The 72089-nt window shown below is 44.3% G+C and overlaps 1 protein-coding gene across 1 annotated transcript; it reads left to right on the top strand.

The window, feature by feature from the left end:
* The first annotated feature begins 27179 nt into the window (after nucleotides 1-27179).
* On the top strand, nucleotides 27180-52787 carry CD28 (CD28 molecule). The gene is made up of 4 exons (XM_075608552.1): nucleotides 27180-27536; nucleotides 45455-45802; nucleotides 46520-46620; nucleotides 50936-52787. The coding sequence occupies exons 1-4, from the start codon at nucleotides 27383-27385 to the stop codon at nucleotides 51047-51049; spliced, it is 717 nt and encodes a 238-aa protein (XP_075464667.1). The 5' UTR covers nucleotides 27180-27382; the 3' UTR covers nucleotides 51050-52787.
* Nucleotides 52788-72089: the final 19302 nt, after the last annotated feature.

The raw sequence follows: 72089 nt of genomic DNA, 5'->3' as shown, positions 1-72089 counted from the left end.
TCCAACCCCCTGGATATCACCTGTGGTGTCCCGCAAGGCTCTGTTCTGGGGCCCCTACTCTTCTCAGTGTTCATTAATGATCTTCCCACAGCTTGTAAGGAAGCATCAATACACATGTATGCAGATGACACAATCCTATATGCACACAGCCATAGCCTCTCTGACCTTCAACACATACTCCAGTCTGACTTTTTGAGACTCGAAAACTGGATTTCCCAAAACAAACTGTTTTTAAACACTGACAAGACTGTAACAATGGTATTTGGGACCAAGACTAAATTTGTAAAGCTTCCAGTGACTGAGCTCCTGATTAGAACCAATGCTAACACCACCCTAACACCTGTCTCTAGTTTTAAATACCTGGGCTTATGGTTTGACTCCCACTTAACATTCGGGATGCACATTGATACCCTGACAACCAAGACCTATGCCAAACTAGGGGTACTTTACAGGAACAAATCCTCCCTAAGTCTCCTGGTCAGAAAGCGTATCGCACAGCAGATACTAATGCCAATTATTGACTATAGAGACATAGTATATGGCTCGGCACCTCAAACCCACCTTAGCAAACTTGACACCCTCTACAATTCAATTTGTCATTTTGTTCTCCAATGCAACTACAACACACATCACTGCGAAATGCTCAAAGAACTAGATTGGTCAACACTAGAGTCTAAGCGCAAAGTTCACCTTTCCTGTCTTGCCTTTAAATTCTTCATGGGCAAGCTACCCAGCTACCTGAACAAGCTCCTCACCCCTACTACTTGCAGCACTTATCACCTGAGATCAGACTCCAAAAGACTGTTCATGGTCCCAAGGCTCAACAAAGTATCCGGACGTTCCTCCTTCTCCTACCGTGCACCCCAAAACTGGAACAACCTACCAGAGACTCTCACATCCACCACCAGTTTAAGTTCTTTCAAATCTAAGGCTGTCTCACATTTTAACCTGGTCTGTAACTGTTTCATATGCTCATAATATATATTTTCTTTAACTGTGCACGCAATGTCTTGTATATAATGTATACGCTGTTCATTTATGTAACTGTACTTGTAACCATGTATTATTTGTTTTACTCTGTGCCCAGGACATACTTGATAATGAGAGGTAACTCTCAATGTATTACTTCCTGGTAAAATATTTTATAAATAAAATAAATAAATAAATAATTTTGAACATATATAAAATCTTATTATTACCATTTATTTGTATGGCACCAACAAACAATGTGGGGGGGAAGGACATTAACATTATATTAAAAACCAGGCCCCTTCGCCTTTGCAGAACTTCTGCGTGTCTCCGCCATACCCTTCCACCGGTCACAGGTAAGCCCACGTGGGGGTAATGTCGCACTCTTCCACACTTGACTCTGGGCTTCTCCTTCTGCTGTGGCCCTCCCTGTCCTCCAGGTCCATACTTCCTTCCCCCCCCTCCCCAGGCCATTACCTCCTTCTCTGCCCTCAAGGCCCATACCGCCGTCTTTCCCTTTCCCCCCAACTCATACCTTCTCTTCCACCCCCACAGACCCATACATTCTTCTCCCAAGGCCCCTACCTGCTTCTCCTCCCTCCCGCAAGCCCACACCTTCTCTCCTACCCTGGGTACCCTAATGTGGCGTGAGATGGGGTAGGAGGTTTGTCATGGGCCCAAATATTTCTGTTGATGTCACTGACAAAGAGAGTACATATAAGTTAAGACAAAATGAGACAGTAGGAAACAGGTCCCTTCCCCAAGGAGCCTACAATCTGAAAGCCTCTTATTTTGAAGATGCTTGATACAAAAACATCATTGTGGCAATAATGTGCCAATGACATCCCACATATGCATTGTCTAATTAATTAAATAATTAATTATTTAATTAGATATTCCATTATTAATTCATTAATTCTGTTGTGCTATGGAACTTAAAAGATGAGGTAGTAGGCTAGTTTTAGAGGGACGAGAAAAAGTTTGTGAAACCACTTAGGAGTTTAGCATATTTCAAACCTAAAATTTTATTAGATCTTAATCTAAGTCCTAATAATAGATACAGATAACCTGATCAAACAAATAACACAAAAACTTGATACTTTTTCAACATTTATTTATCCACAAATGATTATACCTTCAATATCCATGTGTGAAAAAGTATGTGAACCTTTAGATTCAGTACCTGGTGGCACCCACTTGAGCAGCAATAACTTCAACTAAGCGTTTTCTGTAACTGTTGGTAAGTCTCTCACACCAGTTTTAAGGAATTTTGGTGCTGTCCTCCTTACAGAACTGCTTCAACTCAGTGATATTTGAGGGCTTCCTTGCATGGACAGTTCACTTCAAGTCCTGCCACAACATTTCGATAGGGTTTAGGTCCGGACTTTGACTAGGCCATTCTAAAACAAGGATTTTTTTATTCTTTAGTCATGTGTAGATCTGCTTGTATGTTTAGGATCATTGTCTTGCTGCATGATACCCGTTTGCTTCAGCTTCAGCTCACGGACAGATGGCCTGACGTTCTCCTCTAGAACCTTCTGATACAATGCAGAATTCATGGTTGTGTGAATGATGGCAAGCTGTCCAGGTCCTGAGGCAGTAAAGCAGCCCCAAACCATCCCACTCCCACCACCATGCTTGACAGTAGGGATAAGGTTCTTCTGTTTGAACACAGTTTTGGTTTTCACCAAAAAAAATGTTTCTCATTGAGGCCAAAAGTTCTACATTTCACTTATCTGTCCAGGGAACATTGTTCCAGAAGTCATCTGAATCATCTATGTGCTCTTTGGTGAACCAGATGGGAAGCAATGTTCTTTTTATAGAGCAGTAGTTTCTTCTTGGCTATCCTCCCATAAACACCATTCTTGTTCAGTCTTTATCTGATAGTTGAGTCATAAACACTCACATTAGCCAAGGCGCGAGTGGCCTGCAGATCGTTGCATGTTACTCTGGGGTTCTTTGTGACTTCCTGGATGATTTGCCAGTTTGTTCTTGTAGAGATTTTGGTAGGAGGACCACTCCTGGGTAGAGTGACTGTGGTCTTGAACTTTCTCCATTTGTAGACAGTGGATTGGTGGTTCCCCAAATACTTAGAAATTGTTTTGTAATCTTTTCTAGACTGATGAGCATCAATAACTGCTTTTCTGAGGTCCTCAGACGTTTCTTTTGATTGTGGCATGACATGTTTCCACACACTTGTACGGTGAAGGCCAAAATTACATTATATAGGGTGGGGCCTCCCAAACTCACACCTGAAGATCTACCAAATTATTTAAACACCTGATTCTAATTATCCCCTTTAATTTAGATGATAAAACCAGGGATTCCCCTACTTTTTCACTTGCCCTGACTCTTAATTACTCATTGTTTGTCTAAGTCATAAATCATTTTGTTTTCAAAAGATATGGAATTGGTTAATATAAGCCCTATTGGATATTTTAGAAAATACTTGTTTTGATTCAAAAAGGTTATTATGGCAAAACTATGGAATTTCTGTAATTATCATTGTGGTTCACAAACTTTGTCGTCACTGTAAATATCATTTTTATTTCACTGCAAGCAATGTTCCATATATCAACCTGTGCCTATGTATCAAATGCTGTACCTGTTATTTGGGGGCTATATTTTGTACCAGCTGTACCTTCTTCTTTCAGTGTATTAAGGCTAATGGGAGTTTTATTGCCCAATAGCTTCAAGCCTGGAAGATTTAGTTAATTAGATCAACTATGAATTGATGCCACACATACTACAAACAACAAGAAAATATTAAATATTTGATATAAAAGTGAAATATTCACCCTATTGAGCATACATATAGAAGGGTGTACTAATCAACATGGTATTGGTAAGATATTACGCTATGCATGTGTAGCCAGGTCACCTTTTTCTCCCTGGAGACCCCCCTTCCCTGGCGCAGCTCGATCGCGGGTACTGAAAACCCCGACGGCTGCTTCCAAGGGTGGGGGCTGGAGCAGGGAGCAGCGCGGCTTCTCCTGCCTGCGGCCGGTTGCCGGGGACGCGATCGGGCCGTTGCTAAGGCCGCGATCGCGTCTCTAAGGTCCCGGCGGCCGCAGAGCAGGGCGCCGCCATTGCGCTTCAGGGAGGCTGCGAGAGGCAGGGAAGAGTCGCGCGAGGGCAGAGACAGAGCAGGAAACAGTGAGGCGGCCATTGGTAGTTCGCGCAGGCGCAGGAGAAGCGCACACGCGGTCCCAATGGTGTAGCAGCCCCCTGGGAACTACAATTCCCAGGAGGCATAGGGAGACAGGCACCAGGTGCCTGATAGTGGCCAATAGGGCTGGAGGAAGCTCAGCCCGGGAAAAGAGATACATTTCCCGGGCTTTGCATGAGTCACGTCAGTCAGGCAGAGGAGAAGGAAGGAGTAGGAAGGGTGCAGGGAGCGCGTGGCTCCTGTACCAGGTAAGGGTTCTCCCTAGATCCCCAGGCAGGCCCCAATTCCCGGGAAGGGCAGGGGGTAACTGAAGAGGGACGGCCATAGCTAGGGAGGTGACCCTTAGGTGTGGAAGGTGCAGGTTTGGCAGTGCCACAGCGGAGAGGGCTGAGGGCACTGGCAAAGAGGCACAGTGTGCAAGCAGTGGATTTGCTGCGGGATCCAGGTGGCTGTGTGTGATTGCAGCTGTCTGTGTGTGTTGTCGCTGCATGTGTTGGGCGCAGTGCGTGCAGTGTGTGTGAAGCGTGTGTGGATCCCTGCAGGCTGACAGTGTGAGCGGTGTGTCAGCTGCAGGTGCTTTAGGAGTAGCTAGTTAATAGCTAGTAGCCAGTTACAGATAGGACTAGGTAGCTAGGGGAAGGGGGGGGGGGGGGCAGGTTATGTTTCACAGGCCCTAGGAGTTCTCCCCAAGCCATCCCAGGTTGTGGTTCATCAGGGACAGGCCCTAGGTTAGGGTTCCTGTCCTGATAGTGTTGCTGTCACTCTAGGAGTAGTTAGTGATAGGAAGGGATAGCGGCGGTTGCTGTTCCCATGCGGTTGGTGTTGCCGTGATCGGTTGCAGTTCCCGTGGAGCGGTGGGACCCTCGTTGGGGTCCACCGGCAGAGTACCTGGAAAGGATCAGACGGACGTCTGACCCTTTGAGAAGAGAGTTGCGGTCCCGAGCATCGGAGTGCTCGGAAGGTATCTCAATATATAAGTGCACCAACAGGCCTAGAGGTTTTAGTGACTGCGCAGTCACCCACGATCTCCGTAGGAGTACGGGACATTGGGTGGGGGTTACAGGACACTGGGTGGGAACACCAGACATTGGGCAGAAGGTGCTCCAGTATTGCATAAGGTTATGATGTTGTGTAATGTCTTATATGTTCAGTAGTAAAGTCATTAGTTATAATATAAATCACTGTGTGTGTGGTTTCTGATTGGGTTCCTATGTAGGGTCATTCTACACTTCCCTAGAATCCTACATAGGTGAAGGCGCTGAACCAAGAAACGTTCCAGAGGATTCACCCCAGGCTCTCACTAGCGGAGGCTCAGACCTCCTGTGAGCCTGCAGGTATACGCACCACACCGGTAACACTGCATGTTCTACTCACCCACACTATATATGAGATTGGGTGGGGTGGAATACCCGTTACACATGTTATGGGTTCTCCAGTCTACAGTAGATAAACATACACTGGCGACACACTTTATTCGAGCTTGGCTAGTCCCACGAATTAGGGTATACCCGGGTGTATTGAGGTTTGTGACTGTTTTCTGCCCGAGTGCATTGAGGTATTTTCCAAGCAGGGATTGAAGCATTTTATTCCCTCTGGCTGCAATACTGCACAGTATATAAATATATAATGCATTACAATTCAGGAATGTATGCCATTTGGTAGACACGCGAAGCATTGCAGCCTATTAAATCCTAATCATTATCATTTAACAGATCAGCCGCCCGTCAGCCAGGCATGAACCCAGGCTGGGAAGGCAAATGCAACGGGGCTTGTCAGAGGTGAGGAGTGGCGCATTCCAGGTATCTGCCAGGTACATACCGGGTATTTGCTCGAATAAAGTGTGTCGGTGCAGTAGGAACTGCACTGTATCTATTTGACTGTGTTAAATGTTGGATGGTCTGATAAAGGGTGTAATGGATCATAGTTTGCCTTGTTCATTAGGATGGCAAAACAACACCAGATTTATTAATTAAAAAAAACAAACAACAATTTAAAGCAATTTTTTTTATGGATGCACCTGCTTCTGATTTGCAATGGTCGGTGTCTAATAGTTGTAGGTGGCATGGAATACTAATGCTTTTTTAACTACACCCCACATTACCACTATTGTACTTTTTTTTTAATGTAGCATCAAAGATACTTTTATTTCAGGAAGCATTTCTTCTTTTCTGACTACTAAGCATAAATATTATTACAATCTTTAAAAATATGGTCCAAATAGCTTTTCCCATCACATCATTTTTGTAACAGGAACACTTCGTTAAATGACTCTCTCAGTATGATGCAAGAATCCATTCAAGATGTCAAAATGATCAACACAGAGCACCCGTCACATACACAAAATGACATGCGACAGTGAAAGCCCATTACTGAAAAATCTTAAGCTAGAAAATTACAGAGTAGCCCCTAAAAACTGTAGCATCTGCAAATCAATTGAAGTTTTTCAGTCGGAGAGGTTGTAACATGTTTGTTTTACCGGTGAGAAGTTCATTCTAAAAATCACCTGCTCCACTTGGTTACATATGTAGTTAGAGAACAGAAGGACACAAGAAGCAAAAGCACACAAGAAGATGCATTTTAATCAGCATCAAGCTGATGAAATTGAGATTGGAAGCTCTTTGGGTCAGGGACCTCTTTTCTATTGTCTCAGTTTGTCTTAACATATATGTACTCTTTTGTCATACGATGTTATAATCCTCCTTCCCACATTGTACTGTGCTGAAGAATATGTTGGCGCCATACACATTGTCTTAATAATATCATGAGATATTAAGTGTTTTAATCAATCTGGCACTTCATGGGTTAACGTTGGTTACATATTGCCTTAAAAATACCAGAATTGTTTTTATGGTCTGTCAAGCCAGGCTTGTGTTATATAGGACTGAGGTTATCTCCAGTCAACATCTGTTTTTTTCCAGAGATGGGACTAAAATATGGCTTCCCTGGCACTAGAATAAACAAGACCCCTTTAAAGGCACCTTCAAAGATATTCTTTGGCGGGTCGAGGGGGCGTGGCTAAGAGTAAATGTATTCAAAATGAAGATATCATGGGATGACACCTATTGTGAAGAATAACGAATAGATATTTGTAACAGTTGCAATGAGACGGATACAAATAAAGGAGATTTTGAAGGAAATACTCAGGATTCAAAAAATGTAAAAAGCTTACTCTGTTTTTAATTCATTTACAGAGCAGGTACAATAATAGTGTGACGTTTCAGGGCACTAACGCCCATGCCTCAGACCCTACACCTGCATTCAAACTGTAACATACACATATAAATACCCCTAGGGGGCTAAATTGTGACTCAGCTAGATAGCTGTGTGTATTAACCCTTGTCCCATATACAGGTCACATGCTCACAGGTGTGCCGTACGTGTCACACATAAAGGATGCCAAAAATGTATAATTATTTTGCAATAGATTGGGGGGTTAACCCTTGTGGTGGCCGCTCTGTTATGGGGTCTGGCACTCTGCTGTCCCCATGTTGCGGTGGCTTTGTCATGGCTCGTTACTGCTAGTTGTCCAGAGGAGATAGCTTTCCCGCCAGAAATGGAAAAGGATGACTCCTGCTCTTCCGTCTCCAGATTCAGTTACGCAGCGATCACGTGACTGCTCTTATGGCTGCCACGTCATCGCGATGTGCCGGAGGGGCAGTGGCACCCAAAGGTTTAAGGGATGATTGGGAACCCAGCAGGAAATGCCAGATCTCCATGACGAACAGAAGCACAGAATATAAAGGAGTTCAAGGAGTAATAAATAAACCCCCATATGGGTGTAGCGGTTTGAGAAAGTAGTAGTCCTGCCTGACTTTAACGTATTCCCGGTTAAGGGAAATCTATTTGGACCACCACATCGTATAAAGATTTACACAATATTTACACTTATGCAGAAAGGGAGAGAGGCTGCCTTAAAGTAGCGGTGCTTTGCAGTTGTAAAATGACAAAGCCGTATGTCACAGTACCATCCCACTTTGACTACTGATGAACCACAAGATTTAGATGGCTATTTATTTTAGTCTCCTTCTGGTTTTTTTGGGAGCAATACAGAACGCTACAGAAAGCTCCTAGACTTTTAACCCCTTCAATTTGATACAGACAGTGTGATGATCCCTTTTTCCCCCGCTGTACTCATTAAAGGTGGCAACTTCATGTACAGTATTAGCTCAGATAATAAATTAACAGAGGCGCAAGGGTTCATCCACGGAAATCCTAAAATATAAAGAACTTTGCGCCTCTGTTAGCGTTTTAGATTTTCACTTTGACGGACTGGGATGCCGCAATTCAAGAGCAGCAGGTCTCATCCAAAAGTATTTGACTTTTTCGCAATTATTACATGTATTTGTTACGGTAAATAAAAATACCACTTGTGGTGCATTTGCATGTCTCCGACAGGTCTGCAACCCTGTCTTTCCCCATTATCGCTTAGAAAACAGTGCTTCTACTGCAGAAAGGGATTCTGGGTAATGACATGCAAATGAGCACAGTGTGTCACTCTTTACTTATCATCCATTTTAACATGGAGCCCAATGAGCTTATGTCTGCTGCATTCCACAGCTTTTCAGCAGAGCTTGGGTTTAAGAAGTGCATAGCCAGTAAACCTACTCCCATTTGTTATAATTTTCCGCTGTATATGTATGGTTAGGTTTTTTTTGCACTTTGATCAGAGCACAATTTTAATGTATCATCTCAGAGCTGCTTTTTATCTTTACCCCCATCACTACATCTTTGGAATTGCTGCTGCTGCTGCTGCGTTGTTTCTTCGTGCACATGAAAACAGCTGATCACAAGTGTGATCAATTATTTAATGCAGAGAGCTCAGCTATTATTTTTAGGGGGCATGGTTCCAGCAAGGATGCAGCCTCAAACAGGGCCCAGATGTGCCGGACATTTCAAACACAGAAGGACAATGTTTACTGAAAGCCCTCTGACAGCCATCTCCCAAGGGAGGGGACCTAAAAAAACTGATTTGTCCAAGACTAATGTTTGTGGGGGGTCAAGATCCTTGATTTAACCATTTAACCTTGTGACAACAATCCCAATCGCATTGGCGCATCAATCCCATTTCCTAAACTCAGGGGTACATTAAATATGTGACCTCGGGTCTTATGCTGACCTGCACCAATCAGAGGGCGTATCAGTGTTTTGATGTCTAATTATCCATAACTTGCCTGATACTTTGTTACACTGGCAAATAAAAAAATCCATTGTATTTGCCGTGTGAAAACAAGTCCACCTTAATCAGTGTCGAAAATGATTATTACTAATGAAGCTAATTCATAAGTTGTTTGAACAAAAATGTTTTTTACTTGCTGGAGTGCCAGACTCCATGACATAGTAATTACAGCCTGGGGCACCCAAACGGTTAAGGGGGCTTATTATTTATCTGCCAAAACGGTCGATTGGGCTGTTTTTGGTCTCGATTCTCCATTGATTTAACTGGGGATTTTTTTCTGAAATTGGCCCGACCAGCTGCGTCGACGTATACAGAATAAGCCCCCAAATTCATCACCGAGCGATCGATCTGATATGCTCTGAAATGCATGCAGCCCACTTGGCAGCAAAGGGGTTAAAATAGTATTACTACCCCATAGATTTCCATTATAGTAGCGTCCATCAAATGTCCCTTTTCACCATACGATCCTACAGCAGCGACAGATGGGAAAACATAATGTCCCTAGTACCACTTAGGAAGCAGACGGTTATCCGTTTTATTAAAATAAATACAATCACACAGTCACCCTGAGCCTGCCAATACAGCTGCTACACAGGCACCTTCTGTACTTTAACTAACTAAGATTCTCTGTCCATTAAAAGAAAACAAAGATAATTTCATTTTTAAAAAAATCAGTGAAATACAAACTTTTTATATATAAATTTGAGTTTACCCTTAAAATGCTTGTGCACATACTGCTGTAAAATAGTCAGTGATTTGTTTGAAGCAGCAATAAACATCCTGAAGAAGCCTATATGAGTCTAGCTCACATACATGTAATGCTAGTACAGTTGGTCCTCACTTATCCGCAGGAATGCGTCCCGCAAACCGCCGTCGAATAAGGGACTGTCGGATTGCAGGTCCATGTTAATCCGCGACGGTGAGCGTCGTATAAGTGGTTCTGATGTTGCATAATGCGTCCAGCGGACTGCTTTATGCGGAGTCTGGTAAGCCGTTCGACGAAAAACGGACTGTCGGACACCTGTATTATGCCCCCTGAGTGTGTTCTACATATACATACATACAATAAAGAATATCCCTTGTGAGCACATTCACATGTCTTAGACAGGTCTGCAACCCTGCCTTTCAACCATTATCACCTCGCATACAGTGCTCCCACTGCAGCAAGGGATCCTGGGAAATGACATGCAAATGAGCACACCGTGCCACCTTTTGCCTGAAAAACCATTGTTACATGAGCTAATGCTCGCTGTTAACACAGCTTTATGGAATGAAATGTATATGGTGTGTGTATATATATATATATATATATATATATATTATTTATATAGCGCCATCCATGTAAGTAACATTTCACAGAAGTGACACACGTGGCATAATAATATAACATATAATGGGAATAAGCGCTTCAGACATAAAAGTAACATTAGGATAAGGAGTATCTGCCCTGAACATCTTACAATCAAAGTGGTAAGTAGAAATTTACAGAACTTACCGAGACAGGAGTTCCGTGTCTGATGAATGCGTCTCAGAGAAAGACTATCTGTGTTCTATTTCCCTAGAAAGCTTACAATTTTCTTTTCTTTTATTAGGGGAGTTTAGGTTCCAATTTTTCAGCGAACCCATTAAACAATATCAATATCTTGACCTATATCTTTGAAAGAAAACTGTCAGTCATATGTTTTAGTAAGATTAAGTAATCTAATTTGCAGCTCTGTGTTTCTGAGGAATTGATGTGATGTTTAGAAGAATTTATACCGAACATAAAAAAATAAACCTGATACACATTCTGAACTTGTAAACTTAGGCAATAAAACCGAAAGAAAAATAGGGTTTGAAATAAGAATCCAAATTGGGTTAAAAGGCTTGCGGTAAGAATATTCACCATAACCTTATAAACTGAAGACTGAACTTCCATCCAACATAGAACCCATACAAGAGGAAAGAAATTGTCCAGTAACCGCATTTAGTAAACATCCGTAATGAATATATATTGTACATATAGATTATTAGGTTTTAAAGGAAAGGAAGAACCTTCCATTTTTCAAGACAACATGTACATTTTATTTAGTAACACGCTTTTATGCGACAAAATGAAAGATCGGAACAAATATAAGCGATTTCCATTTTAAGTGCTATTTGTTTAATAATCCAACTTCCCTTGTGTTAGACTAATAGGGTTATTACAACAAAGTATTTTATGTGTTTCAGACAGAGGGAATATGACTGTTTTAGAGATAAACGTCAACCATATATAAAACCGATATACACCAACTACAGTTTTGAATGCACATATATGAAACAATAACAATTATTTTTTATGTTTGAAGCACATATTCCCATGTTCTGTTATTTGTATTATTTGTTATTTATATGATTGTCACGTGTATTACTACTGTTAAGCGCTATGTATATTAATGGCCCTATATGAATAAAGACATACATACAAACATTTTATTTTTATTTATTTATAAATTGTTTTACCACGAAGTAATACATTGAGAGTTACCTCTCATTTTCAAGTATGTCCTGGGCATAGAGTTAAGATGACAAATAATACATGGTTACAAATACAGTTACATAAGTGAACAGGGTATATATTATATACAAGACATTGCATGCACAGTTAGAGGTAATATATATTGTAGACGTATGTAGCAGTTACAGACCAGGTTAAAATGTGAGACAGCTTTAGTTTTGAAAGAATTTAGACTGGTGGAGGCTGTGAGAGTCTCCGGTAGATTGTTCCAGTTTTGGGGTGCACGGTAAGAGGAGGAGCGGCCGGATACTTTGCTGAACCTTGGGACCATGAACAGTCTTTTTGAGTCAGATCTCAGATGATAAGTGTTGCATGTTGTGGGGGTGAGGAGCTTGTTCAGATAGACGGGTAGCTTGCCCAGAAAGTATTTGAAGACAAGACAGGAAAGTTGTACTTTGCGTCTAGACTCAAGTGATGACCAATCTAGTTCTTTAAACATTTCACAGTGATGTGTGTTGTAGTGGCATTGGAGAACAAAACGGCATAGTGAATTGTAGAGAGTATCACGTTTGCTAAGCTAGGTTTGGGGTGCCGAGCCGTATACTATGTCTCCATAGTCGATAATTGCCATTAGCATCTGCTGTGCAATACGCTTTCTGACCAGGAGACTTAGGGAGGATTTGTTCCTGTAAAGTACACCTAGTTTGACATAGGTTTTGGATGTCAGGGTATCAATGTGCATCCTGAATGTTATATGGAAGTCAAACCATATGCCCAAGTATTTGAAACTAGTAACAGGAGTTAGGGTGGTTTTAGCGTTGGTTCTAATCTGGAGCTCAGTCATTGGAAGCTTTAAAAATATAGCCTTGGTCCCAAATACCATTCTAACAATTTTGTCGGTGTTTAAAAACAGTTTGTTTTGGGAAATCCAATTTTCAAGTCTCAAAAAGTCAGATTGAAGTATGTGTTCAAGGTTGGAGAGGCAAGGGCTGTGTGCATATAAGATTGTGTCATCCGCATACATGTGTATTGAAGCTCCGTTACAGGCTGTAGGAAGATCATTGATGAACACAGAGAAGATTAGGGGCCCCAGAACAGAGCCTTGCGGGACACCACCGGTGATATCCAAGGGGTTGGAGTTAGAGCCTGAGATGGACACATGTTGGGATCTACCTGATACAGTGGGTAGGAATGAAACCAGTTTAAAGCATGCTTCCCTATTCCAGGACACTGGAGTTTGTTAAGGAAGATAACATTATCAACAGTATCAAAAGCCTTTGCAAAATCTAGGAATATTGCACCAGTGAGTTGACCCAGTTCCATTCCACACTGGATTTGATTGCAAACTTTTAGCAGGGTAGTTACGGTGGAGTGTTTGGGGCGAAAGCCAGATTGGAATTGGCTATGGAAATTTGTCTTGTTATAGTAATTGATATATAGTGCCTACGTTATGCTCAAGGAAAGTGGAGTGAAGAGACTTGTCCTCCTCTTCTGTTTCCAGGTTAGGGGTCGTTGCGGTCACGTAACCTTCTTCCAGAGTGGTCATGTGACCGTGCTTTGCTGGAGGAGCCGTGAATCACGGCCCCTCCAGCACGCAAAAGGTTAATTGTGGGAAAAAAAGTATTTTAAATGAACTTTTAAAAGTTTATCTTGGACATTTCTGTTGACCCTGTCACCTAAAGTTGATGGTGGGTGTTGCTGTCTGTCTTATCTCCCCCTTGCCCTGACCATTTCCTTAAATGGTTATCTAAGTATCTGTTGTGGGGAAGGGGGGGGGGTAGGGGGTATATGATAATTTTGAAACTTTCAACTGTGAGTTCAGGGCATTGGTTAAAATGTGGTATTGTTCTTTAATAACGCTTGTACTTTTCGCTCTCTTTCTGTGACCGATCCCCTCATAGTTCGAGGGGTTAATTTCAGTAAGAAACTGAATGTAATGCGGTTTTTCCGCTGGCTGTGTGCAGGTGGGTGGCTTCCAGTGTAAAGGAGAGAGATGCAGTGTTTTTCTTCGTGATTGTAACACAGAGGAAGTGATAAGGTTAGGGCTGTGTGAAGCTGCCTACTGCGGTTTCCATAGCTATGTAACTGTTGACACAGATTACAGAATGAATGAAAGTTATGCCTATTTTTAATTTTATTGCTTTGATTTTATACAGATATGTATATGCCATGCAGGTCAAAGAGACGGCTGCTGTGTATCTCGTCTTGTCCGTCCGCTTCCGCATTACTCTACTGTAGACCTCATTGATGACTTCCTTCAGTAGCTTGCCTTGTAGTTCACTGCAAACTAAACTCTAGGTCAGCAGTGTGACCATGATCTATGCTGGGCTTTATTTACTGTATTACACTAACAGATCAGAAAATGGGAATGCAAAACCAGGACAGGATCTGGAGTTAGTTGGAAGGAATGGCAGAACTGTGGAACCCTTATCTGCCCTTGTCTGTGTGAAAAACATTAGTTTCCCACTAAAACATGAACATTCTGCAATAGAAGCTACAGTATATTTATCTAAACTCTTCCCTCAGGCAAAGACAATTCTCTTTTAGAGTACAAGAGACCCAGACAACATTATTGTGGTTCTTTAAAGTTGTTATTGGTGGCTCCCGATAGCTTCCAAATGTCTCCTACCACTAAGGGCCTTAGTGTATGTATGTAACGGGCTCCCCCCCCCCAATCGCAGATATAGTGTGGGGTGAAAGGGAACATACAATGTTACCAGGTGTGGTGCTTTACCTGTTGGCTCGCAGGAGGGCTGAGCTTCCGCCACGGGGAACCTGGGGCAATTATACTAGGGGTAATCACTTACATCGGTGCAGCGCCTCCACCTGCGATGGCTCCCACCAGAGGGGGGAGTGGTTCCTCGCAGGACAATCACAATAATCACATACACGGTGAGGTATAATAACTAATACCATTTACTAACATGCCATACAACATCTCACATCAATACCATAACAACAGGTGTCCCACTTTAAAGGAGACACTAATCACGGCGTCTCTCAAGACGCTACCGCTATCTTGCGCCACGGCGGACGCAACACTTTATTGCCGCCCTTCCCACGGAAGGATCCCACCCCGTGCCCAGTAATCCCACTGTATCACACTACCAAGTCATATACATGTACGTGTGTGACTGCGCAGTCACTATGTCTGATGATAGGCCTTGTCGGTGCACTTTATAACGGTACCTGCCCTGGCTCCAGCCACGGGTGCTGCTATACCACTGGGGTTGTGTCGCCGGGATATCCTCCTACGCGTGGGGTGAATTCCGGCGTGGATAATATCACCGCAGCTCCACACCGTCTGTACCTTGGCGAGGATCTGTCTGCTGCCAGCAGGCCGCAGTCACTGCTTGCTGGGCCTCCGTGGAGATAGTCCAGCTCTCTTTAATGCGTGGGCTTGAGCCCAAGCCTCGTGGCGGGAAACGCAGCGTCCGCTGTGTCCCTAACTAGCAAGCAGCTAATGGGGCAGGGTCCCTAACCTAGGGCCTGTCCCTATAGCACCACAAGCTAACAGAGGGACTCAGGACCTATCTGGGGCCTAGGGGGGTTGCTGGCCTAGTGCAGGGAGTCACTGACTCCTGCACCCTACCTCCTTCCCCTAGCTGCTCCGGTCACCAACTCCTCTCTCCCAAACCCCGCGAACTGTATCTATTTGTTGCAAGCAGAGAGCTCCTGCAGCCCTATTGGCTCCCTGGCGTCACATGGGGTCCCCTAAGGCTCATGGGATCTGTAGTCCCTGTCTATTACCTTCCCTGGTAGGCTAGGGCTTCGCGCGCTTATCCTGCGCATGCGCGAACTCTGCCGGGCCGCCGGGACTTACTGCGCATGCGCGATATATAACACAATGGCGGCGCCCTGCTCGGGAGCCGCCGGGAACCGCCAGAACGCTAACCCGCTCCCTGCATGGCCCCCACCCTCCAGAAATACCGGCGGGTCTATCGAGTGATCCCCGGCAGCGGAGAAAACGAGGGGGAAGGTCGCGGGGCAGCAACATGCAGAGGGGACCTGGCTACATGTATATTGTTTGAAGCAGATGTTCTGGACATTTTAGTTAAAAAATGAACTTTATGGCCACTTCGGACAACATAGAATTGGCCCCTAACGCTGCTTACACTTGCACTGAAGGGGTTAAAGTTATTCCCAAACAGGGAATGTTGTTGTCAGAACTTTTCTTCTCACCGAGCACACGTACCTATACGTTTCTTGACACTAACCCTCAACCTCATACTGTCTGTGTATCAGGGCAAAATTGGTGCAATCCTGGGGCAAAATAATTGCCAGAGGAAGAAAAAAAATAAATCTAAGAATTTAGCAAAGAAACAAAATAAATTGCTTTTGGTTACATTTTTAGTCATACTGTAGAATTCTGGATTAAGAGAAATGAAGCATGACCTCATTATAATAAGAAAAATATAGCAGGGCTACTGCACTCTCACCTGCTGGAGTGCACCAACAGTGCTATACGGTAATTACTGTACATCTGTATGCAGCTTATTTTACAATTCCTCTCATTGGGGAACCTGGGTCTGTGCTAATTGAAATACGCACACTCACTTGGGATTAGAACACTTTTTATACCAGGGTTAATGTGGATGATGGATTGCAACCCATTTTAGGAGCACCAGAAAGTGCCAGATTTCATCTGCTGGCAGACATTATGAATACAATATTATGGGATCTCAGTGTGCATATCTTTATATAACATACAACAACATTCAGACATGGGTGTAGAAAAGGCTATAACAAAGAAAACTCCACCTAAGCCACTGTGACAACGAGGACAGCAATGCACACAGGAGTAGATGGACTCCCACCCTCAGCAAACCGGGAGCAACCACCCACCCCCTCCCTCCGATAACACACACGGGGTAGCAAGCCGCACCCAGGGGCTATGATGGAAACTTGAGGAGAACTGTACCATGAAAACTCGATCCAGAAGCGAGGAGGAGTCCAGAAGTGGAGAGGTCAAGAAATGTAAAGGCAGTGAGGCAGGCACAGTTACAGGCAGGCGGCAGACAAATGGGAGTTCGGACAGGCACAGGTCAGTAATGGAAAATCCAGAAGAGAGAGAAGGGTCAAAACAGAATGGGGCAAGTCCAGCAGAGAACCAGAGAGCCAGGCAGATAACAACAAAACAGGAGGTAACCTGATGCAGCAGCAAGTAGTATAGTACTTCCTGAGCCTTTAAAATACCAAACCAGGAAGTGCTTCTACAGAGCCCAGCCTGGAAAGCCGGACAGAGTATTACTCCTGTGTCAGAGAAGCGGAATGAAGACGCAGTCGGGACATGACAGTATCCCCCCTTCTGAAAGGCCCGCGTGCCAGCAGGGCCCAGGCTTGACAGGTTGCTGGGCATGAAATTGACAAACCAACCTCGACACATGCACTTCAGAGGCTGGTTCCCAAGAGCATTATACGCAAGCCCAGAATGCTTTGAATTTCATATTCCAGTGTGCCGTCTTCCGTAACAACGGGGGATTCTTTCCTCAAGTAGTGAGCAGGGCTGGCTCTTTTCAGTAGACATGTGGAAGATGGGTGGATCATCCAACAGGGGCGGCAATCCCAGCTTTATTGTGACGGGATTGAGGATCTAGACAATGCTAAATGGGCCCACAAATGTGGGTTTCAGTTTAGTGTGATAACCCACCATCCATAAATGCTTTTGTGGACAGCCAATCCCGATCTTGTACCCCATACTGAGGTGCCGCTATGCGTTACTTGTCGGCGTACATCTTATAGGTCCACTTGGAGTGTAACAATTGATGGATAACTTGGTTCTGTACAGATGCAGTCAGATAGTTTGTAGCGTATGGCAGCTGCCTCACTGGATCCCCGTGTCCAGACTAATTGCCCATCAGGGTTTACACAGCGGGGTACCTGCTTCTGAATGGGAATCCCGCTGTGTTAATCCTACCGGGCAGCACCAGTCTGGAAGAGACACGCAGTTAGAGTAGACAGAATCAGTCCCCCTGTCTGTGCATCTCTAACAGGCGATTGCACTGCTTTTATTTTAGTTTAATAACATAGGATTGAAGCAGTGGGTCTCCAGAGCTGAACCGCATTCATTTAATCCCTGGGTATTCCCTGCTTCCCGAATTACAGGCCCCGGCATGGGGTGCCGGTATCTCCTGTAAGTTTAAATGATCCGGACACGTGACGCAGGAGAATTAAACGTGCATGTATGTTAGAGGTGTTACCAGTTGAGAGTATTTATTTATTTATAACAACATTTATATAGCGCCCTCTTCCTTAGTTTGTAAAACTTGCTTGGTTAGTGGGCAGGGGTTGGGGTCAGGTCTCTGGATTTAGTCTTGTCGGTGGCATGGCGATGGTATTCTGATATAAAACAATGATAGAAATGAGCAAAACCAAGGAATTGTTGTACCTCTGTAATGTTAATTGGCATAGGCCAGTTTGAATGGAATGAATTTTCTGTTTGTCCCTGGGCACGCCGTTAGGAGTCAGGACATGTCCAAGGAACTCCTCCTCCGTAACCTGAAAAAAACATTTGTCCAGTTTGGTCTACCATCTGTGTACGTGTAACCTTTTCAATACTTCGTGTACATGTAACGGGTATTCCCTCCTGTCTGACCCACCCAATCTCACATTGGTCCGTGTGGTCTAACCGGTCCCCATTACGTGATCGAGTATGGTCGTGCACCTGCAAGTAACAGAACTCCTGAGTCTCCCGCACGATGGTATTAGGGGATGTCATCAGGAAGAGGTAACTGAGGTAGTGGGTGCGAGTCCTACCTATATCATGTGCAGCGCCTCCACCTCATCAGGATCTGTGCTTCCGCAGGGAGATGGTCCTGGTGAGGAACTCCTTCTCGGTGGTGACTGCCACTGCAGAGTAATCTCACACTCACACATTGGGGGTATCTTTGAACAGGGCATCTTTATTGACGTACTCGATGTAGTAGACAGCCCCATGCAGCTTTCAGCTCTAGCCGCACATTTCTCCGTGATGTCCCTTTGCCAGGTACTGCCCTCCTAATTGGAGTGGGATCCCCTCTCCCCGTAGGGAGATCACCCCTGTGCCAGGTCCCTGGACACAGTGTGGCCTTGACAGGCTTGATCTGGAAACTCATGCCACTAGTTACAGCACTAGGGTCACAAAGCTATCCTGCAATCCCTTTCACAGGAGCCAAACACTTTAGCAACAACAACAACTAACTTGACAGTGTTGTGCCTTATATACCTCAGGGGGCAGGCACATCTCTGATGTCACTATCCAGGGACTCAGAGCATGCAGCCACTCCCATCCATACATAGGGAACCTCACCAGGGTGTGAGGGAAAACCTCCATAACTACTGCTGGCATTCCTGTACTTACCAGGGTTTACTGCCAACAGGGAAGATGTCTGCAGTCCATTATTATGCATGGCTACATACTCCTGAATCCCCACCGTCCCGGCTGGGACCTGAATTTGGTGTACCTTGCACCAGGAAACACTGCAAAAGAACACACAAATTATCTTTTCAAAACATCATTGATTTTTCATAATAATGCAATGTAGAGCACACTCTGACCAGCAGGGAGCGCTAGATTAAACACAGACTCTACCAAGGCAGGCAACCTAATAATAGTGTCTAGGGTCTGGCTTCTTCACCTTCCTTCCCGCTGCATCAGTCACCGTAACGCTGTACTCTCGGGGCAGACCTCGCTCATTGCGGTACACAACTTTATGCATGTAGATACTGCGCCCGATCGTCCAAACCCTCATTAATTGAGAAACTCTCTGCTCAGCCTGAACTCCCGTAATGGCACCCCCCTTGTTGACAATATAATACTCAACGTCAGCCCGGAGCCACCTTGCTCGGATATCTTCGATCTCCCTCATCAGAGGTTCGGGGACATAAGGGTACTCAAGCCCATGAGACCTCTTATATTTAGCCGCGATAGCTCGCTCGGCCCGGCAGGCCCGGGTCAATTTAGCATATCCCACCCTCCCCGGCAACACCCATGACAGGGGCTCGTCTGGTTCCACGGGATCCTCTAATCCCTCGGGACACTTTGGCGTAATTAAACCTCTCTTAATCTTACCCCACCTCACTCGCAACTCTTTAAGGTAAGCATCATCATCAAACTCCCCTGTAGCCCACCAATGATCCACCACCCCATCTCTTTCCAGAATAAATCGGGTGCGGTCAAGCCACGCTACATATCCCTCATACAGAGGCGCCCACCATCTAGTCTCCCTAAGCTCCTCTTGCCTGGACTCTAGGGATTCCTCCTCTTCGGGCCCCCCAGAAGATACCCCCGAGGTACCCTCAGATGGTGCTGCCATTCCCCGGCGCTGTGACTTATTCCCAATGGTGACACTCATGGCATTAGGACAGTCACTAGACACCGACACTTGTCGGGAAATCCTCTCTCCTCCCACGATCCATCATCGGATGTTCCCCAGTCCAGGCTTTCAGTCCATTCCTCGGAAGTGACCCGGCAATACCCTGACATCCCTAGACTAGAAGTTGACCCAAACTTGAAAACGACTGGGGCAGGGACTCTATCTAAGGCCTTGGGGCTAACTTTCGGAGTGGACGGGGTTTGGGGACGGGCCGGACAGTAGGTATAGGCAGGGCTACGACCTGCTCCTCGGCAATACCTGGCTCAGCTCCACTACAAAGTCTCTCCTCTTCGCCAGTGCTGGGACTCTTTACTCTCCGACTCGATCGCCCATTCCTTCTTGCAGTCGGCAACCGGCTTCCGCTGCTTGACCGCAGAGGCGCAATCATTTCCCACTCGGGCCCGCTCTGGTCATCAGGAACATTCTCCTTGCACGCACGTGCCTCGTCGCCATCTTGGGTTGGGTCCCCAATCGAGACCTCTTCCTCCACCAGGATATCCGGCAACGCCCTGCTCCGGCGCGATCCCGTCTGGGCCTGGCTCCGCTCTTCTTTAATCACCACCCCCGGAGCCTGCGATAGACACGACTTCGCCTTACTACTCCGTAGTTTTGGGGTGGATCGACCTCCTTCCGATCCGCTAGTCACCACGGCCATGGGACTCCGCTGCTCGGGTTGTCGCGGTACTGGTGACACTCGACTCCGTGTCTCCACACCACGAGGGATGGCATCTCGCCAAGGCGTACCGATAGTATGGTAATCTGTCTGCAGCACCAGCGCATCTGACAGCCTTGCGCACCCCTCGTCCGAGGACTCTAGTTTTGCATTCGGTCGGGGCATCCCGGTAGGTGATCGCCGGTGTGCCCCTCTCTTGTCACCCCGTCGATGACTGTGTTTTTCTTTCTTGTAAACTGGCCCTGGTCCCTGTTCTTCGGGACCCGTGGTTTCTCGCCATAATGCGCCTGGAAGTTTCGCTGCCAACATAGGGACGTCTTCCTTGGCTTCCACGGCTTGCACCGGCACAAAAGTCGGCATGGGCCACAGATACAGTAGTCCACAATGAGGGCATCGGGCCGCAGTGCACACGGCTCCGCCCGGCAGTCGGCACTGCAGGCAGAGACACGCCACAGTCTCTACACCCTCTACCCGAAGGATCAGGAAGCCTCCTGGAGCCGAGTAGGGATGTGTAGTAATCAACGGGCTCTGGTCCACTTGCTCAGAGACACCAGCCATATTCACCAGTGGAGGGACTCGCTTCAAGGGTCTGTACTAGTCAATGGCTCTTCGCAACTGGAGTGCAGGGGCTGGTTTGGCAACCCCTCCTCCTACCTTCTCCATCCGCATCCGGTGGAACTGCAAACCACTCCCCCTGGTTGAAACTAGGGGGAGGTCTCGTAGACTTGTAGGCTGACCCAGCACAGGGGCGGAGTGAGTCATAGTCCATGAGGGCGCGGCTCCAGCTTTCGCGCCACACTCCCCAACAGGGTGGGGTTTTCTCGTTGGCGCCAATCCTGGCCAACAATCAGCAAACTGCAAAGTTGAGAGACTCTCTGCAGCTGGCCCACGCGGTGTCCCGGGAACGCGGGAACCGCCATCTTGTTTCGTACTGTCTTTTTGCATCACATTTGAGGTAGTGTTTGGTTGTTTGTGTATCGAATGATAAGCAAGTCCATTTCGTTCCTCCCATCTGACAACACTGTCGTCCTCACTGTCCTCGGGGTTACTATCCCAAGAGCATAAGCAGGACAAACACGGCGCAGCCACGGTTTTCACGCCAGTCCACAACAGGCTCACAAAAGTCTCTTCTGTAGCTTGTTCTTCATACTCGCACAGAACAGGTGCGATCTCTTCCTCTGTCCGCCATCCTGGACCTTCTGCGCTTTGCAGATCCTCCATTCTTGTGGTTCTCTCTCGGTCACTGAATATAGGATTCTCATACATGGAGCTCCGCTCTGCGGGGCAGCTACCACATCGATACAATAAAAATGCCTTGTGCACCACCTTGTGTACCTAACGTAGATCTGACTCGTGTTGCACTACCTCAGGCTGGGCTCACTCTTTCTGTGTCTACTGTATCTCCTTCCTCCCAGTCTGTGCTCCTCTTGGTAAGTGGTCTGGAATGGAGACTACTCTGGCTCTTCCATGCAGTACATGGGCGTCGACCTACTGTTGGCTAGCCTAGCGCGGACCCTTCCAGAATTCCTGCCTTGTTACCAGTTTACCCCTTCAGGCGTCCCCCACCAGCGCTACCTCAAGGCGACTAGAACAGCAATAGCCCCCCTCTCCAGACCCACTAACCCCTTGCGGATCCCTGGGCGTCTGTGCGGTCTGCAGCTCCAGCAGCTCCCCGACTACCCCTGGCTCCGTCCCACGCAGCACAAAGTGGCAACAGACACTCTCCCTGTTTCCTAGTGTGCCTAGCAAAAGCCTGTCCTGTTGACAGGTCTCTCAGCAGCGCCTCCAAATGTAACGGGTATTCCCACCTGTCTGACCCACCCAATCTCACATTGGCCCGTGTGGTCTAACCGTTCCCCATTACGTGATCGTGTATGGTGTTGCACCTGCAAGTAACAGGACTCCTGAGTCTCCCGCACGATGGTATTAGGGGATGTCATCAGGAACAGGTAGCTGAGGTAGTGGGTGCGAGTCCTACCTATATCATGTGCAGCGCCTCCACCTCATCAGGATCTGTGCTTCCGCAGGGAGATGGTCCTGGTGAGGAACTCCTTCTCGGTGGTGACTGCCACTGCAGAGTAATCTCACACTCACACAGTGGGGGTATCTTTGAACAGGGCATCTTTATTGACGTACTCGATGTAGTAGACTGCCCCATGCAGCTTTCAGCTCTAGCTGCACATTTCTCCGTGCTGTCCCTTTGCCAGGTACTGCCCTCCTAATTGGAGTGGGATCCCCTCTCCCCGTAGGGAGATCACCCCTGTGCCAGGTCCCTGGACACAGTGTGGCCTTGACAGGCTTGATCTGGAAACTCGTGCCACTAGTTACAGCACTAGGGTCACAAAGCTATCCTGCAATCCCTTTCACAGGAGCCAAACACTTTAGCAACAACAACAACTAACTTGACAGTGTTGTGCCTTATATACCTCAGGGGGCAGGCATATCTCTGATGTCACTATCCAGGGACTCAGAGCATGCAGCCACTCCCATCCATACATAGGGCACCTCACCAGGGTGTGAGGGAAAACCTCCATAACTACTGCTGGCATTCCTGTACTTACCAGGGTTTACTGCCAACAGGGAAGATGTCTGCAGTCCATTATTATGCATGGCTACATACATGTTTCACATGTTTTGTTTTTCGCTGTGAGTAAATTAAAATGTCATCCAGGTATAAAGCAACAAAAATGCCACAAGATGCTGACTCACCTGGATCTACAGATAAAAAGTCATCCAAATTATGAATGACACTACACAGGGCCGACTCCTCCTTAACAAACCACTCAAAACTAACTGATCACTTCAAAATATGCGTAAAAGAAATGGACAACAAAAAACACATCGAAACAGCAATAGAATAAATGAAATAATTCTGGAAGAATCAGCAAATTGCAAAAGGCAGATTAAATAACGGCCTTAGCCAGTACACAACCTTTTCCACACTTCCTTACCAGAGCTACTGTGTCTTCAAAAGATGCGTAATTGGATGACGTCCAAAGTGGAGATCCCCAAACTATCTAGCCGGGGCTACCGAAACAGATCTGCCATCCTACCCAAAAACATCTTCTCGATCTTACTCAATAGGTTTGGTAGCTGACTTCAAATCCCCCAACGCAATCCATAACTCTGTCTCCAAAAATGGGAATACAAAAGAGCGGGTCCAGGGGTTAAACACCCTTTAGAGGGCTGGAAACTGCACTGGTGTTGGGTGTCCTACCTGAACTGGGAGGTGGAGGTAATTAAATCCTGAGTGAACAGGTAGAAAAGGCAGGAAATGAGAACCTGTCTCTGTCCCTGTTTGGAGTCTGTGAGAGAATCACAGATCACATAGTCCCCACCCGCAGGGATCCAGGATGGTTGACCAGAAGATTTTGCCTGGCAACCGTGAGGAACCCACAGCCTCACCCAGCAGAGAAGCCTGTACCAGAGAAGGGCAAAAGGACTTACTGGGAGCAGCAGGACTTCAAAGCTTGCAGCTGGAGAAATCTGAGATGCCGGACCAGCATCAATCAGATAAGACTGTATACATTGTTCCCTTGTCTTGCTAATATTGTTTAAATGTTTTGGAGTTGGTAACCAGTTTAGTTGGCCAGTTATCGTTAGAAAGGGCCACAGTAATGTTTAGTTAGTCTCCTGAAAGGTGTAGGTGTTTATTTTATGATTTTATGTTTTGCCTTAAAGGTGCAGTAGCCCCAATGTTTTAGTTGTTTTTGTGGCCAATAAAATCACTCAACATTTTGTTTACCCTAAAAAATTCATGTGTGGAATCTGAATTGACCTCGCCTACAGGCCGCTCCGTCACAGGGTCTCAAAGAAGCCCTATTACAGTTCACTCGCAGGCCCCCAAAAAGGAGGAAAAATGTCAGAGTCTCCATTAAGATAATGTTATCTAGAGCCAAACGCTGAAACCCTGAGCAAAACCCTCATATAACAGCTCCACAGCGTGCCTATTGGGGTACTGCTTTAAACACAGCAGCATAGACTATGCGCTCACTGATGTCACTGCCCTACACACCAACCTCACCTCCTGCTCCCTGAGTGCCAGGGGCATGGGCATGAGATTTTCTAAAACATCTAAACTCCGAGAGCACCCCTCTGCAAACTCATGTCTAAATTTACATGCCGGACCCACTTGCACTGGCTGTAATTGTACTGACAAACAGTCCAAGTAACGGTGCACTCAGAGAACCAGATGCCATGGGTGCTCAGCAAAAGTAGTCCCGCTACTCACGGAACCACCGATGATACAGAGAGTGAAGAGAGAGGCACTCCAGTGGTCTTTCAAAAATACAGACACCTCTGAGTTCAGAGGCTGACTGCCGGTCTGCTGGCGAAAGGGGGATGGACGTGGAGGTATCATTAATTCTAATCACAGGTTCATGTCTTTATGATTTTAACACCTGCTTGCACACAGCCATCTTGACAAAACTGCTCATCATAAGACCCTATGCCAAGCCTCTGAATGCCTTATATCCCTTCCACATGGTATCAAGCAAGCACTACACCACCTCTCCTTCGAGACAATTAAGGGAGTGGCTATATGCATTAACTTGTCCTTCGAAACCCATGCCTTTTGAGTTGCACAACACCATCACAAGATGTTCTAGCGCAGCTAACCTGCGTAATGCCGTCAGCCACCACTTGCATGGCTCGCTAAAAAAAACAACGCATCACACCTAGCATATTGTCACTTGTATTTCCCACAAATTCGCTTATACCTGGTGTCAGCGGCGACATTGTATTTGGATCGCAGGCATCTCAACGCTGATCCCCAGCCGTTGTGGGCTGTAAAATCGCTGTTCTCTACACGTGTAGTTGCTCAGATACCGCTGCTATTCCTGGCAGAAATTTGGGAAACTAGGTGCATACTGTAGGTGGTACAGGCAGGGCAGGAGAGCTCCCTGAACGTGCAGGGAAAGCAGAGGAGACTACAACAGAGGGGAGGGCTACATCATGGGAGATAAGGGGAAACTAGGACAGGGCACCTGTCTGAGATGACTTCCCCCTCCAGATCTGCTGCCAGCGTGGGCCTTGAAGCCTGAGTGCGGGACCTGTGACGGGATGCCATCCTCCTCATTCCGAGGCCACGAGGTGAGTGACCTGTCCTCTTTCTCTCATGCCCTAAGATTCTCCTGAAACTCCTCCCCCTGTCCTTTCACCCCTTTACACAATTAACTTGCCTATTCGCAGTAGAGACTGGCCCACCTTATCACTTTTCTCCCGACTTAGGTGCTAGGGGATATTCTATACCAAAAGACGCAGTCATAGAACAACTTCTACCTAAAGGCCTTATTATAACATCAAACTGCTGGTTCATCGCCAATATGGCCTGTACCTGTATTGAAACCTAATGGTACTTGGAGAATAACTATTGTTCATAGGCATTTGAATCATACAGCACGTGGTGGCTTTATATTCAGAACGTATTAGTAAATGAACCCCCTTAACGTATGTTTGTTGCTTAAATTTATCCAATGGTTATAGAACTGTTAATGGATTTAAAGAACCCAATATTCCACTGATTTTTCACTTCAAGGCAAAGAGCATTTATGGACTGTACTCCCCCACACTGTACTCCCCCCAAGGCTATTGTGATAGTCCAACTATTATCCATCTGATGGTCATCAGTGAGGGAGCAATGATGGAACTACTTCAGATAATTGGTCACGTGATCGTTAGTGCCGTAGGGGCCCTAGCACTCTGGTATCATAGCCATTCTGGCACTCAATGGGTTAAAGCTAAAGGCCTGCAACACAGTCGTTCTGTATGTAGGTGACTTACCTGTAGCAACAGGGACCAGGGAAGAAAAGCTAAGGTTATTACAACATGTATTACAATTAGGGTGACCAGATTTGTCCTGGCTGTTGTTCGCTCGCACTATAATCTCAGCCTTATTCATGGAAAGACGCTTAATGCAAACCTTGCAGAAACCTAATGCAAGCCATAACTTTTAACCTGAAGCTCATTTTTTATAATATAATTCTAATTAATTTGATCTATTTCTTATGTTAGTACCTCATCAAACTATATAGATATGCGTTCATTTCCTACATGTTAGTACTGTATCTATTTGTTCTAAATCTATGATATATACCTATTGCTAAGCTTAGCTGATTATATTTGTTAATGCTTCTTTTCTCTTGTAGAGTCCTACACCTACATCTAGTGTAGTATTTTCCCCCCCATCATTTCGTTTTTCTGTGATATAAAAAAATCCTCATCAATTTCTCTCTATGGGTAAAATAAAATAAAAAAGACAAATGAGAAATAAACTTTCCCCCCCTAACTTATTTCACAACCTATGTTGTTTTGACAAAAACCTTCTGATAGAAAGACTTAAGTCATCAAGCTAGTTTCCTGCCTAGTATGTGGCAGCGCTGAATGAGAACCTCTTGTATGTGTCAGTTGGAGCAAGATAGACAGAGGCGGAGGGGTGAAGGAAAGAATGAGGAAGACAGTTTGCAAACAACACTCTAGAGGGGTCTTTTGAAGACACGTCTGAAGCAAGTTTAATTGGCGCGAAGACTAAAGTCCTTAACTCATCGTCTGCTATACAGAGTTGATGTGTATGGGCCACGTCAAAGTCTACATTCAACCGTTTTTGTTACCTTTTTCACTTTTCTCAGGTGTATGGAGCCAAGTTTCAAAGCTTAGCGTCACCATGATTCTGTGGATGTTCCTGTCTTTAGGCTTCATCTCACTGGCTCAATGCAAAGGTAAGTCCATTTAAACTATATACAACCTAAAAGGCACCATTTCCCAGGGCAATTTGCACATTGCTAGAGTTCTTTAACTCTTGGACATTCATGTCTACTGTACAGTAACTGGCTCTCACAAGCAGTGAGGGTGAACTGAAATCCCTTATCAGCAATATATTGTATAACTAACTGTTTATCCCTGGAAGTGAATGAAACACATTTCTATATTCTCTTTCTGTTGAACATCTAATCTAGAAGTACCTTACATATATTGATACAATTACTGTAGAGGACCTTCCTCATGGATCTTACAATCCTTAGAGCTGAATATAATAATAATTATAGTTTTTTTTCTTATATAGCACTGATAATATTTGCAGTGCTGTACATATAATTTTGCAGGAACAATGGAGTCCCTGCCCCGAAAAGCTTACAATCTAATGTTGGTGGCTGAAGCACAGTGAGATAAAGGGGTTTGCCCAAGGTCACAGAAGAAGAGCATACACTGGGAAATAAATTACTGTACGCTCACCCACTTCAAAGGCCGCGTGCTAAGCTACTACTTTAACTCTAAATTAATAACTGTAGATACCAGATATAGTTGTGTAAATATGTTTAAATGATCTTTTAATATGGAGGTTATCTTAGGACAGATTCAGCCAGTCTGGGATTCACTAGTGCTTGGGATAGGCTCAAGAGTATCCTAAATATAGGATAGTAAAGGTAACATGTAAGGTCATCTGAGGCTTCACAGCAAGTAGGAGTAATCAGGTTGGCAAAGTAGTCCTTGCCCGCTGTCACGTTCTATGCTTCCTAGCCCCCTATTCTAAAGACAAGAAAGTTACGTTTCTAATTTTTAAAACAGTTAATCTCAGTCAGTCTGATCCAGCACTGGCCAGCGGTTTTTATTCAGTCAGGGACCACGTGACAGCGTTATGTAAAAGTATATGTGTCCCCTTCATAGGCAAAGACTTTTGCGGTTATCACTGTTTGGATGCAGTGCTAATGCTAATGCAGAAGGAGTTGCTGCATTTTTGACCCCATTCTTCAGCTGAGGTTCAGTCACAGTAGTGCTACAATACAGTTGACAGACAAGTCAACTTTCACTGGTTTTCTATGAGCCTTGCTGACTTGCAGTCAGTCTCACTGATTATTAGCACCAGAAGTCCCATTGACTACAATGGAGTTAGCACTTGTCCATTAACATGGTATGTTTACAGTCTAGAACAGGGGTAGCTAACTCCAGTGCTCAAGGGCCACAAACAGGTCAAGTTTTAAGGATATCCCTGCTTCAGCACAGGTGGCTCAGTCATTGACTGAGCTTTTGATTGGGCCACCTGTGCTAAAGCGGGATATCCTTAAAATCTGACCTGTTGAAGGCCCTTGAGGACTGGAGTTGGCCACTCCTGGTCTAGAACCTCCAGATCTAAGTTATTGGGGTCTTAGGAGGTTGACATCTCTGTGTATAGGGATATTTAAAGGGTTATCTATTCTCACATCATTCCAGATGTGGGAGAATTCCATTACAGTTCTGCATTAGCTAACAAAAAGCATGTGGGGATATAAAAGATCATTATTAATAATGATATTATTTTTATGTTATTTTATATTCTATGAAAATTGTCAAATATCAAAACCATTTCCGTGCCAGCAAAAGAGTGTGTCTAGTTTTAAGTACATACATTTATTTAATACATATAAAATAGTAACTATAACAATGTTTTATTTTTAGGCTAACTTATCTTGAGAATCCTAATTTTCCCCGAGTGATTGATTTGAATTTGATACCAACTGTTTTTTTTTTTTAATTATTATTATTAATATACCACTGTAATTGCTATTTGACCTGCCACTATTGGAGTGAGTCAAAAAAATCAATATAAAAAAAATATATCATGATGTATTTAATATGTGCTGTGAAACTACTGCACCCTCCCTGCGCTTGAGCGGCCCATTACAAGACTTTGCATTGCAATGGGATGCAGGCCCCTCTCGAAGCTGCGTTAGCTATTTTGGATCCTAAGGTAACTTGGCTGCCTTAGATGCATTAAAAAACTATTGGTGAAATCTGGCATGTCTGTGTTGACTACTTACTGTTATATTATTAAATGTCTCAAAGAGATACTAATATATTGTTAATATAATGTACTTCATGGGTAATTTAAAGAAATACATGTAACAACAAGACACACGCGTTGCCCTGAATAATTACACACAAAACAATCTGGATGATCAGACACAAAAGGCAATGTGTAGTTAGCAGTGTTTGGCATATATGACGGTCTATTGGATGTAGTGCCTTGTTCACTAGGCTTATCCAATGCATAAATAATAAGCAATATGCAAATCTTTGTAATAATATGCTTTATTTTTTAATAGCGCAGTTACAGTCTTTTCACAGCGGTATTACGTTGTAAAAAATTGCATGCAAATATACGTGTGTGTACAGTACTTGTATTATTTGAAGTTGGTCTTTGAGGCAAGGGTCCCCAAACTTTTACACAGGCTAGGCACCCCCAGAAGCAATTGTTTTGCCAATTTAATCCTAAAATTTGAGGGATTGGGACCCAAAATATCAAATTTCAAAGAATAAGGATGTTTGACTTAGTGGGATATATTATGTGGGTGATTGATGCAGTAAAATTCTTCTTTCTCTTCTTGTCACTCATAGAAGTCCTCCCTTGTCTCTCTCACTTTCTGATTCTCCTGTATGCTCCTCCTGTCACTCAGCCCCCCTTATAAAGTGGGCAGTCCCACCTAGGATGAAAGAAACCTGAAGGCAATGGCATGTTAAAGAGGTTCAATGGAGATAATGAACACCTTTCATTTGAAAGATTGAACAAATATAAGTATTTTGAAACTTTTAACTTTTCTACGGTAAACAAAAGCTTTTAAGTTTATTTAATTTAATTTTTTATTTTTTACCATATTAAATCTCATGTCTTTTTGTGGAAGGGCTGTTTGTAAACCCCCAAAACTAGAGATTAAGTATTTTCTCCGTTGTTAATATAGTAATTATGAAGTGATTTTTAGTCAAACAGATAAATATAAGTAGTTGATATGCTTGAATTCCGTGGACCCGGAGAAAAGCAAAACATATACATTTTTATCAGGACGCAGATAAGTAAAACCAGTGACCAGTGTCTAAAAAAAGTAATGGTTCTGTGCCTGATTTATTACTATTTTTTTAAAAAATAGATCTACATTTATTAAAGCTTTTTTTTTACTGCATTTCAGAAATATTTAGACAGTAATTATGCTGTAAAAGTAGGACCAGGTAAACACTTTCTAAAATGATCTAAATCAATGTTTCAGTAAAAAGAAGGTGGGACTGTGTTTGTAAATAAAAAAGCAGTGGTTACTCTGGCAGGTGTGCAGCATCCATAAGCATAAAAACCCACACCTACAATATTAGCTGTATATAGGTATATATGGGGCATATGTGGGTCTGTGTGTACCATTGTGAGTGTGCAAACCTGCATATATCCTAATATATATATACAAAAAGGCAAGAATCAGCACTCCTAGTAAAGATAATAATAAGGTCTGGTGCTTGTTCCTTAAAAATAAATAGAAAGAATATACGTTACCATCCGAGGACTGATAAAGTAGAGACAGCACACAGTAGGAAGATGACAAAAGGTTATATTAGCTAAAACAGCATCACAGATAACCGACGTTTCAACCCTACAGAGAGGTCTTTTTCAAGGGGATGTGTATACAGTGCTACGAACATGTGAATGCATATATACCTGAAAATCCTGAAAACCTGAAAACCCAGTGACTCCACCCCATACACAATCCGAGTAACCACCAACATGTGTATCTATGTCTTGTTTTATTTATTTCTAAAAATCTTTTACCAGGAAGTAATACATTGAGACTTACGTGTCGTTTTCAAGTATGTCCTAGGCAGAGCCTGAGATAGATTTCCCGGGGCCCAGGACTAGAGTTTTGACTAGAGCCCCCCCCCCCCCCCATTTTGGCAGTCTTGCCAGCCCCCCATTTGACACTTTGCGCCCCCCATCTATTTCCCCTCCTCTTCCCATGTATTTCTCTCCTGGCGTCTATCTTTTACCCCCTCTTTTCCTCACACACTCTAACCCTCCCTCACCTCTCCCTTCCTCACTCCCTCTCTTACAACCACTCTCTCCTCACTCTCCCCCCCATCAATTGCCCCCCTCTTCTTCAATTCTCCCTTACACTCATCCCCCCTCCCCCAATTACATACAAAATCCCTCCCCATCCCTCAATTACATAAAATATCCCCACTACCCCCCAATTACATACAAAAAACCCTCCCCCACAATTACATAACCCCCCCTACAATTACATACAAATTCCCTCCACTCCACAATTACATTTAAAAAAAAACACCCCTCAAATACATACAACTCCCCCTCACCCTCCAAATACATTAAAAAAAAACAACATTACATACCAACCTCCCCCCACCCCCCCAAATTACATAAAAAACACACACTTACCTTGGGAATGATCTCAGGCCTCTGGTACGCCAGCTCTCCCCCAGCTGCTGCAGGCCGTCTGTTGGACTTCCCCTCTCCCACGCTGTGCGGGTCTCCCACACTCTCCTTCACTGGGCCTCTCTCTCATGCCGGTGCGCGCAGAGGTCAGAGAGCGGCCCTCATGCCGGTGCGTGCTAGAAGCTGCCAAGGTTCTGGCACGCTCTGATGTCCGAGAGGCCCGATGTGCACTGGCATCAGAGAGAAACAGAGAGAGAGTGAGGGAGAGGCAGGCCCATAGCTGGGTAGAACCGGGGCCCGGCGACAACGAGAGGACCGGCAGCCAGGCAAAAAAGTTCTCAACTTCCAGCACCGGCCAGCCGGCCAGGTCCCCTGCAGCCACTGGGCCTGGTACAATTGTCCCGGCTCTCCCTCCCTGTTGGCAGCCCTGGGCACAGTCCTGGGCACAGAGTTATGATAACAATACATGGTTACATTTAATGAACAGGGTGTTATACATGGTATATGTTATAGGCGTATGTAACAGTTACAAACCAGATTAAATAATTGGATAGTTTGGATAATGGGCCTACTTTAATATAGCCTGAAACGGCTGTTCAGGACTTTATTGCATGAAGACGCACATTGATGGCACTGTTTCCTAAGCGATAATGGGGATAGACAGGGTTGCAAACCTGTCTCAGACATGTACCCACAAGTGATATTTTTATTTGCTATACTTCTTCTTGTTGACGTTTACTATACCAGAATTTCCACAATACAATGGCATGATAAGAAGGCCTCTCTTAAAATCAAAAACTCCAACCGTATAGTACTGAATATCGTACTTACAATTACAGTCCTTTCAAGTATGACTTGAGAAGACACAGGGAGATAAACTTAAATTCCCAAGATCCCTCACAGTTGACATGTCCCCATTGCTAACAGGAATAAAACTATTTTGTCCAGCTGTGAACTGATTGTTCATCTGATTGGTCGGCAAAGCAGGCCAATGTCCTCATATAAATGAGAAACAGCGAGCCAAACAAACAAATATAAACAAAAAACGATAATCAATGCACTGTAAATAAAAATAAAAAGTGCACATAGGAGCAGTTGAGACCTTAACCCAGAGATTCCCAACCTTTTTTGTTTGGAGGAACCCTTGACGTATTTTCGAAAAATCTCGGGGAACCCCTATCTGGCTGACACATATTAGGTTCGACAGGGGTAAATCACAAAATTCCACACCTCACGAGCCCCCTCTATTTCCCACCCTCTACCCATGTATTTCTCTCCCATCCATCTCACTAACTCTCCCCCCTCCCGCCTCGCATGCATTTCTCTCCACTCTGTCTCCCTCACTCACTCTCCTCCCCTCCCACCTCGCATGTATTTATCCCCTGCGTCTCAGTCTTACTCCTTCTCCTCACCCACTCCCTCCCGCCCTCTCTCCTCTCACTCGCCCCTACCTTCCGTCATTTACTCCACCCTCACTCAGTGCCGGGTCACACTGCTAGAGCACACTCCTACCCTGCAGTCCTGAGAGCGAGCGGGCTCTGGGGGGGGGGGGGTTAGTGGGTGAGGAGAAGGAGTAAGACTGAGACGCAGGGGATAAATACATGCAAATGTTAATGTAGTACACACAACTTACGGGTATTCCTTAAAGCAGTGTTTCCTAAACCCGGTGGCCCAGATGAATTAAATAGGCAATTCCACATAGGGCCAAAATATACTAATGCCAGTGACATGTTTAACCTTACAGTGCCCTAATGACGTACCTGGTATGTCATGGGCACTGGCACTCCAGAAGCACATACAACGTACCAGTTAAGTCATAGGCACATTCTTATTTACTAGGGAAGATATGGGTCAGCCCAATCGAAACAAAATGGAAAGCCCCCTCTACTTCCGTTTCCTCCATCCGGAGCCTGACCACAGTCATGAGCAATCACATCACTAGAAGTCCTTTAAGTCCAGCAGCACTAGAGTGACTAAAGGTTATAGCGACAAATTATTGGTGATTGATACTTTTTATAACCAAAAATCTAACACCTAGAAGTATTTCTAAATCCTTTTTAAAGATTGTTTGTTAACATGGAGAGATGAGAATTGGGGGAAGGTTGATTTCCTCTGGCTGCTCTCTTGTATATGATATTACGATGTGTTCAACAAGCATGTGTGCAGGCAAAGTCCCCTTCTCTCTCCTTCCCCTTATTGTCTCTTTAACAAGGGCAAGACGGGATAATGGTAAATGAAACACTTGATTGACAAACACTCTGCTATTCAGAGTCCCTGAAGAACTGCAATTTGTAATTAATTCTCAGAGAAACAAATGCAGTCATTTAGATTATTTATGGAATTCTTTGCAAAAGGTTGTTTTTTTTAGGCCAGCTCGGTGAAATTGCACCTCTGTAGATAAAATAAATAAAAATGTAAACAAGTTGTCTGTGTAATCAGCTTTCTTAGAAAAACTCAATGACCTTTAAATGTAACAGTTTTACTTGACGTGATAGTGCTAGACTCAGATAAAGAGTCGCCCAATTTTGTTAATTTTCACACCCACATTTTAATAGATGTAATTGTGCCCTCTGCTATTTATCACTGTTCATCCCTAATACCAGCTCTTTAACCAATCCCACTGCACAAACTCACACATACATACACAGATACACACACACTACCACATTTATGCACATAAAGTAGACACACACTAACCCATTAATACACACATAGATCACTGATACTAATTTTATATAGTCTTGGTGGTTTTCGTGTTATTGTTAAAACTGGATGTTGGTACATCTCCTTTTCCCTCCTTTGCCATTGATCTTCCCCTGCAGCCAGGGATTCTGGGTAATGACATGCAAATGAGCAGTCACCGCAGGAAGAAGTGTGTGAGAGTTTAGAGACACATACTGTAATATAATATATAAAATTCTGCTTCTGTCTCCTATGAACATCCAAAGTCAACCAGCTCTTAAAGCAGCAACCCTCCCCAGAAGCATCTTTAAATTTAACTCACATAATGTTAGTATCTTGCCCACTTAGCATGTCCTTGTAGTTTAAAAAAAACAAACTGTTCTTTAGTGTTTACATTCTGATTATAAATCATGATTTTCTTTATTTCTCACTTCTAGTTACCACCAGAGTTGCCACCCTCTATTGAAGGCTGACCCAGAGACTTTTTGCAATAACATTTTATATATATATATATATAATTTATTTATTTTTTGAAAAAATTTTTTTACCGAGGGCGGCAGCGTTATCTCCCCCTGCAAGGTCCAGTCAATATGGTTCTGAGACGTCAAATAGCATGCGTTGCCATGACAACGGGATGCCTTATGGCGCGGAGGCGTCATGCGATGCCCTGTTTTCATGGTAATGTGATGCCGCGTGACATCAAGTAGCATCCCATTGTCATGGCAACGCGGTGCCATTTGACGTCACACAGCCATGTTGACAGGATTTGCAGGGGGAGATGCTGGGAGATGATGCAGCCACCAGTCTGCGATTTTTCAGGTAAACCCGTAGCCCGGAGATACGTGGCCAAAACCCGTAGTCTCCGGGTCATACCCGGAGTGGTGGCAACCGTGGTTACCATGGTAACCTTTAAAACTGCACTCTGGGGAGAGCTCCGTGTTAACCCATATATTTCAAACGCTTATTTACTGAACAGAGCATCAGAGTTGAAAAATTAAAAAAACAGATGGACTGGGCCAGAAGAGATCTCTTAAAGTAACAAAAATGTCCATCAGTGAGGATTGTTACTCAAAGGCCTCGGTCCCGCTGCGCTCGTTGGCGCGGGCGGCGGGTCGCGAGTTCCCCACCAGCAGGGGAATCCTCGCGAGCCGGTCCCGGTCCCCACTGGCTGCACAGAGCACTACACGCTGTAGCGCGTCAGCCGCTGGAGACACCAGAGAATGGTGTTTTCTAGCTTTGACGCGTGACGTGTGTGGCTGTGAGCCAATGGGGAGGGGAGGCTTCGGGAGGAGGGGAGGCTTCGGGGAGCGGGGAGGAGTGTGGAGTGAAAGCAGGTGAGTGCCTTTCTCTGTGTGTGTGTCTGAGTGCGTGCCTGTCTGTGTGTGTATGTGTCTGAGTGCGTGAGTGCCTGTCTGTGTGTGTGTGTGCCCGAGTGCCTGCCTCTGTCTGTGTGTGTGTGTGTGCCCGAGTGCCTGCCTCTGTCTGTGTGTATGAGTGTGTATGAGTGCGTGAGTGCCTGCCTGTGTGTGCGCGCGCGTGTGTGTGTATGAGTGTGTGAGTGCCTGCCTGTGTGTGTGTGTGCGCGTGTATGAATGAGTGCCTGCGTGTGTGTGTTTAAACTTACCTTCCAGCTCCAGCCCGAGTCCGTGGAGGGAGGGGGGGGGAGAGTAGCGGGTCCCTCCGCTCAAGCCACGCCCCCCCTCCCTGTCAAACCTCCCACCTCCCGCCCACCTCCCGATCAAACCTCCCACCTCCCGCCCACCTCCCGATCAAACCTCCCACCTCCCGCCCACCTCCCGCTCCGGCTCCCGCTCCCTACAGACCGCAGATCGCGGTCTGTGTATCTCAGCGCACCGCCTGTCAGCAGCGCAGGTGCGCTGACTCTGGGAGCGGGGCCTTAGCCTAAGCATTCTAACCACGGCTAATCACCTTAACAATTTGTGACATGCAAGACCAGCCCCACATAGGAACAAAGTGAACTAGCACAGTGGCATGTTTAATAAGTTACATGGAACCAAATGATACATAAAAATAAAAAAATAACATTGGACAAGTATAAGTATTTTTTTTTGTAAACTTGTTCTTTATTTGAATTTTCTGTAAGAACGGTGGGGGATGGGATACAGAACGAAAAGAGGGTGTTGTGTTACTTTTAGATTACATACATTTGTATACATGCCTATGTAACACATTGAACGGGGGAGACATTAACTACAACACTGTTAGCACAGCGTATAAAAGTAACTAATACAAAAAATCAACTAATAAGACTGGGAGAGGAGAAAAGAAAACATGTCATTGCTTTTAGAATATATTTCCACATTCTGGCCGATAGTAAATACATATTAATAATCATACCTTCGTGGAATATGGAATACCCTCTGAGTTTGCTTTTGTTTTTTTTAATTTGTGGGTTTTTACGACTCCTAAATAAATTCTCCATGGTTCCCATACTTTTAAGAATTTCTGAACTGTGTCATTTTGTATCCCCGTCAATTTTTCCATAAGACAGACCCTCCATAGTTTCGCTTTTACTGCATCTAGGGCTGGCTGTTGAGATCAGGGCTTTCTTATCTTCCCCCAAGAGGCACATGTCCTCAAATACTGTATAGTCGTTATGTGGGCCTTTGCTTCTTATGTGGTCCCTCAGTTGGAGATATCAAAAGAAGGCCAATTTATGTAATCCAGTATAAGTATTTTTTTTAATGTGTTATTTTTTTTGTTTAAGCATTTCCATGATAAATGCTTTGAAGGATTTTACACCGTCTTTATTCAATGTGTTTTGGTAATAATTTTGTTAGTCTACCCTCGAAGTCGCAGGTAAATTGTTAGCGTTGCTCTGTGTTTTGTTTGCAAAGTAATTATGATGCCATCATCAGTCGAACAATGAAAAATAAGTCGCTGACTCCAGTGTCCCACACATATTGATATTGCACAAGAAACAAATACGTAAAACAGTTTACAGAGGATTAAATCTTTCTAAGGAAGCCGATTACAATGATAAATTGTTTGCAGGTAGTGTTAAGACAGGTAAAAAGGGGATACCTTGGCGTTGTTAAAGGCTTAAAGTAGTTTGACCAAATAATGTAACTAAATTACCCTTATGAGAAGACAGATCATTTTTTAACTATATAATTTGTCAGATTGGATGTAGCATTGGGGCTTTTTGTCTTTTCTTGTATACAAGGGGTCACTACTCCAGTAGCACTCCTACTGAGACGTACAGTATATATGGATGGTGGGTTTGGGTGCTGAGGAGTTGTGTGTGAATGATACAGTACATTGTTACAATTATTTTTGGCTGCTACCTTGACATTATTTTAATTGCCCATTAGATTCAACCACAAGTAGCAAGTTGAAAAAAAATGCTTTCTGTCTTTTATCTTCTATCTACCTTTTCCGTTTGTGGGTTTTTTATTTACTGCAGTGACTTCCTACAGCTATACAGATTGAGCTGTTTGGTAATGTTGGTTTGTCTTCAGCTAGGATTTGCAAGTCAGACAATCTAGGTTAAAGGGTTGTGTTTGGTTAGGGAGGACCCCAGAATGCAGAGGAAGTACAACTTTCACATGAACACAGGGGTCTTCCTTACGATGTAATATAATATCTACTGCTCTTAGCTTAACCACCGAGACCTGCAACACATCACTTCATTAAGAGCAGTGTAACCCTCCCCGCCTGGCTCCTAGGGAGTTTACATCACATGACTCTTATCTTGGCTTGCTCAGTGTTGGTTACTTTGTCAGGGTGCTGGATTCATGCAGGCTGGGTGTTGGTAATATAATGATGGGCGCGTGGAGCTTTAGTCATACAAATAGCAGCATTACTTTGTGTGCAGTATCATCCCTGTTCTCTGTCTTTGCTGTCTGTATCCTCTTCCCTAGCTGCGCTAGGGAGGTGCTGAGGCATGACTAATCCCTCTTACTTAAGTGATCTCTCTGCTGTGCAGCATCAGTAGTTCTCCATATCTTTTGGACCCCTGCCGGGTCTTGTACTACTCTGTCTGATGTCAGTATCCCTGTATTGTATTGTATTGTATGTCTTTATTTATATAGCGCCATTAATGTACATAGCGCTTCACAGCAGTAATACATGTGGTAATCCAATAAATAACAGATAATATAAATAACAGATCATGGGAATAAGTGCTTTATTAAGGAAGAGGAGTCCCTGCTCCGAGGAGCTTACAGTCTAATTGGTAGGTAGGGAGAACGTACAGAGACAGTAGGAGGGAGTTCTGGTAAGTGCATCTGCAGGGGGCCAAGCTTTATGTGCCATGTGTTCAGAATAGCCACAGTGCTATTCATATGCTTCTTTAAGCAAGTGTGTCTTAAGGTGGGTCTTAAAGGTGGATAGAGAGGGTGCTAGTTGGGTACTGAGGGGAAGGGCATTCCAGAGGTGAGGGGCAGTCAATGAAAAAGGTTTAAGGCGGGAGAGGGCTTTAGATACAAAGGGGGTAGAAAGAAGACATCCTTGAGAAGAACGCAAGAGTCTGGATGGTGCATAACGAGAAATTAGGGCTGAGATGTAAGGAGGGGCAGAAGAGTGTAAAGCTTTAAAAGTGAGGAGAAGAATGGCGTGTGAGATGCGGGATTTGATCGGAAGCCAGGAGAGGGATTTCATGAGGGGAGATGCTGAGACAGATCTAGGAAAGAGTAGAGTGATTCTGGCAGCAGCGTTAAGGATAGATTGTAGGGGAGACAGGTGAGAGGCAGGAAGGCCGGACAGCAGGAGGTTACAGTAATCAAGACGGGAGAGAATGAGGGCCTGAGTCAGAGTTTTAGCAGTCGAGCAACAGAGGAAAGGGTGTCTCAGGTATTGATCGCTATCTCGTGGCCTTCCCGGTGGGAGTCAGCTATGGACACTCCGATGGAGCTGGTCCAACTATGCCTCGGGACTGCGGCTTGAGAAGCCCCTTCAGGGCATAAGCTGCCTGTATGTGACTCAAGAGTAGTGTAAAACCATTTCTGGGAATGCTATCCAAATAGGGCACTGTTCCTAACTATAACACAATCAAGGGAATCCTTACCATATACTAGACATATCTATATTATACACCAGCCCGCACTTGGTCCGCGGTTCACCGGCTCAAGTACAGGGCAGGGCGACAATGAATCTGACTGCATCTGTATATAACCTATTCACAGTGAGGAACCTCGCCTGTGACTCCTCCTGGGATCTGACCTTCTAGAACCGACTCCCTACTATATATCCGGCTATGACATCACCATCACTAGGCAGAAGTGGGTAGGGCTTTGATTCTGCCTAGTCACCAAGCGCCATGTGATGATGAAAGGGCCATTACTCTGTATGGGCCCACTTAGTTAACCCTCTAAGGCCATAGTTATGCCAAAGGGGGGTTACAGCCGTATTTCAGTTTACAGATGAATTTGGTTAATGCTGAAAGAATTATAAATAGGCCCACCTTATAATTACTCCTTTAAAATTCGAATTAGGATATCATTAAACACAGTTAAAGTATCCTTGTGCAGTGCATCACAGTATTTAATTGCATGATCTTATTATGCTGCCAGTACTTGGTATTCTATCTAAACCTGGATCTAATTGGCATGCCACACTCATTATCAATTATTTATAAGGCAGTGCCCACATATTCCACAGTACAATAGGTGGAAGGAGGGAATACTGAGAAGATAATATAACATCAGAATTATGAAATTCTTAATTAATTATTGTTCCTTGCCCCCAAGAGCAAACTAATGGTACGTTTACACCATGAATCATCTACATGGGACATCTACCCACTGCTTAACTAAGATACATCGCTACCCCGATTGATGAATTACCTGTCCCAGGACTGGTAATCACTGCTTATGATTTAGTCGTACCCAAGCTCTACAAAATGACGCATGAACAGGAGGGGGGAGAAGGGGAGGAGGGGGGGGAGAGACTCAGACAGAGCCGCAGCTCCACCTAGGGTGGGGGGGAGTCAGGAGAGAGGGGGCAGGACACAGAAAGAGAGACACATACAATGACACACACACACACACACACACACACACACACACACACACACACACACACACACACACACACACACACACACACACACACACACACACACACACACACACACTGACTGACACACATACTGACTGACACACATACACACACTGACTGACACACATACACACTGACTGACACACATACACACATACTGACTGACACACATACACACACATACACACACACTGGCTGACACACACACACACACACACACACACACACACACACACACACACACACACACACACACACACACACACACACACACACACACACACACACACACTGGCTGACACACACACACACACACACACACACACACACACACACACACACACACACACACACACACACACACACACACACACACACACACACACACACACACACACACACACACACACACACACACACACACTGACTGACTGACTGACTGACATACACACACACACACACTGACTGACACACATACACACACACTGACTGACACACATACACACACTCACACATATACACACACACACTGACTCACACACATACACACACACACTGACTCACACACATACACTGACTGACACACACACACACACACACACACACACACACACACACACACACACACACACACACACACACACACACACACACACACACTGACTGACACACATACACACACACACACTGACTGACACATACACAAACACACTGACACGCACGCACACTGACACACATACGCACGCACACTGACTGACACACATACACACGCACACTGACTGACACACATACGCACGCACACTGACTGACACACATACGCACGCACACTGACTGACACACATACACTCACTGACTGACACACATACACACACTGACCGACACAGAGAGACATTCACACAACACAGAGAGAGACATACACTGACACACACACACATTGACTGACACACACACACATTGACTGACACACTGACACACACACACACACTGACTGACACACTGACACACACACACTGACTGACACACTGACACACACACTGACTGACACACTGACACACACACTGACTGACACACATGCACACACTGACTGACACACATGCACAACTGACTGACACACATACACACACTGACTGACACACATACACACAGTGACCGACACACATACACACAGTGACCGACACACACACAAACAAACAAACATACATACTCTCTGACTGACACACATACATACTCACTGACTGACACACATACACACACTGACTGACACATACAATGACTGACACGTGTGCCGAGCACGCGCGTTATAAGTCAATTTCTGTGACAAAAGTCAAAGAAGTTTCACTTACTATGCGCGTGCACAGCACACACAGCTTTTTTTATTTTGCCACGGAAAGTAAGGCCTTTACTGTACCTGAGGAGATACATAATTACATCATTTGTTGTATGACGTACATACTGCATAATTATAGGTGAAGGTATTTATAAAACCTGAAATTAAATTAAACACAACTAAAACATTGGAAAAAAATCGATGGAACCGCGCTCGTGCTGTCTTTGAAAATACGTGTTGATAAATGTGAGACCCTTGCAGCTGTCAGCCTGGAGGTACTGTACTCCCAGACACTCCTACGTGAGATGTCCCAAAGAAGGTCTCGACAACAAGTCCCAAAGAAGGTCTCGACAACAAGCGACAGGAAAATGCAAACAGTGCACCGGGTATCAGTATTAGAAGAAATGTATACATTTAATATAAAAACAAAGAATCACTATGCCCCACATATGGTAGTACCAGATGATCAGTAAACAAAATCCACAATAATGCTATAATATCAATCAGCTTTATGCTTAAACGAGATAATCAAATAAACAAAACATAAAATATGCAAATCTACATATAGAAAAAAACGAGTACATGAAATAATTGGAACAGGAATTAAATGCAAGTGCAAAACACAACAACCACAGAGGGGGGTGTGTGTGTGTGCTAACTGGGCGTTTGGAGCGACGCTGCTGCCGGGATGTGCTGGTGTGTCCGGACTGCACTTCCGACAGCTGATAAGTATGCCAGCCGCACTTCCTGGTTTCGCCACACTAGCCAATGGGAACGCGTGCCAGACAGCCTCACATGACATCTACGCATTTCGCAACAGCGTGCTTTGTTAGGCCCCCAGCGTGATTTTTTGTTTTATATTAAATGTATAATTTTTTTTCTAATAGTGATCCTCGGTGCGCTGTTTGCATTTTCTTGTTGACAACTAAAACATTACTTGGTGGATTTATGTCAGTTTGAAACATTATCAGTTATCAGGACTGCTAGCAATCTTTCAGGTTGACACAGAACCTGAACGTATGTATTTGGGAGGTAGTGTATATATTTGGGGTGGCTAGTGTAAGAATGTATTTCGGGGGTAGTGTAAGAATGTATTTCGGGGGTAGTGTAAGTATGTATTTGGGGGAGTAGTGTAAGTATGTATTTGGGGGAGGGAGTAGTGTAAGTATGTATTTGGGGGAGTAGTGCAAGTATGTATTTGGGGGAGGGAGTAGTGTAAGTATGTATTTGGGGGAGGGAGTAGTGTAAGTATGTATTTGGGGGTTAGTGTAAGTATGTATTTGGGGGTTAGTGTAAGTATGTATTTGGGGGGGACAGTGTAAATATGTATTTGGGGGGACAGTGTAAGTATGTATTTGGGGGGTAGTGTAACTATGTATTTAGGGGGTAGTGTAAGTATGTATTTGGGGGGATAGTGTAAGTATGTATTTGGGGGGTAGTGTAAGTATGTACTTGGGGGGTAGTGTAAGTATGTATTTGGGGGGTAGTGTAAGTATGTATTTGGGGGGTAGTGTAAGTATGTATTTGGGGGATAGTGTAAGTATGTATTTTGGGGGATAGTGTAAGTATTTGGGGGGGTAGTGTAAGTATGTATTTGGGGGGATAGTGTAAGTATGTATTTTGGGGGATAGTGTAAGTATGTATTTGGGGGATAGTGTAAGTATGTACTTGGGGGGTAGTGTAAGTATGTATTTGGGGGGTAGTGTAAGTATGTATTTGGGGGGTAGTGTAAGTATGTATTTGGGGGATAGTGTAAGTATGTATTTTGGGGGATAGTGTAAGTATTTGGGGGGGTAGTGTAAGTATGTATTTGGGGGGATAGTGTAAGTATGTATTTTGGGGGATAGTGTAAGTATTTGGGGGGGTAGTGTAAGTATTTGGGGGGGTAGTGTAAGTATGTATTTGGGGGGATAGTGTAAGTATGTATTTTGGGGGATAGTGTAAGTATTTGGGGGTGTAGTGTAAATATGTATTTGGGGGGGTAGTGTAATAATGTATTTGGGGGGTAGTGTAAGTATGTTTTTTGGGGGGGTAGTGTAAGTATGTATTTGGGGGGTAGTGTAAGAATGTATTTGGGGGGTAGTGTAAGTATGTATTTGGGGGGGTAGTGTAAGTATGTATTTGGGGGGTAGTGTAAGTATGTATTTGGGGGGGTAGTGTAAGAATGTATTTGGGGGGTAGTGTAAGTATGTATTTGGGGGGGTAGTGTAAGTATGTATTTGGGGGGGTAGTGTAAGTATGTATTTGGGGGGTAGTGTAAGAATGTATTTGGGGGGTAGTGTAAGTATGTATTTGGGGGGGTAGTGTAAGTATGTATTTGGGGGGTAGTGTAAGTATGTATTTGGGGGGGTAGTGTAAGTATGTATTTGGGGGGTAGTGTAAGAATGTATTTGGGGGGTAGTGTAAGTATGTATTTGGGGGGGTAGTGTAAGTATGTATTTGGGGGGGTAGTGTAAGTATGTATTTGGGGGGTAGTGTAAGTATGTATTTGGGGGGGTAGTGTAAGTATGTATTTGGGGGGTAGTGTAAGTATGTATTTGGGGGGGTAGTGTAAGTATGTATTTGGGGGGTAGTGTAAGAATGTATTTGGGGGGTAGTGTAAGTATGTATTTGGGGGGGTAGTGTAAGTATGTATTTGGGGGGTAGTGTAAGAATGTATTTGGGGGGTAGTGTAAGTATGTATTTGGGGGGGTAGTGTAAGTATGTATTTGGGAGGGTAGTGTAAGTATGTATTTGGGGGGTAGTGTAAGTATGTATTTGGGGGGGTAGTGTAAGTATGTATTTGGGGGGTAGTGTAAGTATGTATTTGGGGGGGTAGTGTAAGTATGTATTTGGGGGGGTAGTGTAAGTATGTATTTGGGGGGTAGTGTAAGTATGTATTTGGGGGGGTAGTGTAAGTATGTATTTGGGGGGTAGTGTAAGTATGTATTTGGGGGGGTAGTGTAAGTATGTATTTGGGGGGGTAGTGTAAGTATGTATTTGGGGGGGTAGTGTAAGTATGTATTTGGGGGGGTAGTGTAAGTATGTATTTGGGGGGGTAGTGTAAGTATGTATTTGGGGGGGTAGTGTAAGTATGTATTTGGGGGGGTAGTGTAAGTATGTATTTGGGGGGGTAGTGTAAGTATGTATTTGGGGGGGTAGTGTAAGAATCAATTTTGTAGGGAGATTGTGTGGATAATGTGGGGGATGCTAATTATTGTGGGGTGAATTATATGGGCACTAGGGGGAATTGTGTGTGTGTGTGTGTGTGTGTGGCCAGGGAGGGAGGAAGGAATGAGTGTGAGGAGGGGGCAGGATTGAGTAAATATTTGGATTCTGCACCAGTTGTTAAATCAGTACTTGATCCCCAAAGTCCTATGACCCAGTCTGGAGCGGGAATGAAATATTGGTGATTAGGCTGATTGGTCTTTCTGCACTTCCAGATGCCGGCACTGAAAGCAACAAGACTTCTGTGCTCATCGCTTACAAGAGCGTCAACATCAGCTTTCAGAGCAACTTTATGGACAAGAAGAAGGAATTCCAAGTGTCACTGCTCAAAGGACTTAATAAGGCCAGGACCGTCTGTGTGGGATCTTTTAACTCGTCCTATCTTCCCTTCCAGTCCAACAAAGATCTTAACTGTATGGTCACTCCCACTGAGAGCAGTGTCGCCTTTTACCTGTGGGATCTGAATGAGAATCATACAGACATTTATTACTTCTACAGGGAGGATATGCACCCGCCACCTTATACCTGCAGCTTCGACAATGGGACCATCATTCATGTGAAAGGTAACGCTTGTGTGTTTCTCAGGCCTTAACCCTTTCGATGCCAAGAGGGTCACCACTGGCAGGGAAATGGTTAACCTGGCCAACCTGTTCTACTGTATTATACTGCATTTGCAATTAGATGAATGCAGTTAGACAAGTAACACTTAAAGCAGCAATCCGTGCAGAATTGGTATTGTGTTCTATTTTGTAACATAATAGGAACCAGGGGATCCTCTGAGGCCAAACCACATGGGACCCCTCTAGTTCCAGAGATACTTACGTTTTAGCTGCACTTCCTGTATTTTCAAAGATGGCACCCATAGCCAATAGGAAACCGTAATAAATGACGTTGGCCCGCAGTTTGAGGGCCATTTTTTATTGCTCAGGAGGAAGAGGAACACAGGCACAAAAAAACTGTAAGTATCTTGGTTCATATCTGGGAGTCCCTCCGGTGCCAATTATGTAAAACAATGAATACACAACAAGTAGCAGGGATTGCTACTTTAAACTTCCAGCATAAGATTATATTTATTAGCTTTTCAAAAAGCCGAACCTGAGGGAAATAAGAATGCTATTTTTAAATCCAAAGTTGCAGAGATTTGGATTAGAAAGGGGTTTAGACATTTCCCTCTTCTCTCTACCATAAACATCCACATTTTAGCACCATGAAGCATGAAATAAGGAGAGAGAAGATGTTAGATTTGTGTGTTTTCTAAGTAAGTTTGTTTTCTTTTTCAGAGTGTGCGATTTCTCGAGAACTCTCCTGGCTTTTCCCGTCTATCCTGGGAGTTTCTGTGTTATACTGCATCTTCATGACAGCAGCTTTCTGTTACATTTGGGTGAGCTATACTTCCTACTAGACCTGTAAAATGTAACTTTCACGGTTTGCTCCAGCTTTTCACTGGTACAAAATGAATCTGTGAGCCTAAGGCAGGGGTGCTCAACTCCCTCCCAGCAGGTCAGGTTTTAAGGATAACCCAGCTAAAGCACGGTCCCTGCTTCAGCACAGGTTACTCGATCAAAGGCTAAGTCTTCAACTGAGCCTCTGATTGAGCCACCTGTGCTGAAGCTGGGATATCCTGAAACCTGACCTGTTGGGGGGTCTTGAAGACTGGAGTTGAGCACCCCTGGCATAAAGCACAATTTTCATCCGCTGTCAAAAACATATGAAGGTAAAGGGCAGTACAGATATGGCCAGACTAAGTGTCTCTGGCACCGAGGCAAGCTGTGGAAATGTGACTGCAGTTGCCCCGGCGCCAGATGATTAATACTGAGGGGGTCCAATCCAAAAGCATGAAGCCCCTGGCAGCACAACCGCGTCCGGCATTGTCTCCAGGGCTTTTATGCTTTTTCAGCATCTGTTATTAAGGAACTGTAACAAACTCTTATGAGACTGGAGTACGTCTCATATTGTAACGGACGTGCTCGCCACAAACCGGGACCGGACCGCGGGGCTGAGGTGGGGATGTGAATACACCAACCCTTGACCACGAAGCCGGTTCTGGATTGCGCAGTTCGTAGCAATCGTAGCAGGGACAGGGTTGGAGAAGGCAGGGTAATCCATGGACAAACCGGGGTCAGAGTTGGAGACGTCAGAGTAGTCGATGTCCAGGCTGGGGTTCGGCAACTGGTAGGCGGGTGCGAAGCAGCTGAAGCACGGGAATGGCCTCTGTGCGAGGAGCGGGAGCAGCCCATGATTAAGGTCTCTGCAAGGGGTGAATGCAGCAGGTCACAGGAACAAGTCAAGACTAGCACTGGGGATCCAGCGCTTCAGTAAAGGAACCAGGAAGCAGACCTCTGCGTTGGGGAAATGCAGCAGGTCTCAGGAACAAGGCTAAGGCAGGAGTGTTTGTGGCAAACACAGTTACATCCAAGTGAATCTTAGTTTATGCTCAGCAATGAGGGAAAGGGAGAGCCCAGTATAAGAAGGGCAGATAGCCAATCCCAAGACAGGGATGTGTGGGAATTCCTCCAATGCAAGAGCAGAGAGACAGAGCTGCAGTGATTGCAATCACAGGTGATAGTGCTTGCAAATCCAAGGGAAGGTCTGTCTGAGAGCTCACCAACTCTGCAAAAGTGAGCTCCAGCCAAAACCAGGAACTGATTCCTTACACATATGGGGTAAGAAGGAGCCTCATACACAGATAGTATTTTATCACAGTCTCCCTGCTGGAACAGGTGCAAGACTAGAAGGCCTTCCAGTATCTTGAGACGAATTGGGATCCGCGGTCTGAGACCATAACCGTCGGGACTCCATGAGGCGAAATATCTCCTTAATAAAGATTTCCAAAAATTCGGAGGCTGTAGGTAGCTTCCTGAGGGGAACAAAATGGGCTTGACGTGTAAAGCGATCAACTATGACCAGTATGGTATTAATACCCCTGGAGGACGGCAATTCCACGACAAAATCCACGGATAAGTGGGTCCACGGACGGGTGTAAGGAAAAGGGGTAAATGCGGCCTCGAGAGGGGATGGCCCCTGGGAGCAGGTCGATGGTACAAATGTGAGATCGGTGTGGCGGTAACTCCTCTGCCTGTTTTTTGTCAAATGCATCGGCAAACTCCTGGTAAAAAACTGGAGGGCATGACGAAGAAGTCTCAGTGGGTGGTCGAACCCCGGAAATGGTGCAAGACCTCGAAAGACAAGATTCATGGCAATGTTGTCCCCAGGCTGTCACTTGACTGGTCGCCCAATCGATCTTGGGGTTATGGTGCCGCACCAGGGAAGGTCAAGGACCACTGGAGTAGAGGGAGAGCAAATTACATAGAATGAAAGTGTTTCCTTGTGGAGTGCCCGCAGCAACACAGCACAGGCTTAGTTTTGAGTTTGATGGTCCCAGGTATCAGAGGTCTTCCATCAATGGCCACTACCGCTACTGGTGTCTCCCTAGTACAGAGAGAAATGGAGTGGAGTTCCGCAAATGCATGATCAATGAAATTCCCTGCGGCTCCTGAGTCCACAATGCCTGAGTGAAGATGGAGGCTGGTCCCCAGGAGAGCGAAACCGGCAGGAGGAGCCGTGCGGGTTGGGGTGGAGAAGGAATAGAAGAAATGCCCAGAGAATATTCCTCTATCTTCACTGGGCACTGGGGTTTCCCTGATTTAGGACAATTACGGGCAAGATGACCTTTGAGCCTACTATACAGGCACAGCCCCCTTTTATGTCTCCTAGTTCTCTCCTGCTCCGGTAATTTGGTATCGCCTAATTACATCGGTTCCTCATCTAGGAGAGGTGCTGAAAGAGGAGTATTGAAGTGGGGAACAGGCCGTATTATTGGAGTTTTTGAAGAACGGTCTCGCTCGGTCTGCCGTTCTCACATCCGGAGATCTATTCTGATACAAAGAGCAATCAATTCCTCAAGATCTTTAGGGGTGTCCCGGCAGGGCAGTTCATCCTTTAAATGCTCAGAGAGCCCTTGCCAAAATGCTGCCAGCAGAGCTTCATTGTTCCAGCCCGTCTCTGCAAGCAAGTGTATGGAATTCAATGGCATACTTGCCCACAGTGCGTGTTCCTTGCCAGATTTGTTAGAGCATAACAGAAGCAGAGGACCCGTGACCGGGAGCGTCAAACTCTTTTGAATGCTTGGAGAAAGTCAGCGGCATTGTCAATCAGTCAAGGAAATGATATATGCTACCCTGGAACGATGGGTGCAGAACATGGAGGGATGGAGTTCGAACACTGATTCAAAAATCCTCTGCACGACATAGGGTTCCCTCCATAACGAAGAGGCGTTGGGATCCGTGGTTCCCTGGGCATAGGGGATGACAGAACTGGATCTGGAGATGCTGCAAGCAATGGTGGTGCAGGAGTAGAACCCACCTGGAATGTATCCAGCCGGGTGATAATGTCCTGAAGCCGGCTTGAAATGAGTGACAGCTGTTTGTTTTGCTTGGCGAGTCTCATGATCTCCAAGTAGTTCCCCTTGGAGAGATACGGCTCGCGCTACCTCAGCGGGGTCCATGTTTGGCCGCGCAAAATGTGATGGTACTCGTCTCAAATCAGGAGGCGGACCCGCAGGGCTGATGTAGGGATGCAAATAAACCGACCACAACCCAGGGACAGAGTCCTGTAAGTGTATTTGTAGTTGATATGGAAGCATGGGTCAGGGCTGGCGGCAGTGGTGCAAAGTCCAGGCAACAGGCAAAGGGTCAGGGCAGGCGGGAGGCAGAGAGGTCAGGGTCATGGTCCGGGGTCGGCAACAAGGAATCCAAACAGGTAACAGAAAGGGGACAGCAAAGCCCCACAGGAGCTGCAGAAACACAGAACTTTGCTCGGCGACTCCCACCAGGAAGTGCAGCCTTATATAGCAGGCTGCCAGTAACCAAAATGGCCAAATTGAGTAGAAGGGGCAGGCAGCCTGGAAAACACGAACTGGCAGCAAAACCCAGCACGGATCGACCAGAATCCTTACAGGAGGCCTGGCAGGGGTGCAACCAGAAATTCCTATTTGGGGGTGCAAAGTTTTTGGTTTGTAAATAAATAAGTAGAGTCACTGAGCCCCGCGCTTATGGAGGCACCGCACCCTTCCCAACAATTAAAGTGATTGCTGGGGGAGAGCACAGGGTCTCTGTAAGTGTTTCTTACCTTCTCTCCGGCTTCTCCTATCCTGCATCTTCTGATTTTGATGACACGTCACCTTGACAACATAACGCCAGAATGTCATGACATAGCAGAGATGAGGAACAGGAGGAGATGCCAGGGAAGGTAAGAGGCCCTGCTCTCTTCCCCGGTACCAAATTAAATTCTATTTGAAATTCTTAAGCAGTAGCTGGCCCCGGCTCTGCTGGCCCCTGGAGGTCAAAAGACCACAGTAAAAATAAAAAAAAGAAGGCTACGCTAACAATTTTGATGACTGTCAAACAGTCTTATCAACAAAATACATTAGATAAAGAATATAAACCCCACCTCCAATCATTGTTGATCATGGAAATCCACTCCATCTAATATTTCACTGTCCTTAGATCACTTTCGTCCCTAGGCAGGTCGCACCTTGAACAGGACTAGCATCACAGGCCAGCAAGTGGTAGTTTTATCTATGAACAACTCATGGTTGTCCATTAATCGCAGCCTGTAAAATATTACTCTGTGATCCAGGACCAATATGTCTACTACAACTGTCCGCTGTAAATGTTGTCTTCTGTTTCTTACTGCAGGGCAAGGGCAGGAAAAACAGGATTCTTCAGAGCGACTATATAAATGTCGTCTCAAGACGACCGAAGCAATATCAACCGTACGCTCCGAACCCGGTCCACTCCCGATCCCGCTGACTAGGGGTGGTGTCTATGCGTTAGGTCACAGCGTCTTTCCATACATTCTGTGATTTCGAGACGTCTCAAAGTGCCCTCCAGGCCCATCTGGTTCTCTTTTGTGGTCAAAGAACTTCCTCTCTTAACAGTATTTTGATAACACCATTTTCCTTTACCATTTCTGCCAAGTTAGCAAAAGCTTTGATGCAGCTGATCAGTAGCTTGATCATTGTTAAGCCCCACACAGGTTTCAAAGTCCAACATTTTGAAAATCGATGGACTGTTTTTTTGCACTAGTTTTATAAAGTTAAAACCTTTACACCAGGGGTGGCCAACTGCAGTCCTCAAGGGACACCAACAGGTCAATTAAACCAGGATTTTGGTTCAATTCACGGTGTCGGCTCCTTGTGACCTTGGGCAAGTCACTTTATCTCCCTGTTCCTCAGGCACCAACAACATAGATTGTAAGCTCCATAGGGCAGGGACTGTGCCTGCAAAATGTCTCTGTAAAGCACTATGTAAAAAAGTAGCAGCAATACTGTATACAAGAACAAGCTAATATTTTTTTTTAGAGAGGTAGAGTCTCTGAAAAAAGAGAGGTGGACTCTCTGATATGCGCTATCATTATGGATAAAGTGTGAGTTGAATTCACCTACAGCTCCCCATACTATATCTTTTCTAGAAATTGGTTACACTATGTCGTGTTTTCTTATCTTTTACATGGTATCGCTGTGAACATCCTGCGCTCCCCAAACTTTGGATATCTTTCAGGATATCCCTGCTTCAGCACATGTGGCTCAATCAGTGGCTCAGTCTTTGACTGTGCTGAAGCAGGGATATCCTGAAAATCTAACCTGTTGGTGGCCCTTGAGGACTGGAGTTGGCCACTGCTTCTTTACACAAAACAGACTACGTAAAGCATGACGATAAGTGGCAATAAAAATAGTAACCTGATTTTTTTTTTTTTTTTTTTTTTTCTAGCTGGTTTTGATTTAATTTTAATCTAAGGCCCAAAGCCTGCAGTAGAATGGCCACTCCGGCGGTTTAGTCTCTCTCTCCACCAGGCAGCCCAGAGCTGTTTTCCATGCAGACTACAAAATATATTATCAGAAAAAATGTTTTATCCTAATCCCAGATACGGTTCTCTGATGTCTACAGACGTCACCAAGTCAGAGAGACTCAGCAACCATAATAATTTAGATTTGGGGATCATTTCTTTAGAAATAAAATATACAGTTTAAGAAATTGATGAGCAGAGGTAAATTAGAGGGCGGAAAACAGCAAATAAAAAAAAACCTTTGTGGTACCTTTGCATATCTCAGACAGGTCTGCAACCCTATCTGTTCCCATTATCGCTTAGCAAACGGTGCTTTCACTGCAGCCGGGGATTCTGGGTAATGACATACAAATGAGCACTCGCAGTGTGTCACTCTTTACTTCTAACATGGACCCTTACAAATGTATAGCTGCTGTATTTCACAACCTGGGTTAGAGAACCTACTCAAACTTTTGGGTCTCATCAGGTGAAAACAAACACCCCACTGTACAGCATTGTGAAGAAATGTTAAAAATACATGCAGGGGAACTGCACCATTAAACACGGAATTACATTTTCTCTTTTTGTAAACATTTTTAATAAAAATGGTTTAACACACAAAAAACATTGTTAGTGTGAAATGTTTAGTTAGTAGCAGTAATAATCCTGTAGTTTACTCTTCACCGGTGTAACAAAAATACTCTCATCCTTACCTGTGGACTTCACTCCTTTAGTTTGTTACTAAGATTTTATGTTATTATGATTTTATAAAATAAAAAATAAACATGAAATAAACTACACTCTGACTTTTTTTAACATCATTTTTATTCATGTGTTTGTAAAAGTTTTAAAGCAGCAATCCCCTCCCAATGTTTTTTTTTTTTTTTTGTATACCTTAATTTGAGGGGGAGTGGGGTAATCCAATGATTATCTGTGTTCCCCTAACCTCCGAGACCCTCCTGGTTCCTGAGATATTTCTAGGTCTTTTTTGCTGTCTTTTACATTAAAAGAACAACCATTTGGTATTCACCGACGCTTGCGAACTGATGCCTAATACTGTACTTGTTTGGGAGTTGGTTAATAAGTTAATAAGAGTTAGAAGCCAGGCCTACGTAGCAGATCAAAAGTTCTCATATTTCATTTAAAATGGGGATCTTTTATTAGAGGCCCAAAATGAAATATATGTCACCAAGCTAAAGTGCCCCAGTAAGCAGGTTGTACACTAATTCTAAGGCTGCGGCCACGCTGCTGCTGACCTCGCTCATGCTTGAGAGTGGTGACGTCACCAACTCCCCAAGCATGAGCGCAGGCTGTCCTGCAGAATTTTGCAAGCGCGAGCGGAGTGGGGGGCATGGATCGTGGCTATTTCTGTGTGTGTGGCTGTGTTTTGTGTGTATTGACTGCTGCTGAGCGCTCTTCAAAGTCAAGTTTGTTTGTCTCCCCAAGCTTGGGAGAGCGTACGTGCACGCTCACTAGTGCACACGCGCAGTGTGAGCGTGGCCGTACCAATTGATATTAATTGCAGTGAGCGCGCCAAGTGCGGTCAGCGGCAGCGTGGACGCAGCCTAAATCGTTACGTTGTTTCATGAGCTGAACTTCTCAAACTTTCTGCCCTGCATTTTTAGAAGGGAGATCTCTCTGACTTTTACGTTCCAAAAACAGGTTTTACAGCCTGCCGGTTTTAGTGAATCATCTGTGAGTAGTTTAATAAATTAGAGTGAGAAAATGACAGCAGAAATGCCGATATTGATACATTCCATTATAATATCATGTAACTACTACCCTAGCTTCATTATACCATATATGTATCTGTCATCATAACTCTGTGCCTAGGATATACTTGAAAACGAGAGGTAACTCTCAATGTATTACTTCCTGGTAAAACATTTTATAAATAAATTGTATAGCCCCATATAAAGATGACACCCAATTTCTGAACAATTGCGCATAACTTTATACAGATGTACAATTGTAACTCATCTATTGTTGGTGAGCTTAAGGGTTTGACTGATTTTCCTGTCACACCAGCACAGTAAAGGTTAAGAGATGAAACCATTAACCGTTTTCATTTACCAGTGTGGTTTGTGCATAGTGCAGCACAGAGATAAAAACAGGTGACACCGGCGTTTATCTGTCACGGGAGGATGTGTGTAGGTGTGTGAGGTGGCTAGTGAAAAAAGCTTAGTGTGCACTGGGAAATGTTGTTTTTTATTTTGGAGTGCAAAAAACAAAGTGTTCCATTTTTCAGGTGTCGCATGTCAGTGGGGTGCCAAGAAAGAGAGACGACCTCTCACATACGCGTCTATAGTGTAACCATAACAGTGTTTATATCAGTGTGTCTGTATGTGTATCATTGTGTACTGTGCGTGCTTGAGTGTGTGTCTGTATGTGTAGTAGTGAGTGTACAGTGTACATCAATGTGTCTGTATGTGTACTGTGTACATTAGTGTGTTTTTAAACCGGCCCTTTTTTAAGTGTGGAGTTTAACAAGGAGTTCAACAGGAGTGGAACAAGTGAACAAGTGAACAACAGAACACCTTGGCCCTGGATACTGAATTTGAACTGCGCTGGAAAGTAAGAGAGTTTGTATTACAGACTTAAGAAGATGCAGCTCTTTTCACTCTAGAGCAGTGGTTCCCAAACTGTGCGCCGCGGCGCCCCGGCTAGGTTAGAGGGGCGCCGTGATCAGGGCTGCCAGCAGCAGGGAACAAGGGTGTGTGTGTGTGTATGTTAAATGTGTGTGTATGTGTGTGTATATATATATATATATATATATATATATGTATATATGTGTGTGTGTGTGTGTATGTATATGTGCATACATATACATATATATATATATATAAAACAAAAAAAGTGTGGCGCCAAAAAATAAATTTACTGTGATAAAAATGAATGGAACTATAATTAATAAATAAGAAATTGTGTAAAGTGACTTATATATTAAAATTGTGTATATCAATTAAACTAGTGTGACCTTATAAATTCTAATATGACACAACTAATAAAAAAAATTTGTTGACATAACAGTGCATAAACGTGCTAAAAAAGAGGAAACAGAAAAGTCAATAAAAAATCCAACCAGTCCTTCAATAATTAGTCCATAATGATGAGGTTTCCGATATTGATGAAAGGGGTCTTTGGGCTGCTCTCACACGGGGTAAACCAACTCCACAGATATCTATAGACAGAAAAAGAGAGAGAGCGCACGCCCCATAGCATAATACTGCATAAAATTTATTAAAACAGGAGAAGGAGGTGGGGGGTGGGGGGGGTAGGAATCGCACTTACAAAATGCAAATAGTTAAAAAGCAGTTTGTGAATATATCACCACCATCCGGTTCTGGATACTGGAACACGTCTCCGTGGACTCCTTCAGGGCTGCCAGACACGATCACCAGGAACCAGATGTTTAAGGCTCCGTTCGCTGTCTGAGTGTAGTCCAAACTCCAGCTCTCACTTCCAATGGCCGCCGATTGTATTCCCGCGCTTGGTGTAGGCTTCTGCGCGTGCGCGGCGTCGTCGTGATGACGTAATCGCGCTCTCAGTACCCTAACGCGTTTCGTCACCTGACCGGTAACTTTCTCAAAGGGCTGATGCTGAATGGAATCAAGTCCTGCCCTTATATAACCAGTCCGTTGCCAGGCAACCCGTGATCGGGTGATTGATTCAACCTGAATGGCACTAATGGGGCTAATACATGTCATAGATGCTAATCACATAGAGGACTAATTTTCTAAGGGCTGATAGGGACTAATATACTTAAGGAATGAACATGAAATGGATATATATATATATATATAATTGAAAATCCTAATGGACAATAATATGGGAACAAGAAGGATATCATAACAGTAATACTAACACTAACAATAAAATTCAAGTGATTTAATACCATATAAATTCATCAATTATTGTACTGCAATGCATAATTACAAACTCTATTCTTAAAATGTATTTAATGATTTCCCATTAGGAAAATCCACAAATTGATTTTATCTACAAAATATATATAAAATTTGTTTACACACTCTCCATAAGTGTGGATAACTATGCCATACATTGCACTACATGATCAACACATAATAACAAGATAACATTGATCTAAAAAATAATAAATTCAGATCTATAACAACAGATCTCAATCATGAATAGAACAGCATTACCCATAAATTCCAATTCCACATCTATATATACATAGAAAAAGATCTAAAACCCATATGCAATATAAAGCATGAGTGTACACAGAGAAAAAGAGATGTATGTTGAGAAGCTCATAGATTCCCTTTTGGGTTAATAACTTGTATCTATATATCTTCTTGATTTCTCTGAATACTGAAGATACATACAGATTATATAAATTTTCCTCGGTGTTCAATTTATTACACTTTATACCTCAAATACTATAAGATATAGGAATTGGATTCACTTATTACCACAGAAACAAGAAAAGAATGACCTGAATAGTCACATTCTTACCCCAGCATTAATACAATGGGTTAACAGAGAAAAGGAGAGAGGAAGGTCAAGGTATTAAATGGTTTTGGACTTAACTATATTTTATACATGGTGACACCTACAATAAAGGGAATTTCTAAATAAAAATTATTAGAATTCTAATATTATATAAAAGAACCAAAAAATATAAAATAAAAATAAATATAAAAAGGAAATAATAAACACCTCTTCAAATATTGTAGGAGGTGAAAAAAAGATGAGTGGGGATAAAATAGGAGGAAAATATCTGGGAATGGGGGAATATGGAATGAATAGGGAAATGGGAGAGGAAAGGAAAGTGGAGGGAAGGGAATCGTGGGATGGGAAGGGAGGAAGGGAGGATGTACTAAATGAGGGAGTGTGGAAAAAAGAGGACCGCAGGTGAGAACCAATCTGAAGGTTCCCTTGAGGAGAGCGAGGAGAGTCCAAGAGGTCAGGAGATCAGACCAGTAGGTCAGGAGATCAGACCAGTGTACTAGCATCCAGACACTCATTGAGTCCACCGGGGGTAAGAGTCCCCAACTGGTGGATCCAATAAGTCTCCTGTCTGCACAAGATTTTGAAGAGGTGTTTATTATTTCCTTTTTATATTTATTTTTATTTTATATTTTTTGGTTCTTTTATATAATATTAGAATTCTAATAATTTTGTTGTTATAGATCTGAATTTATTATTTTTTAGATCAATGTTATCTTGTTATTATGTGTTGATCATGTAGTGCAATGTATGGCATAGTTATCCACACTTATGGAGAGTGTGTAAACAAATTTTATATATATTTTGTAGATAAAATCAATTTGTGGATTTTCCTAATGGGAAATCATTAAATACATTTTAAGAATAGAGTTTGTAATTATGCATTGCAGTACAATGATTGATGAATTTATATGGTATTAAATCACTTGAATTTTATTGTTAGTGTTAGTATTACTGTTATGATATCCTTCTTGTTCCCATATTATTGTCCATTAGGATTTTCAATTATATATATATATATATATATCCATTTCATGTTCATTCCTTAAGTATATTAGTCCCTTTCAGCCCTTAGAAAATTAGTCCTCTATGTGATTAGCATCTATGACATGTATTAGCCCCATTAGTGCCATTCAGGTTGAATCAATCACCCGATCACGGGTTGCCTGGCAACGGACTGGTTATATAAGGGCAGGACTTGATTCCATTCAGCATCAGCCCTTTGAGAAAGTTACCGGTCAGGTGACGAAACGCGTTAGGGTACTGAGAGCGCGATTACGTCATCACGACGCCGCCGCGCACGCGCAGAAGCCTACACCAAGCGCGGGAATACAATCGGCGGCCATTGGAAGTGAGAGCTGGAGTTTGGACTACACTCAGACAGCGAACGGAGCCTTAAACATCTGGTTCCTGGTGATCGTGTCTGGCAGCCCTGAAGGAGTCCACGGAGACGTGTTCCAGTATCCAGAACCGGATGGTGGTGATATATTCACAAACTGCTTTTTAACTATTTGCATTTTGTAAGTGCGATTCCTACCCCCCCCACCCCCCACCTCCTTCTCCTGTTTTAATAAATTTTATGCAGTATTATGCTATGGGGCGTGCGCTCTCTCTCTTTTTCTGTCTATATATATATATATATATATATATATATATATATATATATATATATTTATATATATATATATATATATATATATATATAGTGGGTTTTTTTGAATGCATTTGGGGGGGTGGGGTTGTATATATTTGGGGGGTGGGGATTTTTTTGTATGTATTCGGGGGTGGGAAGTTTTTTGGTATATATCTTGTGGGGGCAATTGTGTGAGGGGAGGACGGAATGAGTGAGCGTGGGGTAATTGACTGAGGGAGAGGAGAGAGGGGTTAGTGAAAAGCAGGGGAGAGAAATACATGCAAGGCGGGAGGGTGGGACGGAAAGGAGAGAAATACATGGGAAGGGGGGGGAAGAGATGGGGCTCGTGAGGTGTGAAATGGGGGGGGGCGGGCAATACCGCTGACAAGGGGGGGGGGGGGCGGCCCTGCTCAAAATGTTTGTCCCAGGCCCCATGATTTCTGTTGGCGGCCCTGCCAGATGGTACTGGCGTCCCTGGCTCTGTGAGTTAGGGGGTCCGGCCGTGCCCCTCGATAAATCCGGTCACCCGGTCACCACGGGGTGCCAGAATTTAGTGTGCTTGCGATGCGCCAGGCAGCGCGTGCGTCTCTGCAAAAGAAAAAAAAACCTCCCCCCTCTCCTGATTGGCTGGCGCGTGTTGACACGCTGCCAGGATTTTTTTTTGGCCCGCAGCAAGCTCTATATGAGCTTGCAAAGCGAGGCCCACATCTTCCTGCATGGAGCACGTGGTGAGTACCCCCTTCCCTCTTGCCCCCCTGCTCCGATTCCCCCCTGCTCCGATTTCCCCCCCTCAACTCCGATTCCCCCCCCCCCCTGCCCGTTCTGATTCCCTCCCCCCTCGTTCCGATTTCCACCTCTGGCTCCGATTCACCCCCCTTGCTGTATGTGAGTGTGTCTGAGTGTGTGTGTGTGTCTGAGTGTGTGTGTGTGTCTGAGAGAGTGAGGGTGTGTGTCTGAGAGAGTGAGGGTGTGTGTCTGAGAGAGTGTGTGTGTGTCAGAGAGTGAGGGTGTGTGTCTGAGTGTGTGTCTGTGTGTGTTTGTGTGTCTGAGAGAGTGAGGGTGTGTGTCTGAGAGAGTGTGTGTGTCAGAGAGTGAGGGTGTGTGTCTGAGTGTGTGTCTGTGTGTGTTTGTGTGTCTGAGAGAGTGAGGGTGTGTGTCTGAGAAAGTGAGGGTGTGTGTCTGAGAGAGTGTATGTGTCAGAGAGTGAGTGTGTGTCTGAGAGAGTCAGGGTGTGTGTCTGAGAGAGTGTGTGTCTGAGAGAGTGAGAGTGTGTGTCAGAGAGTGAGAGTGGGTGTCAGAGAGTGAGAGTGGTGTCAGAGAGTGAGAGTGGGTGTCAGAGAGTGAGAGTGGGTGTCAGAGAGTGAGAGTGGGTGTCAGAGAGTGAGAGTGGGTGTCAGAGAGTGAGAGTGAGTGTCAGAGAGTGAGAGTGAGTGTCTGAGAGAGAGTGAGTGTCTGAGAGAGAGTGAGTGTCTGAGAGAGTGAGAGTGGCTGTTTGAGAGAAAGTGAAAGTGGGTGTCTGAGAGTGAGAGTGAGTGTCAGAGAGTGAGAGTGAGTGTCTGAGAGAGAGTGAGTGTCTGAGAGAGAGTGAGTGTCTGAGAGAGTGAGAGTGGCTGTTTGAGAGAAAGTGAAAGTGGGTGTCTGAGAGAGAGTCTGAGAGTGGGTGTCTGAGAATGGGTGTCTTTGTCGTTGATACTAAAGTGGAGTGGGGGTGCTAGGCAGGACCTCTGAATTATGCAGTCACGTAACTATGCTACCTAACACTGCTGTGATCATTTTTTCTGGACTTTGAAACGCTTTTTTGGTACTTATGCTTGCTATATACAGGCTGTACATTCTGCACTCTGTTTAAGAGCACTTACACTTTCATGACACATGCGTGTTATTCTGTTCAATGTATAGAGTGACCCTCAGAGCTTGGCTACCAATTTCCCCCAGAGATTTCAATTGCTGTGGGTTTGGTTTAAATATATCTGCTTTTAAGAGGTGGAATTTATGCTTAATGAGGTAGTATTTTATATACTGGTTAATCACTCTTTGTCCTTAGGGACATTATATATCAGATGCATGTCTCATTTATTTGTTATTGCAATAGCCTGTCTTAGAGTTTTTTGCTAATTTAAGTGTTTCTCATACTCTTGTCTATAATAGGCATTAGGGTTTACATTGTGAGTTTATCCCTATATTATGCAACAGTGTTTCTATTGGGTAGTATTCGTGTCAGGGGTCGTAGCCTTATTTTTAACATTTTTGTACTGTTATCTATTTCTCTTTGTGTCAATTAATAAATTGTTATTTTCTAAACGGTATACCTGAGTGCTCATAAGCGCGTTTCTTTTCTCTTGCTATAATACTATTATTGACCGTGAGCACCGCCTGTTATGGTAATTTTTCCATTATATACTGGCTTATGGTGACCATTATTTTGCTGGAGTGGATGCGAGGTTATTTTCCTTTTCTTCGTATATATATATATATATATATATCTGAATCCCGTTATAACGCGGTCCTCGGGTTCCACCCGATACGACCGCATTATAACCGGGATCGCGATAATATAAAAAATGGTTGCCACGATCAGGGATTCCAGGGGGAGAGCTGGGATAACTCTCCCAGCTCTCCCTGAAGCCGGCGACGCAGCGGTAGCCCCCCCACGCAGCATTACCCGGCATCTGCAGCAGCAGCTGATCTGTGTCCTGTGCAGAGAATCTGTGAGTCTGCAAGAGGGGCGGTGGGGGGGGGGGGGGAGAGCAGGGGGAGGATCTCATAGAGTCTTGGCTGGGATGTCAGCTGTCTGTGTGTGTCCCCTGGCCAGGAATCAGCTCCCTTCTCTCCTCCCCCCTCAGCGGAGGTACAGGGAGATAGGGGGAAATGTGTATGTATGAGGGGATGGGATGTGCATGGGGGTGATGTGCAGGAAGGGGGGATGTGATGGGCAGGGGGATGGGATGGGATGTGCAAGCGGGGTGAAGTCCCAACTCCTGGACATCAAAGACATACAGGAAGATGCAGAGAACAGGGATCGCCGTAACAATCTCCGGATTTCGGGAATCCCGGAATCTGAAACGGATATCGAGTGGTTCATGGGCGTTTGGCTAACAACAGCAATTCCAGATTTTACCGAGGAGTTTCTTACCCTCGACAGATGTCACAGAGCCCTAAGAATGAGTCCCAAGCCGGGAGATAGACCAAGGAACGTGGTGTTGAGATTCTATTATTTTAAAACAAAGGAGGCCTTCAACTCGGTGATAAGAGGCTCCAGGGACCTCAAGTTCCAGAATATCCACCTACAGATCTACGCAGACCTTGTGCCTTCCACCCTCGCCAAAAGAAGAAGTCTCTGTGAGGTAACGGCGAAACTAAGAGATTGCAATGTTAAATATAGGTGGACATTTCCTTTTGGGCTCATGGTGGTCAAAAATGGGAGCCCCAAGACACTCAGGAACCCGGATGATGGTGAAGCTTTCCTCAACCACCTAGGTCTGGGTCCCCCTCATCCAGACTTGCTTTGGGAGGTGAGAGCCCACCAGCCCTGGAACCATCATGGGCCACAGTTCCCTCAAGAGGATCGTCTCACCCAAACTCCCCGGCGAATCAGCCAGCCTCTATTGGGACCAAACCCTGGGCTAAGCAGCATGTCCAGATACTGTATTTGGGTTCCCCCCCTCATCAGGTAGCACTCTCAGTCTCTAGACGCATGATCCCCGTTACTCTAGAACTCAAGATCTACGTGAGGTCACCTGGGCAAATCTAACCATGCGGAGCGGAGTGTGGCTAAGTGTCCAAAACTGAGGGCTAGGGGAAATCCTGATTTGGAGAGTCCCGAAGCTTTAGTTCAAAGGGATAATTCGTACAAAAACATATTTTAAAGAAACAAATGTCAATTTATTTCTTGACCCAATGGGCAATCATCAACAAAAATAGATAGACAATATTCCTTACAGTTAGTTCTTGAGACTGAAAACAATTGTATAGCAAATTCAGAATTCAAAACCCAGGCAGTAACCCTTGGTGGAAGGTTCCTCAAAAAGAGATATAAAAAAGGGACTTATTGAGTCAGCACGGAACAAGGCCAAAAGGAAAAAAGAGATGTTATAATGCTCTAAAAAACCCAAATTGATTTCAGAGTCAAAATTCTTAGTTCAGAATAAAGGAAGTAATATCACACCCTCTAAGATGGACTAAGCTACATATAAAACCATTGATAATAGAGTACCATTATTTATTATAATAATTATTATTATTATAATAATAAAGCACGTAATACAATTTCAAAAGTGCTATCTAAACATTGACAATTTTTGTGCATGGACCCCATTTTGGGCCAAATCTTGTGAGAAAAAATGGGAGTGGACTTTAGAAGGGCAAAAAATCTTAAAAAATATATTGGCACAACCGTATTCTGTTGAACGAGGAATAGAATACTGGATCTGAGGGATACCTTGGGAATAAAGGGAAACTGCACATGTAATAAGTGCAAGGTGTGCAAACAAATTACCGTGTCTAAAACAGTATGTTCTAAAGTTACCGGAGGAAAATTTCCAGTAAAGAATTGAATTAATTGTTTAACTACATTTGTAGTTTATATAATGCAATGGGATTACGGATTACAATATGTTGGAAAAACTAAACACAATCTTAAAATATTTATAGTAGAACACCTGAGAAGTATTACAAATATCCCTAAATAGAGAGAAAACAATAACCCCCGTACTCATTTGTTGACACATTTTCATAAAATTCATCAATGCGACCCAGATCACATTACATTTATGGATATCAAAGTGGTACCGTTTAACATTAGAGCAGGGGACAGAGGCCAACACCTTTTGGGAAGGGAACAAATCTGGATATTTACCCTTAGACCTAATTTCCAGGTGGTCTAAACGAATCTATTGAATTAACACCTTTTATCCGATGAGATTTTGCAGATTGATATATTTTACTAATATGTATGTTTTGTTATGTAGTATGTGTATGTAAGAGGTAGTAATATCAACATGAAAACATTACTACATGCCTATTCCGTTTGGTAAATGTGAAACAAATTAAGGAAATAAGGCACCTGGCCCCGATGGCACACATCCAAGAGTTCTCAAAGAGTTAAGTTCAGTAATAGCCAATCCATTACATTTAATATTCAACGATTCCATTTCCACAGGCTCAGTACCACAAGATTGGCGTAAAGCAGATGTGGTGCCTATATTTAAAAAAGGAGCTAGATCACAACCAGGGAATTACAGACCTGTAGGCCTGACTTCAATAGTGGGGAAACTACTTGAAGGTTTAATACTGGATAATATTTAGGAATACCTAATGGGAAGCAAAATTATTAGTAATAGTCAGCATGGATTTATGAAGGATAGATCATGCCAAACTAACCATATTTGTTTCTTTTGAGGAGGTAAGTAGGAATTTAGACCAGGGTAGTGCAAAATTGAACTTTTTCAGGTTGGGCTAGGTTCATGAGTACCTCAGGGATTGGTAAATGGGCCCCTGCTTTTTAACTTGTTTATTAATGACCTTGAGGTTGGCATCGAGAGCAAAGTCTCCATCTTTGCCGTTGATACTAAATTGTGTAAGGTAATAGAATCAGAGCAGGATGTAATTTCTCTCCAGAAGGACTTGGAGAGACTGGAAACTTGGGCAGGTAAATGGCATATGAAGTTTAATACAGATACATGTAAGGCTATGTATTTGGGAAGCAAGACAAAACAGACGACTTACAAATTAAATGGGGATAAATTGGGGGAATCCTTGATGGAGAAAGATTTAGGAGTGCTTGTAGACAGCGGGCTTAGCAATAGTGCCCAAAGTCATGCAATAGCTGCAACGGCAAACAAGATCTTATCTTGAATTAAACGGGCAATGGATGGAAGGGAAGTAAACATAATTATGCCCCTTTACAAATCATTAGTAAGACCACACCTTGAATATGGAGTACAATTTTGGGCACTACTCCTTAGAAAATACATTATGGAACTAGAGAGAGTGCAGAGAAGAGCCACCAAATTATTAAAGGGGACGGACAATCTAACTTATGAGGAGAGGATAACTAAATTAGATGTATTTAAATTAGAAAAGAGGCATCTAAGAAGGGATATGATAACTATATACAAATATATTCAGGGACAGTACAAGGCGCTTTCAAAAGAACTATTCATCCCAAGGGCAGTACAAAGGACTCAGGGTCATCCCTTAAGGTTGAAGGAAAGGAGATTTCACCAGCAACAAAGGAAAGGGTTCTTTACAGAAAAAGGCAGTTAAAATGTGGAACTCATTACCCATGGAGACTAATGGCGGATAAAATAGATTTGTTCAAAAAAAGGTTGGACATCTTATTAGATGGGAAAGGTAAACAGGTATACCAAATAAGTAAACATGGGAAGGATGTTGATCCAGTTAGTAATCCGATTGCCAATTCTTGGAGTCAGGAAGGAATGTATGAGATATGAGATATCATTGGAAGATATGTCACGGGTGTTTTTTGTTTGCCTTTCTCTGGATCAATAAGTAAGTATAGATATAGGATAAAGTATCTGTTGTCTAAATTAAACATAGGTTTGAACTTGATGGACGCAAGTCTTTTTTTAACCTCATCTACTATGTAACTATAGGCTATTAAGGGTTTAATTAAGAATACTAGATAAGGAACCCCATATGACCAACACACAATACCGCTGAGAAAGAAACATTCGTTTTTCGAAACGTGTAGCGTGAAGGAGTTTATGCATCCCTGAGTGGGTCTGAGTAATAGAGTGCCCCCGCTGATGTCAGCCCCGCAGCGACGCTTTCAGCTGACCAATGGTGAACATACACAGAGTGAAAGGCAAGGTGGAGGAGTCCTGGAGACAGCAGCCCCAGAACGCAGTTCCAACAATCGATGGAGACGCCAACTAGAAATCAGGCAATGGGGATTACCGGCAGAGACCATAGAACAGTAACGGAGGAACCTGATGACAGCAGGAAGCCTTGTAAGACAACACTAATTGACTAAATAGTAGTGATGGAGCATTTCAAAACTGCTGTACAGAATACTGTGGATATTTAAAGACTCAGTTATTTAACACCATTGGATGTAATACATTACCCCCTTCTCATCCTCACCTAAATTCATCCTCTCACCCCCTCCTCATCCTCTCCCTCATTCTCCTCTCACTCATCCTTTCAACCATTCTCTCACCTCCTCTCATCCCCCTCCTCATCCTCATCCTCTCACCCACTTCATCTTCGCACCTCCCCTGTTTACCCTCTCTCACCTCCCCATTCATTCTCTTTCACCTCCCCCTTCATACTCTATTACCTCCCCCTACTTTATCCTCTCTCCCCTTCTCCCCTTCATCCCCTCTCACCTCCCCCACTCATCTCCAGCCCCCCCTCCCCCCCCCAAATATGTATTTCAGGCTGTGGAGGCTTTTACTTGGCGGACTGCTTACACATTTTTCAAAAGTTAGATTTTTGGAGAGTCAAACAAATTGGGGATTTTTTTCTAGCTTGGAAAGTGTGGGTGAATAGTTTGCGCTTCTCTATTCAAATCCATTGGTTACCAGCTCCCACTGAGATTATTTTTCTCTTACCTGTTTATATTTGAATAAAACAATGATTTTATAATTGTTTTAATAATTTTTTTGGATTCATTGCACAGGAATATGGTGTTATTTTCCCTTCGCTTTCGTTTCTATTAATGATACCTACTGTATAATGTATAAATGATAAAGCAGATAGTAAAGATGGCAGAAAAAGTGTTACGTGGCTCAGTGATGCCGTGTTGTGTCTTTAACATGTGCACTGAAAAATGTTGTTTCCAGGCCCCATCTGCTGGTAATACACAGTCTTAGCAAGCTCAAGACCCAAACCCACTGCATTATAAATGTATATATTTTTTGTGTAAATTGGAGTGCTGCTGGGAACGTGATCTTAAGTATACAACAATAGACATAGAAGCCCCAATCCAATCCAATATGACAAGTTATTTAGTTCATTACTATATTTTTTTCTCTGTTTATTCTGCTCGTAAGAGGGTCATTTAGTTTAATCCTGAGGTCAAAACATTTCAAGCCTGCAACCATGTCAAGGTAGCACCCTCTCAGCAGGACATACACTCGCAAATGTTATACTGTGTCCTTTATATTTCTTACAGTACAAAGACAAAAGAGGAAACAAAACAATAAAATGGGCAATAGCACAGGATGCGTGACATGCATGCGGTGCCTAAGGGGTTAACATTAAGATGCTTTGTGTGTGCTAAACTGGTTAAAAAAAAATCAGAATAATAAATATAGTGAAAAAGATCTAAAAAAAGAAAGTGTGAGTAAAAATATACATTATATATATATTGTGACAGAAACCAGGGGATGGTAATAAATTCCATATATAGGGCTCCCAGGATACTGAACAGTTTCTATCCTGTTTAGGCTGGAAGTGCAGCCTCATAATACATGCACTCCATCCCACAGTTTGGCAAGTGCTGGAACTGAGGGATGAGGGATCCAAACCAGAGTTTGTCTGCTGCCTGATTTCTGTCACCTGTCCTGCTAATTAGAAATCAGGTATTTAAGACTGATTTCCTGGTTCCTCTTCCCTCTCCCCCAAGAGCCTGGAGGCAGGAAGTCTGCTGGAAGCAGAGAGGGGAAAAGCCTCTCCCCAAACAGGTTAAATCATTCTGCTCTTTTTTGTCTAAAACTGCAACGTTCCTTATTTTGTTGTTGGAAGTGGAAAAGCCACTTCAACCCTGAGTCAGGGAAAACCTAAGTTAAGTTATTGCTCAGGTGAGCAGGTTTGTGTTTTGCTTGTGTTTCTGTTGTATGCACTGTGGCAGTCTCAGTGCCTGGGACTGAATAAACCATGCATAGCCTGTTTAAAGGAACAGCACGTGACGCCTCGTCATTTAACCTACCCTAAAAGACCGTATTCTAACAGTCCCGGACAGACGGCGGAGCCCCGGAGTAAGCTGTTTGTCACATATGGTGGAGAATGCGGGCAGAACACTAAAAGGTCTGCGGGTTAAAGAACTTAAAAAAAAAAAAAAGTTTTTTTTTCTCTCCAAACAAGATGGAAGACGTGGTGAGTGCGCTGGTACGCAATGTCGCTGCCCAAGAAGACGCGAATGAAATCCAGCAAGAGGCGAATGCAGCCCTGCAAAAGGTGAATGCAACCCAGCAACAGCTACTAATAGCCCAGCAAGAGATTAATGCAAACCAGCAACAGGCGAATGCAAACCAGCAAGAGACAAACCGCTTGCTGAGAGAGGAGCAACAACGGTTCACCCAGGGCTTACAGCAGGAACTCGAGATCCTGAGAGAGACTATCAATAAGACTCCACTGGCGGAGGCAGCCCCAGTCCCGAAAATGACCAGGGCAAGCCACTACCTTCAGAAGATGGGGCCCTCGGATGATGTTGAAACCTATCTTCTCACGTTTGAACGCACGGCACAGAGAGAGGGATGGCCAGAAGCTGAGTGGGCCAGTCTAATCGCACCCTTCTTAAGCGGCGAACCCCAGAAGGCTTACTTTGATCTAGAGCCAGCCGAAGCTAACGTCTATGCAAAATTGAAGTTCGAGATCCTAGCCCGCCTCGGCGTAACCACGGATGATCTTGCCCATAGGTTCCACGCATGGTCCTTCACGTTGGATAAAGCCACCCGAAGCCAGATGTATGACCTCATCCACCTCGCTCTGTTGTGGCTACAACCCGAGATCAACTCAGCAAGCCACATCGTGGAACGGTTGGTCATGGACCAGTTCTTGAGTTCTTGAGGAAACTTCCCTCTGCCCTACGCCGTTGGGTCAGTCAGAGTGACCCCCACAATGCAGATGAGCTGGTGGCCCTCGTAGAAAGGTACAATGCAGCAGAAGAGCACCCGCAACTCATAGTCATGGAGCATCCCCACTACCCAAGGTTCCAGGACTCTTCCAGAGACGGTAAAAGGGTACCAGGGTTAAGGGGGGCTGAAGAACGATGACCGCCTTCACACAGCACCAGCAACAGTGGCTCGCACACTAAAGGCAACAGCCAACAAGGCTCTAAGTGGGCCACAGGCTCTAAAAGGGCTCTAAGTGGGACACAGACTATGTACCTAAATGTGTAAATTGTTATGAGAGGGGCCACACCGCGAAAGTCTGCCCACTAAATGCTGAACCAATGCAATGCAACAGCGTTGAACCTTATTTGCTGTGGTCCCAATGTATGGGCCCTAGCTCAGAGGACCCCTTGAATAACCATCTGTGGGCATTTGTAAAGGTAAATGGTAAGAGGGTTCGGGCACTTCTTGACTCTGGGAGTATGGTCACACTGGTGTCCGAATACCTGTTGCCCATTGAGAAAAAACAGGTAAACAGTTCACAAAGAGTGGCAATTTGTTGTATACATGGGGATAATCACGAATATTCCACTGTTGATGGTCTTATTGAAACAGAGTTTGGTTCTTTAGATTTCAAAGTGGGTATAGTACCCAAACTGGCACATGATGTGTTAATAGGGACCGACTTTCCCCATTTTCTAAAAATGTGGTCCTCCTCTCAGAATAGCGCCCAGAGTTCAATAGCGGACCATAACAAAGTAACAGAAGAAACAAATCCTTTCCCTTTTTCAGAAATAGAGGTTGACGAGGGCCCAAATAAGAAGGGGAAAGAGGATGAGTGCTGTAAAATTCCCTTCCCCATGGCCACCTTGGTAGGGAATACCCCAAATCAAGATGTTGAACAGGCACTTACCACCCCAGAACAGGATAAGACCTTCGCTGATCTAGATGTCAGTCCTGGGAGTTTTAAGAAGGCCCAGTGGGAAGACCCCACATTGGCGGAAGCAAGGGGGAATATACGGGACCAGAATAGTACTCCTGGCCAACTAGATAGGTCACTTGCCTACCCCTACTTTGAGGTAGAGAATGACCTAGTATATCGGGTTAATAAAAGGAAATCAATTATAACTAAACAATTGTTGGTACCACGGACATTCCATAATGTAGTATTACACCTCGCACATAGTCACCCATTGGGGGGACACCTAGGGGTGGAAAAGACAAAAGAAAAGGTTCTCCGAAGCTTCTATTGACCTGGGGTTCTGGCAGAAATTACAAATTATTGCTCCTCATGCCCAGAATGTCAGATCACCGCCCCGTTGAAAGCGTATCGTAGCCCATTGGTACCCATTCCCATAATAGATGTACCATTTGACTGGATTGCTATGGATCTAGTAGGACCCCTAATAAAGTCTGCTAGGGGACATCAGCATATATTAGTAATATTAGATTATGCCACCCGATATCCGGAGGCAGTTCCCCTACGTAGCACCTCTGCTAAAAACATAGCAAAAGAGTTAATAGTCCTGTTTACCTGGGTCGGAATTCCTAAAGAGATCTTAACTGACCAGGGAACACCATTTATGTCCCAAGTAACAAAAGAGTTATGTAAACTCCTAAAAATCAAGCCTCTCAGAACCTCAGTCTATCATCCACAAACAGATGGTTTAGTGGAACGGTTCAATAAAACCTTAAAAGCATGTTACGCCGGGCAGTCGATAAGGATGGGAAAAACTGGGATTGTTTGTTACCATACCTGTTATTTGCCATTAGGGAAGTTCCCCAATCATCCACAGGCTTCTCCCCGTTTGAACTATTGTATGGCCGACACCCAAGGGGCTTACTGGATATAGCCAAAGAGACTTGGGAACACGAGGTTACCCCTTACAGAAGTGTAATAGAGCATGTTGCCCAGATGCAGGACCGCATAGCTGCATGCCTACCTATAGTGAGGGAACACATGGAAAAAGCTCAAGAGGCTCAGAGGAATACGTATAATAAGGGTGCTAGGGTCAGAATTTTTTTTCCAGGCGAAAGGGCACTAGTTCTTGTTCCCACCGTAGAGAGTAAATTCCTTGCTAAGTGGCATGGGCCATATGAGGTCTTGGAAAGAGTGGGAGAAGTAAATTATAAGGTGAGACAGCCAGGTAGGAGGAAACCTGAGCAAATTTACCATATAAACCTACTTAAGCCCTGGAAAGATAGAGGTCTTGTTAACCCTAGTACCCCCAGGTCCGTCAGAGAATCGAGAAACTGACCCAGAGGTTAGCATAGCTGAAACCCTGTCCGTTCATCAGAAACGAGAGGTCCAGAATTTAGTGAGAAGAAACAAAGAAGTCTTCTCTACACAGCCAGGTAGAACTAGCGTAATTGAACATGACCTAGTCTCTGAACCGGGGATCCGAGTTAACCTTAAACCGTACCGAATCCCAGAGGCCAAAAGAGAGGCTATAAGTTTAGAGGTTAAAAAAATGCTAAAACTAGGCGTAATTGAGGAATCCCAAAGTGGGTGGAACAGCCCTATAGTTTTAGTCCCAAAGCCAGATGGTACAACAAGGTTTTGCAATGACTACCGTAAACTAAATGCTGTGTCAAAATTTGATACTTATCCTATGGCCAGGGTTGATGAACTGGTAGAGAGACTGGACAAAGCCCGATATCTCACGACCCTAGACCTAACAAAAGGGTACTGGCAGGTTCCCCTCACAGAAAGGGCAAAAGAAAAGACAGCCTTCTCAACCCCAGATGGCCTCTTTCAGTATAGGGTGCTGCCTTTTGGCTTACATGGAGCTCCCGCCACATTCCAAAGAATGATGGATAACATTTTAAAACCACATACTCGGTACGCTGCCGCCTACCTGGATGATGTGGTAATCCATAGTGAAGATTGGCAATCCCACCTTCCAAAGGTCCAAGCTGTGCTTGACGCAGTTCGGTCTGCTGGACTAACTGCTAACCCCGCTAAATGCACTATTGGTCTGGAGGAGGCCAAGTATCTGGGGTATTCTATTGGCAGAGGTTTACTCAAACCCCAAACACTCAAAGTAGAGGCGATACAAAATTGGCCAAGGCCAGTTATAAAAAAACAAGTAAGGACCTTTTTGGGATTAATTGGTTACTATGGAAAGTTTATTCCCAATTTTGCAACTAAGGCAACCCCACTAACCGACCTCACAAAAGCAAGAGGGCCGCTAATGGTAAAGTGGTCTCCCGAAACCGAACAGGCCTTTAGAAGCCTGAAAGAAGCTCTCTGTGCCCAACCAGTGTTGGTCACACCTGACTTCTCTAAAGAGTTTTTAGTCCAAACCGACGCATCTGAGGTAGGGCTGGGGGCTGTACTCTCCCAGGAGTCTCAAGGTGAGGAGCACCCCATCCTTTATTTAAGTAGGAAACTAAATCCCCAGGAGAAAAATTACTCCATAGTCGAGAAAGAGTGTCTCGCAATAAAGTGGGCTGTAGAGACGCTCAAATACTATCTGTTGGGGAGAAAATTCCGGTTGGTCACAGATCATGCACCCCTCACCTGGATGTGTCAAAACAGAGAGAAGAATGCTAGAGTGACCAGGTGGTTCCTAAGCCTACAACCCTTTAAATTTTCTGTGGAACACAAGTCAGGGCACAAACATGGCAATGCTGACGGGTTGTCAAGGATGCACTCCCTAATATCCATGGTCGCTCATCCCTCGAGGTCTGAGCTGGGGGGGAGGATATGTGACAGAAACCAGGGGATGGTAATAAATTCCATATATAGGGCTCCCAGGATACTGAACAGTTTCTATCCTGTTTAGGCTGGAAGTGCAGCCTCATAATACATGCACTCCATCCCACAGTTTGGCAAGTGCTGGAACTGAGGGATGAGGGATCCAAACCAGAGTTTGTCTGCTGCCTGATTTCTGTCACCTGTCCTGCTAATTAGAAATCAGGTATTTAAGACTGATTTCCTGGTTCCTCTTCCCTCTCCCCCAAGAGCCTGGAGGCAGGAAGTCTGCTGGAAGCAGAGAGGGGAAAAGCCTCTCCCCAAACAGGTTAAATCATTCTGCTCTTTTTTGTCTAAAACTGCAACGTTCCTTATTTTGTTGTTGGAAGTGGAAAAGCCACTTCAACCCTGAGTCAGGGAAAACC

Source organism: Ascaphus truei, chromosome 7 (genome assembly GCF_040206685.1).
Source record: "Ascaphus truei isolate aAscTru1 chromosome 7, aAscTru1.hap1, whole genome shotgun sequence".
NCBI lineage: Eukaryota > Metazoa > Chordata > Amphibia > Anura > Ascaphidae > Ascaphus > Ascaphus truei.
This window is presented reverse-complemented; position numbering and strand designations above follow the sequence as displayed.

Bases quoted from the DNA above. Each gene is read 5' to 3' on its own strand.
- CD28 (XM_075608552.1), top strand. From the start codon at position 27,383: ATGTGTATGGGCCACGTCAAAGTCTACATTCAACCGTTTTTGTTACCT. The intron at 45,803-46,519 runs GTAACGCTTGTG...TTTCTTTTTCAG, and splicing joins GACCATCATTCATGTGAAAG to AGTGTGCGATTTCTCGAGAA. The intron at 46,621-50,935 runs GTGAGCTATACT...TTCTTACTGCAG, and splicing joins CAGCTTTCTGTTACATTTGG to GGCAAGGGCAGGAAAAACAG.